The sequence below is a fragment of the Alosa pseudoharengus genome, unplaced genomic scaffold (assembly GCF_046254945.1).
Source record: "Alosa pseudoharengus isolate Yale_2024_CS ecotype anadromous, Long Island Sound unplaced genomic scaffold, YU_APseudo_1.1 YU_APseudo_1.1_scf_3, whole genome shotgun sequence".
NCBI classification, from domain to species: domain Eukaryota; kingdom Metazoa; phylum Chordata; class Actinopteri; order Clupeiformes; family Clupeidae; genus Alosa; species Alosa pseudoharengus.
Genome location: NW_027468718.1, coordinates 7,753,820 through 7,825,908, shown reverse-complemented (window position 1 = coordinate 7,825,908; position 72,089 = coordinate 7,753,820). Strand labels below are relative to the sequence as shown.

General features: G+C 41.7%; 1 protein-coding gene and 1 long non-coding RNA gene across 2 annotated transcripts; both read right to left on the bottom strand.

Moving 5' to 3' along the window:
* Window positions 1-7,567: 7,567 nt before the first annotated feature.
* On the bottom strand, window positions 7,568-10,903 carry LOC143099982 (uncharacterized). Its single transcript, XR_012981789.1, has 3 exons — window positions 10,809-10,903; window positions 7,945-8,058; window positions 7,568-7,688 (listed from the first exon to the last, which is right to left on the bottom strand). It is a non-coding gene; the product is annotated as an uncharacterized LOC143099982 (long non-coding RNA).
* A 31,360-nt stretch (window positions 10,904-42,263) lies between these two features.
* LOC143100919 (zinc-binding protein A33-like) lies at window positions 42,264-51,754 on the bottom strand. Its single transcript, XM_076264512.1, has 7 exons — window positions 51,723-51,754; window positions 51,309-51,399; window positions 50,797-50,892; window positions 47,913-48,140; window positions 43,513-43,535; window positions 43,300-43,418; window positions 42,264-43,116 (listed from the first exon to the last, which is right to left on the bottom strand). Exons 1-7 carry the CDS (start codon window positions 51,752-51,754, stop codon window positions 42,389-42,391), a joined length of 1,317 nt encoding a protein of 438 aa, XP_076120627.1. The 3' UTR covers window positions 42,264-42,388.
* Between the last annotated feature and the right edge of the window lie 20,335 nt (window positions 51,755-72,089).

Below are 72,089 nucleotides of genomic sequence, written 5' to 3'. Positions count from 1 at the left end.
TTCTATATGCACATCATTGCAGTACCTGGCAATTAACTTGTGAAGTAAGACATAATGCAAAGTAGTATTAAAACAACTAAAGACATGGTGTTTATCTTTTTTTCAGTGGAATTTGAATGCACTGATGGAAGGAACAGTAAACATGCATTCTTGCTTGTTTTGGGAGATTTTATGTTACTTCACAGTATAGGTTCCCCGGAAAGATGATTGCGCCCAAAATGACACACATTTTAGGTCTGATACTGTGTTTAAAAATAGAATCAGTACCAATGTTAAGCAGTATACAAAACTTATATTTAACTTCAGTTATGTTAATGGCACTACATAAAATGGGCCAATAACTAAAAACAGCCTATGGTCAGCCATCATCTTCTAGCTGTTCTTAACATAACTTCCTTTGACTAATTTTAGTGGTCTCTTAACATTAGGTAAAATGAAGCGCCATTGTCTGTGTTTTAGGATAAGTAACTGTAACGTTATCAACGGTCCCATTAGCCTCAGCCTGGAAACCAGACCGTCTGTAAGGGCATTTAGGTTAGTCTGGTGTAATTCAGTAACGTTAGCTGACACTAAACCAATGCGCCAAAGAGTACTCTTTGAATGCGCTCTCAGATTCGTCTGGTTTCCAGGCTAGTTAGCCAAGCTAATTTATCCAGGCGCTCACTGCTTACAGTACCCAACACAAATCACAATACTGGTCCTATGTCCGATGTTCCCACATTATTGAACGTTAACATTTAATGTATTTAAAATGATGTTATGTTAAAATGATAATAAAATAGCTATATTTAAGGAAGCAACAATAAAACAGCTAGAAACAATGCTAGCACCTGCCGTTAATTACACTGTTAAATCAGCCTCGGTGGGCTAGGTAACGTTAGCCACTATTTATCCTATTTGACCGTGCTCTTCCAAACTTTACAAAGAGTAAGGGACAGATAACCTAACATTAACTCTCCTTATAATCGTGCACGCATTTACGTATTGTTTTCTTTTATTAATAATAATAATAATTAGGCCACATAACACTTACCGTAAGCGGTGGGGGGAAAAGGCGCTGTTTTTTCAAAACCTGCATGTGATCTGCCCAGGAAGTAAGGGTGGTGCCTTGGGACAAAAGTGCCGCAACGTTATCTCCCGGTTATTACCAAAGTATATATTGCAAAAAAAAAAAAATGGCACCAGCAGACGTGATCTTATGAATAGTGCATACATGTTTAATAATAAAATTGTATCTCGAGAATGAATTTGTGGAAGCTGCTAGGGGGCGAATGCGGACATAAGGAGGTGGTGGTGGTGGGGTGGCTACGTTTAAGGGGGGGTAAGGGGGGGGGGGGGATGGGTACATTTACATGTATTGTTGGCTATACTTCACAGATGCTATAAGGAAAATGTAGCCTAAAAAATCTAGACGCACCCTAGCGGTACATCTTCATGTGGGTCTGTTTTGTCAGGCTTAGGATAATGTTCTATTAACCAGTGACTTTCTCGAGGACTTGTAAGATTATACTGCCCAATATGACCGGTGCATTATGGGATGTGTTGTTTAAAGTTCCACTACAACTACCATGTCTGTAAAAGCGCTCCGTGCTACAGATGGAAATTATCGAGCAAAAATATAAACTTTTCGGTAATTTTGTGCTATGTTTAAACGTATCTCATAGTTTCTCTCTATTTGACTTAAATTTGACTGTAGGTAGTGTCAGCAGCACTTGATCGGATCTCAACTCAACCTGGACGGTCTGCAAGAGTCTGATGCTTGAAGTTAGAATGGTAGGAAAATGTCACTTTATTGCCTCAACTCTGGCTTTTTTGCATGTTGTTCATTATATTAAGCTTTGGACTTGCAGTTGGATATAGGTCTGTGTCCTGATGACACTTTGTCAACTTTTACTACAAATGTTTCTAACAGGCCAATAAAATAGCCTAGTTTGTAGCCCAGTACCTGACTTTTTCCAGGCCTGTGTATGTGTGCCAGCCAAGTAGCCTATAGGCCTATATACGTCATTTCACACTTGACGATAGAAGTAGCATACCTCTACTGTTGCTGTCTTTTCTTGTTGTATCTGGGTGTTAGCTATTAGCTTGGATAAAGGCCTAATGATTATTTTTATTGAAAGAAAAGACCCATGAAGGCAATGAAGCAGTTGGTGGAAGTGGAGATCGCCTCCTTATCTTCAAACTCAAGTTGGTCAGGAGGACGCTAGACTGCATTCATTCACTTGGGTAGGCCTATGCATTCAAAAGTAAAATGCTTTTGTAGAATAGCCTACATTTTGGTGAGTCTCCAAGCCATAGCCTATCACTTTCTCCCCCCTTGATGGAGTTGGAATGGAGCTGCCAACTCTCACGCATTGACCGAGATTCATTCTTTCGATTGGCTACTAAGTGGACAAAAATCCAATGCAAAATTTCACCTATTTCCCCCTCTGCTGGAGAAGTTTCGCATTATGCTATTTAAAACTTGAAGCCTGTGGTTGTGGACACTTCAACAGGCACAGGCAAAATACAGTATTGAAGTAGTACGAAAATGTTCCCTTGATTCGTGTCCATGACAAATAAAACGACATAGGCCTAAGTAAACATGTTTTGACTGTCAAAAAAAACAACAGACAACCTGAGCCTTTGAAAAAATTAAATAGGCTACCCCAGTCGAACCTGCGCATCGGTTTGGCTACATGCTACACACAAGGTTGAGACTTGAGAGGCTGAGACGCTAACACCCACACTATCAAACACTTACTATGATACGACAAGATTAATTAGCCTACTTGGATCTTTTTAGGCATAGGCTACCTTGCCATTTTAACTTGGGATAGAAGCCTATTCACAGAGATGGATAACGTTTTCGACAAACGCAACAATGTTGCATTGCATTATCTTGATGGCTGTAAGAGGGCCTAATCTCTTATCAAGATGAAACCAAGTGCCGAAAAAAATGGCCTCGCAGTATGGCTATGGATCTAAAATTGCCACTGTTCGGCTACATTGCATGCCCACATTTCAATGCTGTAACCAAAAGACAGTGGGTACAGGCCTAATCTGTAGCATCCCTGATTTACATGCAGATAAAATAATAATAGGCTCATAATAAAACCGAATCAATTGCTCATTCACTCACTGACTGAGTAGTCATTGGCTTATTTTGTAGGTTTACTCTGGACTAGGCCTAATGATGTGTAGGCCCTATGCTTAATTCTAATAACTCAGAAACAAAATAACTTTAGGCTACTGAATTTTCACTGTATTGATATCTTACAGTCTTTTGGCTATAACAAGCAGGTGTTTGGAGTGTTTTGGAAATGTATGAAAAAAAGACTGATATCATATAAGTATTCAGACCCTTTGGTATGATGCTTGCAATTGAGCTCTGGTGCATCCTACTTCTATCAATGGTCCTTGAGATGCTTGATTGGACATGTGTTCATTGGACATTAGGAGAGGCACACATCTGTCCAACATCTCACAGTTGATGGTGTATGTCAGAGTGAAAACCAAGCCACAAGGTCAAAAGATAATTGTCTGTAGACCTGTGAGACAGGGTGTGAAGACAGATCTGGGGAAGGATACAATAAACGTTCTGCAGCAATTAAAAGTGCCCAAGAAGAGTGGTATAGCCTACATCAATCTCAAATGGAAAAGATTGGAACAACCAACAGTCTTCCTAGATCTGTCTGCTCAGCCAAACTGAGTAATCCAGGACAAAGGGCCTTGGTCAGACAGGTAACCAAGGACTCAGTGGTCACTATGAATGAGATCCAGAGTTCCTAAGAACCCTTACAGAATGACAACCATCATATCTTCCTCGTCTACTCCTCTTCCTCCCTCAGTGCAGCTATCCTGGCTACCTCTTCATCTCGTAGAACCTGATAAAGCTTCTCAAACTTCTCCTTGATCTGCTTCTCTGTGTGCTGAGTCTGGAATAGCATAGACATTTATTGTTACAGTCTGTGATTCTGGTTAAAGATGCTGTTTGTATTTTATTAGTTTGAAACATTCAATTGAATTTCATTTAAAAAAAATTCTATGTTCGCTGTCCACTGAAGTTAGCATGCAAAACAGCCAGGCCAGTCTGCTCTCTTTTAAAGTTGATTGTATGCACATCCCATCTCACCGAGGCCAGGTGCAGGACAAAAAAAGGCGTATCAAGGAAAGAAGAGTAGTTTTCACTGCAATCTCCCAGAAGAACTACATTTATTGAGTTAAAAACATAACGCAACATAATACGCAATATAAAGTTTACAATAACATGTCTAAAGATGAAAGGGACGCATTGTCAGATCTGAGCAAGGATAATAAGGTTATAGTGTGCCCTGCCGATAAGGGGGGAGCAATTGTGTTACAAAATACTGCTGATTATGAAATGGAAATTAAAAGACAACTCACTGATTCAGTGTTTTATGAGAAATTACCTTCAGATCTGAAGAATGCTATTAAAATTGTCTCCTTAATTCCAAATGGAGACACCGTTGACCAAGTATATTCCAATGTAGTTAAGAGCAGGTAAAAACTTGAGGCTGGCTTGCGAAGAATAGTTCTTTATTCTGGATGTAACAACAGAGTTTTGGTAGCTCTATTGTACGCACAGCACAGTGTTGCAAGGTGAAGCCAAGGTGATGAACTGAAGCAAAAGAACTAGGAAACTCCTGGCTAATTATAATACCAGAATATACATTCACATCTGAGGTCAAATTGGAGGGGGGAAAACGGGTAGTGATATAGCCTTATTCAATTAAGATGTCTCTTGTGGGGGAACAATTAGTTAGGTACACCATTTGCTATTGTAAGGTGACAACATTCTGTCTGCTTACAATAAATGTCCTGTCCCCGCAGTTTCTGCAGTATTAAACAAAGACATACAGAAAACCACTCAAATCTAACAGATCCCACACAAAGGTTAAAAACCCAAGTGCACTCTAAACTATTGTTTCATTTCAACAACTCTGAGTTTGACAAGAATGCATATGAGTTTCTTAAGGTTGAACATCCAGTGGTTCCAGTTTTTTACATAAAGGTTTGGATACTCCTGTTAAGGGCAGACCAATTGTGAGTGGGATGGGTAGCCTCACAGAAAACATCTCAGCTTATGTTGATCATTTTATCAAATCTTAAGTAGTTACCCTTCCGTCATATATAAGGGATTCTATAGACTTCATTAAGTTATTAAAATCATTCCAAGTCACTGCTGACGATTTACTGTTGGTCACATTTGATTAGGGATCGACCGATATGTTTTTTTCAGGGCCGATACCGATATCAATTATTACCAAAACAGGAGGCCGATAACCGATATGTAAAACCGATATGTCAGTTGTCAAAAAGGAGGGTAGATATGCTGCAAAAAAATTCCAACGCATTTAATTATGCAAACCTTTCTTTCTTCTTTTGATACACAATTGTCTATCAACTTGCATCACAAGTGTAGCCTAAATCCTATGTATGATGTTAATCCAAGAGCTGAGTGATAGGAATTATTTTCATAGACTAGGCCTACACAATGGGCTATGTGCTTGTTAAGGGCCTGTCACAAAGAGGATGCTTTGCCATCGTGTGTATGAGTGCACGAGCGAGGGAGAGGAAGAGGTGCATGTGTGATGGCAAGTGTTACGGTTGAATAGTTTAACAAAACAGTTTTAAAATAGTTCTTAGGCTTTTTAAGCATGCAATTTGTGTCCATGTGTAGGCTATAAGATACACTTTTGTGAGCCTAAAAGGCACGTTAATAGCCAGCTCAGGACGAGATTTACTTCAGGTCGGATTAAATTACGGCTGGCCCTGGGTGCCTGCCCAGACAGCAAAATATATTTGGTCCAGATTTGGTCCAGATCTGCATTCGCATTTGGCGCAGATCCACTAAACGGACCTGCCCCGGGGTCATTTCTTCCAACGGGCCAATACCGGAACAGGTTGGAATTACGGATCAGAGACAGATCTGGGGCAGAACTGTCCCAGTACCGTTATTATTGCCATGGCATTTGGTGCGGATTTGCCCCAGATTCGCGACTCATATTTTACATCTGGGGCTCATCTGGCCCTGGTCCGTGATCCATATTTAGGCTATCAGACAATTAAGGCTCAAACAAATTTGTAATTTTCAAAATATATTTTTCTTTTATTTAATAAAAACTAAATTAAACAGTAAAATGGGGGATATCATTTCAGTGTTAAGTGTTAAGTAAAATGCATTGAATGGCATTTTGAACTAGAAACATATTTTCGTCATCTTGGATATGGTTAAAGACAATGTGTTAAGAAACAATGCCTATAGTGTTTAGAATGCTTACAAACAATACAACAATACAAACAATGCTTACAACAATACAAACAATGCTTACATTACGAGATTAACACTCAATGCTACCCACACTTAAATGAACGTCAACTTCATGTTTTCCTCCGGCATCTGCGCCATAGCAACAAAAAAAAGTTACTGCTCAGCGTGTGACCGGGCACGGCGGCCACCCCCGCGGTCGCCAGCCAGATTAAACCATCTGATGGTGTGTTGATTTATCTCCATGATTAAACCATCTGATGGTGTGTTGATTTATCTCCATGATTAAACCATCTGATGGTGTGTTGATTTATCTCCATGTCGGTGGCTTTGTCGGTCAAGTGTTAGTGGACTTTGATGTTATATAAGCATACCAATTGCTGTTTTTTATTTGTATTCCCTGGGTGTTTCAACCACCCTTCAAAGTGGTCAACCTCCTCGAGGGAGGCTAGCGGCAAGGAGATCTCCTCCGGCATCTCCACAGCAGGTTCCGCAGCTGCCATTCTGGCCATGATGACACTCATGTTCATGGACAGCTGATTCATCTGCTGCTTCATATTCTCCATTAAAATTAGCATGTGGAGGTCAGCAGCTACAAAAACCAACACTAAATGTAGAGACATTATATGAATTCTAAATGAAGCAAAAGCAGACGACACAAAAAATACTGCATACTTGAATTGAAATATTTTTTTAGAAGCATTGGTTTTAATGTTTCTGAGTGAGTTTCTCAATTTAAAAATGATCCGTATTGGTTTTGTTGATATGGTTCATGTGATTCAACATTGTGCAGTTAAGTCGTTAATGCTATGTCTGCGTAATAATTCACTTACGTGTACAGATGATTAGGTCTTTCCCAGAACGGCTGGGCATGAATATTTCCTTTGCTCTCTCTCTGTAACTAGACAGATCTGTGTAGTTCTGAGAGGAACAAGGAGATTGAAATAACTGCTGAGGAGGAGGTGTAGAAAATGAGGGGGGCCTTGAAGGGGTGACTGGCGGAGGTGGAGGAAATGAGGATGGCTCTAGAGGGGTGACTGGCGGAGGTGGAGGAAATGAGGATGGCTCTAGAGGGGTGACTGGCGGAGGTGGAGGAAATGAGGATGGCTCTAGAGGGGTGAGCAATGGAGGTGGAGGAAATGAGGATGGCTCTAGAGGGGTGAGCAATGGAGATGGAGGAAATGAGGATGGCTCTAGAGGGGTGAGCAATGGAGGTGGAGGAAATGAGGATGGCCCTGGAGGGTGATTAGTGGAGATGGAGAAAATGAGGATGGCCCTGGAGGGTGATTAGTGGAGGGTGATAAAAGGAGGATGGCCCTGGAGGGTGATTAGTGGAGGGTGATAAAAGGAGGATGGCCCTGGAGGGGGTGGGAGTGGAGGTTGGGCAAAGTAGTATGGCCCTGGAGCTGGTTGGTTGCTAAAAAATAAACATAAATCATTAGGAAAGGGTTATAAGGGAAATATTTTAGAGATATATTAGTGACATGAGGAACAGAAGAGTTCTAAAAAAACAGCAATTTAACAGCTTAACAATTGATTTCCACAATCAGACAAATACTGGTTATGGGCAATTCCATGCAAAACTGTCACATCCATAACGCCAATTAAATACCATGGCATTGTGCTGGTGTTATGGATGTGACAGTTTTGCGTGGAATTGCCCTTATATTTACAGTCGTGACGTAGAGGGTCCTGAAGATGGCCGATGTTGACCTGATGGTGATGGTGTTGGTGCCTTCTTGAGTGCAGGCTCTCTGTCACTGTCTTCAGTGTCATCATAATGGTGGCTAATTTTTAGGAGAGAGACACATTTAATTTAGATTGACACTTGACACTTTCACATGAAACACACAAAACTACATAAATCATATCACCTGGCATTTGCACTTTCACACACTAGTACCTCTAACACTGTGGATACTTTTCACTTATACTCCCCTCTTTTGCTATTTATTAAATTACTTACCTGATATTTCTTTCTTTTACCCCATGTACAGACAAGTTGAACATTCAAATGCTAATTCAGTACATGTCTTACATTTAGAGATGCATCGATAAGAGATGCACCGATATGGAATTTTAGGACCGATAACGATAACCGATATTTATTGGTTTGTTGTGGCCGATACCGATACGATAACCGATAATATTACTCTTGAAAAAAAATTGTGAAAAGTGATTTGGGGAAAGCATTTAATAAGCATAATTTTATTGCAGTAATTTTACCTACCACCAAATGATGGACAGAACTCATAGTCCTCAATAGTATGGCAGTCAACAACATAACAGTAGCCTAGCCCTACAGTATGTGTGGCTCCTTTAAGTGAACCTGACGTCAGTGAATTGCGAGTGAGTGGCTAGAGAGTTTGAATCGTTTTCATTTAGGACTAAACGCTCATAAACGACTCAGCTTGGAATAAGCTACAGTATAGCGACCAAATCAGAGTTTGTGAGGGTAACTTAGGTTTAGTTTCAACTGCGGGTAACTGAATAAAGCTGCAACTCCTCAGACTGTATCTTATGTCTGTCCACTCTGTTGCGCACAACCTGCTGCAGCAGAAATGAAAGGAGTTAGCCCCGAAGGTTATAATAACTTATTATGATGACCTGTCTGGAACTGAAGCATGAATGGTTAGCATATTTCTAGGTAATAATACAAAACCCAAGCTAAAGTAATGCAAATATAATACTAAAACACAACTTAGAACTAGGCCTACTTATGTACTCGTCCCACTAACAAGTTTGTTTATTTGTTTCCCCGACCAGCGCGGTAAAGTGCAAACACACCAGCACAAAACGGCTCTAGATAGGGCTGAGCTCCGCTCTGTTAAGGTTAAATGGCGGATCATTCACGAGAGGATTTTGAGATGCACAGATTCCCAAATGAACGCATATCCACAGATTTTGTTAGAGTGGTGAAATACATTCACACCACTGACATTATATTGAGGAAAAAGTATAGCCAACCAAGCTCAAGTATAGCCAACCAAGCTCAGTGTAGCCAGATGGACCTTACGTAGGCCTAAATTAGGACTTTAAAAAATATCGGCGCAAATTATCGGCCAGAATTCTGTTATCGGACCGATAATAATATTTTCATTTTTTCACTTATCGGCTTATAATATATCGGCCGCCGATATATCGTGCATCCCTAGCACCGATAGATCGGCTGGTGACCGGAATCGGCCGATTTTCACGTGATCGGCCATGACCGGCGACTGGCCGGTCAGTCTGAGACATGCCAATTTTATGCCGGTCAAATGCACTCGCACGCCGCAATTGTAACAACACCCAGCTGAGTTTGCAAAGTTTGAAGAAGCTAGCAACCAACACTCAGGGCTGGATGTAGGGCTACAAAGAAAGCGCTAATAGGCTACTGAGTTTTTCTATGCAGCAAACGCTGTGCTTTGCCATTGGCCTACTGCGTGGAATTTACTAAGCTGTCACTTTAGGCTACATAAACATCGCTCATCACCGCCCATCACTGCCGCTGCATGCCCACAGCTGAACCACAAGCGCTGCTGAAAGGAGATAACCGATTGCGAAATTAAAAATAATCAAAGTTTAGCGATCATAGGCTACATAATAAGATGTCAACAAGCAGCGACATACAGTAGCCCTAGTAGTTCTACTCCACTTAAAAAAAAAATACTCGAACTATTTACTGCACGTAGACTAGGGTTATGCCTTAAAATACCCTAGTCTAGCAGATTGAGAAGTGGATGTCGTGAAAGTGAACAAACGATAGCCTATTAGAAAGGCAAACAAACGTTAAAGTTGCTTTTAGTAGCCTACAATCAAGAAAATTGATGCTCTGAATACTGAATCAGCCGTCTCTGAAAGTTTATATAGCCTAATTGATGCATTTAACCGGAATTTGGATTTAATTTTTCACCGCAAAACAGACGTGCACTGTTTTCATATATGGTGGAGCACCTAATCGCTATTAGCACTTCTCCCCTGTGTTTGTGTGATAGCCTAGGCTACTACCACTTTTCCCTCGCCCTCCCATAAATTCATCAATGCATATGAAAATATGTTACATGGTAGCATGTTCAAATGTAGGCCTATCATGAAAATTGTTCTTATATCTTTAGTTGGATATTGGATGTGAGAAGAATAAAATGGGTGTTCCATAACTTAATTTAATCCATAATTTGATACTGCAGCTGAAGTTAGACTTGAAGAAGAATCTGTCTGCTCACCGGTTCCATTTTTTTTAACAGCCATTTCATTATTGATAAGTTGATTACATGTCTATATTAACATGTTCTATCAAAGAAAAGATAGAAAATAACTATTTGTGTGTGTGCTGTAAAATGGTTAGAAGAAATTAAATCAGAATCGGCCAAAATCGGTATCGGCAGGTCAAACTCTATGAAAAATCGGAAATCGGTATCGGCCCAGAAAATTGCAATCGGTGCATCTCTTGTGCATACTTACATTAGTATTTCTATGTACGTGACAAATAAAATCCTTGTATCCTCGTATTATATCTATTTAAACCTGACAAATATCATAAACATGATTCTCTTACATAGGTTTAGGCTTCCTTTTGCCTCGACCAACTCCCACATTTTCATCATCGGAGTCGCATGTCAGTGATTGCTTCATGCCTTGCCAGGCAGACAGGAAGTCACCTAAAAGAACATTTACATAGGTAAATCACCGGCATTAATCTTGACTCAAGATAAACTTGTTAAACAAAATAGTTACTGCTGGCTATTGGGAGACACAGTACAAGGCAATAATAACAACTAGGTGACTCAAAAATGTATACCATAAGTTTTCAGCAATCGCACAGGATGCTTTGACCAGTTTAGGCCTGGGACCTCTGCGAACTTCTCCGCTTTAGTGATCCTTTCGTCACTGGTATAATTTGGCCATAAAGCAATGCCGTCTTTACAGTGGGCATCGCTTTCAAATGACCACTTCATTCGCGCATTACGCGGCGTGAAGCTGCGTGAAGCTTTAGTACCACTTTCAGCCACTGTGCGTCGCTCTGCCACTGTACATCGCTCTGCCTGCCGTCCCTTCTGAAGCAGGATCTACCATTAAACATAATTGTTGCCGAGAGTAATCCCAGCCTACGAATTCAATAACAAAATAAATCATGCATAATTAAACATTACCTCGATTTAGGCTACTTGGGTATGGCTTAAGGTTTGACTACACGGTGGCAGGGGCGCAGGAGGCACGAATTACTTACCTGATATTTCTTTCTTTTACCCCATGTACAGACAAGTTGAACATTCAAATGCTAAAAAAAAACCTTATAGGTACGCTAAATAAATAATAACATATAGGATTTGCGCTAACTGTAAAACTCCCAATTAACAGCATCACATCACTAACCACAGCCATCTACAGTACTGTAAAGTGCGCCACATACTCGACGCACCCGACCAGTAGCGCGACAATGTGATGTCACAGAAGCGCCGTAACCATTTATACTCGCGCGTGGTGGTCGCGACACTAGTTGCAATATTCTCCTGAACAGAGGTGTCGCTGTTGTGAAAAGACTTACGTTAACTACTTACACAGCAGAAGAAGCTGCAGTAAGAAACACCAGTAGCTAGCCTCTGTCACTCCCCGATGTGAGTCGCTACCCGATGTGAGTCACGCATGCTCAGATTGATAGGTTTTACGGCATAACGCCAAGGGATCTGACTGAAATCCATAAAATAATTAACTTTTCTGTTTCAAAAACGTTTTAGCTATCTAAGATTGTTTGATTGCTAACGTTAGCAAACGCCATTCAAGTGACAGCCTTTGTTGTGCTTGATTGCTTACTTACTTGCCAGCAGTGAACAAACTTCGTTATAGGTAAATTTTTATTGATATTACAGAAGTCTCTCACTAGCAGACTACTTCAGCCTCTAATCTAGAACTGACATTAGAGATCATGCCGTGAAAATGTTACGCTAAATAATACATTACTGCTGTGTAGGCTAATGTCATTATTCGGTGGCTAACAGCACTGGTAGTCGCAAAGTAGCAAAGTGACGCATGCGCGACTCACATCCGGTAGCGACTCACATCGGGGAGTGACAGCTTCTGTGATGGTACTTCAGACTTTGGTTGATACTATTCACAACTACCATCATCATTATCATGTAGTTTACAAGGTGTGGGCACAGGTAGATAGATAGATAGATAGATAGATAGATGGATATATAGATAGGTACTTTAGTCATCCCGAGGGAAATTTTAATAATTTAAACAGTTTAGTTAGCTGGCTAGCTAGCTAGCAGCTGGCTGAGTTTGAGTAATTTCCTGAAGTGGAGAGATTTTGTTCAGGCCTTAATAGATATCCTTTGTTTGAAAATAAATTGTTTCTATTCTTTCCTCTTATTTCCATGTGTTGCAACTCTCACTGGTAACTTTGTTAACTTATCCAGCAAACTATTAAAAATTCACGACTGTAACAAAACACTGCAACTCGCTTGCCCTCAAACTAGTCCATCTTCCTGTTTCCGCCTTGTCGCGCTCGTCTGAAAAAAAATGAGTGGTGCGCTACCGTGTGCTACACGGCCAAAACCCTGGCGCGCCAGAGAGAACTACGTCATTTTGACGTCACGTTGTCGCGCTACCGGTCGGGTGCGTCAGGTATGTAGAAGCCATAAGACTGCACAATCTCATATTCACTCTGTTGGATATCTGAAGCCAGTTTGTCTACTAACAATCATAAAATAATCCAGGCTACTTGCTTAGCAAATCATTTATCGTCATCTTAAATCACATATCGTCATGGGAACCTGCCTTTATTTGTCCTGCTATAAATAGAATCAATCCCGGACATAATTTGAGGATTTATGGTAGCCTAGTGCTCAACTCCTCCTGCTAAACATGATGTTAGCTGTTATGTTTATGATAACAAACACAACTAGCCTACTTATCAACTCGTTTTCACTAGCCTAACTATAAAATACAAGTCTATCAACGTTTTTGTTCTAAGGCATTTATTTCAAACATAATTTCAAGACACAAATTGGATACTTCAGTTACCTTGGTGCATAAATCCCAGTGAGTAGGCTACCACACCCCAGAGTTATGGGCCTAGCGTTCTTATGCGTTCAGTGTGGGGTATAAACAAGCTGAGAATTTAGCGGTGTCACGTCTGCCTGTCACAGACGTGGGGAGCTCTTTGAAGCTTGGGATAATGTGATACAGTCACTACAATAACAGTATTTTATTTTACTTCAATTTTTTTTCAATTTTATAAATGCTTTGTTTAAATGCTGTTGGAACAAATAGTTGATTATAAAGGCAACTTTCTGTTGCAATTTTCTGTGTGTTCTGGACTGGTAACTTGTTAAGCCAACACTTGTTAAGTTCTAACATTGCATAAATATTAACTGCAAACACACAGTGGAGAGTTGATTTGGTTTATACCAGACAATTTAAGTAGGCCTAATTGGCTATGTGATCATGTAGTCTATGTTTGGATCATAGGCATGATGATTCATTCATGGCTTCATAAAATATCAACATCCCATGTTGCTTTTTTCTACCATTAGCCCAAGTAGTGACCAGTATTCTACCATTGGCCCAAGTAGTGAAAACAATTGTTTGAAAACAATCAATGGTATTATCTTAATATTCTGGCAAGTTTAAAATATGATGGTCAAAAGTGGGCCAGAGGTGGCAATCCGATATCAGGAAATCTGATCTCACTATGGGTTTGTGTTCACAATTTGGTCCCCCTCACTTTCAAAATATCTCCTGCGCCTCTGCACGGTGGTAACGAAAATCGAAATTTGCTGTCTACGTTATTGTCAGTGTTGGGGTTAAAGCAACTACGCAAATCAAAACAGTGGTGTGATAATTGAGCCAGTAGAGAAATAACTGTTCAGAATTCACCTGTAGCCTTGGGTAGGCTTCTGCAGAAAACAATGTTGTTGCCGATTTAATACTATCTGGCGACGTTTTTAACAGGCTACGCAATAGAGGCTTAAACAACTATGACCCACGTTTTGGTTTCGTAAATTAATTTGCCCTACTTCTTGACTGCAATGTAGTCAATTGACTGCTTGACATGTCATTTTTATTTTTCTGTACAATAAACAAATACATCTGCTTTATGCCGCAGAATTACATTCATATTTGGCTGACTGCAGACGCGCCACTTCCCTCCCCATATTCCAAGATTAAGATAGTAGCCTATACAAAAAGCACTTCATACTATCATAAAAAAATATTTAAAAAGAATAGCTATTTGCAATTTGACAAAACACTGGTCCTCATTTTGCGAATGCGAGGACGATATGAGTCTGTTGCATTTAGTTAGATGTCCGAGTCACGCATAATGTTTGAAAACCACTGGCTCGTAATCACAATAATTTAACACACGACAGTTGGATAGCCTACTTCATCATGTCCCCATGCCTACATTTTTGTGAGTAGCACAGAGATTGTTAAAAACAATAAAGTATGGCTCTCCGTTTGGGACATCGAAAACTTATTTTTAATAGACTACCGTCGAAGATGCTGACTTGCAAAAGCCTCGGGATAACACGTTATCTCCACTATCATCAGTCATGCCCCTTGATCAAAGTGGGGAATGAAATAAAAGTTTGAGAACCACTGGCTTAACAAGTTACCTGCAGTCCAGAACACAGAATCTGTTGCAATATTCTGATGATCGGCGATGATATCGGCAAATGTTTGTTTTCCAAAGTAAGAATTTCACTTCACCATGCACCTTCGACAATACCTGGCCTACCTGGTATCATTACAAACATTATTCTGTGTCCTAAAACTGGCATATTTTATGGCATTGTGTCATGTAAGTTCGTTGCAAAATCTAGAGAAATGTGTGAGGTGGTCAGCGGGGGACAATTGAGACACACATTGGATTGTGTTATTACTTGAACATTCCACACTATCCACAGCTGTGGTAGGCCTATCAGGGGCAGGAGGATTACTGTCAGCGCAGGCTTTATATAAAATTCTTCAACAGAAGGCCTCGAATGTTGTCTTGTTTGTGGAGCGCTTTGCTTCGCTTCTGTAATCTCGGCTTCATTGAAAATGAGGGCTTCCCTCAATGACCCTCCGAGAATAAATAAAGGTTGAATGAATGCAGGCTTGCCCAAAATAAAGGCATGTGGTTTGCGCAGCCTACAGTAAATAACAGACCCGCCAGAATGTGCGTTATGATGCTTTTTTACGAGCAAGATGTTTTTGGTACCCTACGCACACTGCATGTTCTCAAATAACAATGATCATCAGTAATATTAGACCATTAATTTGGGTAAATGGGCAAGCGTGACCACCTTGATTGGCTGATGATTGTAACGCGGGCATGATTCCAAACACCTCCCTTATGATGATGAGTGACAGGTGACAGGTCTCAGAATGCATGCGCTACACAAGGACGGAAGATGATGAATAACTGGGGCCGTAGGCTATTCACAAAGGCTTTTATCTTACTACTAGGAGTAGGCTACTCCTAAATCGCACTTAAAGATTTTAGCTTGGAGTTTTCTCTTTAAAGTTATTCACAAAGTCTTTCAGACAACTCCTAAACTAGGAGTGAGTCTTCGTGGCTATGGATGACATCATTACTCATGCGCGAGCTTGACTGAAGTAACCACCTTGATTGGCTGACGATTGTAACGCGGGAATTCCAAACACCTCTCTTCCGATGATGACTGACAGGTGACAGGTCGGAGAATGCGTGCGCTACACAAGTAGTGCGAAGGACGGAAGATGATTAATAACTGAATAAAAAGGCCTAGCCTAAATGAATAAAGAGTAAGGCAAAACAAATAGCCTAGTAGCCTAATGAAACATAGGCCTATGGATTGATGCAGTAGCCTACCTTTGCAACATTATTAAATGAATCTGTCACCATATCCCTAGGCTACGTTTGCAAAGAGGAGAACATTTTAATTTGATTCACAATAAAACGTTACATTTCATTTACATGTTAACAATGAGTAGTTTTGGTTGTTGTTGGTGGCGTTATTGCATCCCTTTTATGAATGCAAAATTGTTCCCTCGCGATTGGAAGCTCCTGTTGCACATAGGCTACACATTTCAAAACATCGCAACGTAAAATGCCACAAAAAGCTGTTTATGAATAGGTCTTAGTGAGTTAGGAGTCCTCTCGACTTAAGCTGTCCCAGACTTAGGTGCTACTTCTAGGTCTAAAATGCTTCGTGAATTACTTTTCGTGAAAAAATTAAGAGCCCTAAAGTTAGGAGTGACACGCCCATTATTTTTAGGAGTTGCTCCTAAATTCGCCAGTTGGCATGGGCGGATTATGAACTTTCGGGCCCCTGGGCCCAGATGTATTAAGGGCCCCCCACTTATTGTCGTATATGTGGGAGGGGGGGTTTGGGGTCCTCCCCCAGAACATTTTTAATTTGGTCATCCTAGGCCCTGCGTGTCTATTGGAAATTTGGACATGCGAAAAAAAAAATTAAAAAATCTGACTAAACCTATATGACCGCGGAAAAAGAAAAAAGTTTAGTCAGATTTTTTTTTTTCTTTTTCCATGCAAAGGCTTGGGCTTCAGGGCCCCCTGACCCCTTGGGCCCGGTAAGCCCGTGCAGTAATCCATCCCTGCCAGTTAGGAGCTACTTTTTGCCTTAAAATTCTTTGTGAATACGGCCCCTGAATAAAAAGGCCTAACCTAAATGAATCAAGGCAAAACAAATAGCCTAGTAGCCTAATGAAACATAGGATTGATTTAGTATCTTTGTAACATTATTAAATTATTCTGTTACTATGCCTACGTTTGCAAAAGAGAACATTTTAATTTGATTCACAATAATGTTACATTTAATTTACATGTTGACAAAGATTAGCCTAGTTTTGGTTGTTATTGGCGGCGTTATTGCATGTTAGTTATGCCTACAATGCAAAATTGCTTCCTCGCGATTGGAAGCTCCTGTAGCTGCATAGGATTTCAAAACACGGCAAAATTCCGCAGGTTTGTGATATAGGTCTGTGAGTAAGGAGTCCTCTTGACTTCTTAAGCTGTCAGAGGTGGGAAGGTGTGATTTTTGGGGGGCAGGGCTGGATTAACTGGGCACAAATGTCTGATGGCCCCCCTTCCCCCCAGCCAACGTGAATCAGGTGGTTAGTTAATAGGCCTATCGTGAAGATTTTTCCTGCCATCTAAGGCACGAGCGCATGTGTGAGGCCAAGCCTCACCAAGTAGCTCGTTTGTTTACAACTAACATTCCATTTAATTAAACTGCTTTATAGGCTATGCGAAATAGTTTTCAACATTTTGAATATTAGTGTCGGGTGAATTGAAATGTTCTCAAAGTAGCCTTATGGCTGAAAGCTGCTTGGGATCCCCCCCGTCAAGCAATTGTTTCAAAAGGAGTAATTTTGGCTTTGTCAGAACTGAAGAGCTGTGGACGGCACGGCACAGTATGCCCAATGAAAATAAATTAACGCAACACAACACAGACCCCGCTTCTCTCGCGTCAGTCACTGACATGAACGAAACACAGAACCCGCTTCTCTCACGGCAGTCACTGAAAGTAACCTAGAATAAATGCATGGGGAAAAACACTTCCCCATGACAAAGACATCGTAAAACACTGAAAGTTAATATTTTGTCACTAGCAACATACATCTGTCCTTTGTCAAATGTATTATGTTCCAAATAGCCTATGCATAATTCTGCTTCAGTTGAACAAATACATTTGCTTATTTCACAGAAAAATATAAATAGCCAGTTAGGGTCTACAGTGCAGAGTTGGTAAGTTATGGTAGGCCAACTTGCAGTGAACATACAAACAGGGGAAATTATTTATCTTGCAGCTGAGTAGCCTCAGGTGCGCACGTAGACATAAGGCTGAACATGCAAGCGCCAATCGTGCGCTCACGACAATCACGCCGTTAAACTTAAATAGGTTAACATCACTCTAAGTTCGCCTTCAAGCAAGGAAAACGATGATTTGAAGACATCTGTTTCGTTGGAAGGTCAAGGGGTAGCAACAGGGCAACACAGAGACAGGCCCGATGGCAGGGCTGTTATGAGAGTATTAAAATATGGGATATTCTACGGGAAAACATTAAAACGGCAAGACAGCGGGGGAAAGTTAAATACGTGATAAACATGGAAAAAGTTGGCATGCATTGTTTCGGTCCCCGTGCACAGGGATTATTTGTCATATTATTAATCACATATGATTATTTGTGAAATTGTGCAAACAGGCGCAACACATTTGAAAAGGAAGGGCTGGTAGCATTCAAGCTCACGGGAAAGATTGATTTAGTTATCACAAAGTGTGTGGCTGTGGCGTGGGCGGAACACAGCGACAATTGGCAGGGGATGGTCATGTCTTTTTTAACAATTCTGTCGGAGGGTCATTGAACAATTTCTAGCAGGCAAGAGAGGGTCATGCAACTTCCAACTGAAGCACTCAAAATTCCTCCGGTGGCCCCTTCAATAAATAACGAACAGTCCCTAGATTGCTGCTGGGCTATATGTCTTGGTTCTGTTAACAACTCATTGTCAAACGCATAGCCTATCTCGCGGTTGCATCCATTACAAAAAAACATGCAATGTGAACGTCTGGGATTGGGGAGAGCACTGAATGTTCTACTGAATAAGCACGAAGTCAAACCTTTAAATGAAAAACACTCTTTAATAATCCAAAAAAAAACAAAAACGCTAATGAAGTAAACTTGTGACCATCAAAAATCGTTTATCGCTTGTAACTCCATGATACCAGGACGTAACAGAAGGCATTTGGCTGAGCAACGGAGGTTAATATGCTCCATGTTTTGTCCAAATGATGACTGTCTATCATCGTTGCACTCGGAGAAAACCGGAATGTTTCATTCGTCCCCCGTTTCAATCGTCCCGGTTGTACCTACTCAACACGCAGATAGAACCTTATTATTCTAAGGTAGCGAAAGACCGTTCAGCATGATTCATGCCCAATTAATTCCCCCTGTTAGAAGTGTTCGCCTTTGTAGTTTGGTTTCGTGATAGCCTATGATAAACGGCTTATGGCCAAATATGTGAAAACGTTAAAATACAGTACGTGATAAACCCAGAAAAAGTTGACAGTGATTTTTTCATAATCACTTTGGAGGGTCATAGAAAAATGTATTGCTGGCAAGGGAGAGTCACGTCTTTTTGGACTAATGCTCCCAAAACCCCTCCGGTAGCCCCTTAAATAAATAACGAACAGTCCCTAATGAAGTAAACTTGTGACCATCAAAAATCGTTTATCGCCTGTAACTCCGTGATAACAGGACAAAACAGGAAGGCATTTGGCTGAGCAACGGAGGTTAATATGCTCTATATTTTGTCCAAATGATGTCTGTCTATCATCGTTGCACTCGGAGAAAACCAGAATGTTTAATTTGTCCTGCGTCTCTACGGCTGCAAACGGTATTCACAGTTAACCAAATATTTCTTTATTAGGGCAGGGCAGGCATATTTCTGGCTATTACATTATTTCTAAACCAGTCTGCTAAAGTCTGTAGTGAAGTCTGTGTAGGGTTTTCCAGGCTCCATTTCTTTTTACGAGACACCCTGCTCACTTGAGCCATCTACCGGTTGTTTGGGTTGTTGCAGCGTCTCACTGGAAAAATACAAATTAAAGTCGCGTGATACCGCGTGATCCCGCGCGCGGACCGCGAGTGAAGCTGGCCAAGTCGAAGCACTGCCCACTGTATACCAGGACTCGGGCACCACAGACACAGACTTTTTCGCATCAAAAAATTGAACAACACAGAACATTTTTTGAGAGAAAGAGAGAGAGAGAGAGAAAACAATATTAGCCATTTACCGTGCCTAAAAAAAGCAATCTTCAGCCCCTTGAAAATAATCAGGTTTCAAATATGAATGGTAAATAACTTTTATAAACACTATACTGCTGGTGTGTCTGGTGTGCATGCATTTTCATTAACAAAATACATTTGACTGGTGTCATGAAAGTGTACTTACATGTACATAAAAATTGATGTAACGTAGAAGATGATGCTTAAGAAACTACATCTAACCACAACTAACAGACTATCACCTGTAATATCACCCTACCCAAAAATACTTAAAAACTAGAATTTATCAAACAACTGATCAAACAACTGATCCTTCAAAAACAGCAAACTACTTTAAACTACACAACACTAAACTAAATTGCAAACTACTTCACAGGATGTAGAACTGGTATGGATGCAAAACCTCTTCTGTGGGGAAGTAGTAAACATTTATATGCAACTGCAGACACTTTGGCATACATGTATTGTTCCGATATTTGAGAGACACTGTAGATATTCAGAATGTCTGAGCTGAATGGGTATGTAAAGAAGATGGACTTATCAGAAAACCTTTTATAAACTAAATAAATGTCATCATGACACTCAACAATGTTGTAGATCTTGCAAATGTCATCAGCAATGGCAAATACATTGTTTCCTGTTGAAACCATTTGGCTGTACTGCCCTTTAACCTTTTTAGAAGCAAGGTCATTTGGAACTGGTCCAACAAAGTGGGGCTTTTTCAAACAGACTGATATTCTATCAGTGATTTGATGAGTATTTTGCTCAGACAATCGACGTAACATTTGGGCGAGGGGGCGTTGGGGTTTTCTGACAAGTCTTTTGAGTTTTTGTAAGTGGTTCTCTTATGGAAAGGCTGATATGTTGTCGAGACAACCATGGTGTCCGACATCTTGTGCTAAATGTACAAGTGAATGAACATTGTACACAATTGCGTCTCTGCCATATATTTCTCCGAAATGTGTAACAAACATATGGAGCAACCTTTCGGCATACTGCCAGTGCACAAGGTTGGGCTTACTAAAATGGCAATGCTGGAAAACAGCAGCATGACATTTTTGTAAATATTAGTGTCCAAATATGAAGGCAGAATTACAGGTCCAATGTACAGCAAAAACATCCTAAATTCTGTTGTCTTCCACCTGTCAATGTCCCTCAATGTCCTTGGTTTTCTCACAAATTCCAACGGAATATAACGGCGCAAACCTGTTAAACTGTCAGACATTCGGTCAACAATTGAAGCAGGTAAACGGAATCTGAGAGCTCCTCTAAGCCAAATGTTCAGAAGCTTCCTAACAACACCTAAACAAACAGAATGCATATAATCTCCCGGAAACTGAGATACCATCCCTACGTTCAACCCCTGGAAAGGGTTAGGGCCCTGGTGATGCTCTTCATTATGTTTTTGGGCAAATGATTCATCTGTCCTGAGTGGGCAAGAGACTAAGGGAAAGGTCATTCTGCCAGATAGATACTCTCCTTTCTGGGAACATTTATCACATCCGAAATATCCATTGTGACTCTTAATTTTTTTTATAAAAGCCCGGGCAGGGGTATCACAAATGACAGAATCTAACTTAACAAAAATCCTTTTGCCCTCAAAGTCGATTCCACTCTCCAACTCTTTCAACTCAGAAGCAAAGTCTTCCAAAAAGACTTCTGCTGGCTTTGGTTTTTGTGGTCCACAAAACAATGCAATGACAACAGGTTCTTTAATTGGAAAACTTATTAAACATCCTAAAATTGGCCACACCTGAATCCCGCTACTCTTGAATAAGGGCAATCCATCGATATTGACTTGGAGTTTTAGTGTGCAGCCATCTGCAAATGACTCAAATGCCTGTCGTAGCCTCTGCTTAAAGGAGGACAGGATGCCAATATAGTAATAGAGTCCTTGACATTTTGTTTCTATGCTATACGTGATTCTGGTCTTAAGGAGGGTTCTAGCATCCTTTGGCAGGTCAGGGTGATGGAGTCTCAGCAGGCCAAGAAGAGCCACGAGGGAAACTCCAAAAGTTAACGCCCAGTTACGTAGATTATCACCAAGGTTACAAGACTGATCTGTTTCATCATCAGAATCTTGGTCTGAGTAAGACTCCTCCTCAGATCCAGGCATATCCATCCTAAAGGACTGCTCGTGCAATGTGTCCTCCTCTCCAATGTCCTCCTCTATCATCTGTTCATTTCCAATCTCCTCTCTCTCCTCCATGTCACCCTGCATATTCTCCAATACTGTCTCTACTACTCTTTCCCTACATCCAGGATGTCCTTCCACTACATTTTCCCCACTACTAAACTGGGAAGCAAAACTTTAGCTCTGCATATCCCTAATTTGTTGAAGCCGTCTCTGAACTTCTCTACACGCTCTCCATCTAATGGCGGCCCCATAGAGTGTTTCTCTTGAATCCAACCCTCGCAAGCTGTTAAAATTTGCAGGGGAAAAAATCCTTAATTGAATGTATGCGTGTGTGGAGACCATGGGCCTGTACTACGAAGGGAGCTTAACCTACCCAGATGTAACCCAGGGTTACTTTGTTAAACCGGGGTTGACAAAACCTGGTTATCTTTAGTGGTGTTAATCGGTACTACGACGCTGATTATGAAGTTGATTTGTTGAGCCGGGGTTAACCTCATTGGAGTTTGTGCGCGTTCACATAAAAGGGGCGGGTTGCAGCGCAAATCACCACTTTCAGTGATGACGCGTTCACCTTATTTTACGCATGAGGAATGCACAATTATTATGACAACTTATGAGGAATTAAAACCCACTCTATGACAAAAATCAAATAGCCTACGTCGGCAGTGAACAAAGCAAGGCAAGGCTGTTGGCAACGTATTGCAGATCGGGTAGCCAAAATGCCTAAAAGTAAAATTTTATGTCCACATGTTCTTCAAATACGGAGGATTAATAGCTTGCGGAATGTATTTAATGAGTTTAAATAATTAAATTGCTTATTTATTTTGAGTTCATAGAAATGCCTACAGATGCAGCACAATTTAGAAGTGGGCATATAGATTACAGTAATAAGGATAATTGAATGTTTAAGTAGCCCCATTGACTGATTTAGTGTATGCCTAATCCTGTGAACATTTCAGATGCAACACCATTGCCAAACGCACATGGCAGCAGGTGAAAATAAAACACAAACACATTATTCAGAATAGTGGTTTATATAGTCATAGCTTGTAGGCTATTAATATTTATTAATTATGAAAACATGTAGGCCTATGCTTATAGCCTTCACTTGGCCTCTGTTTTACAGCTAACAAGAAAAAGGTGTCTTTGAACACTACTGTAAGGCACCAGAGTGTTTTACAGTAGCAAAGGAGTTGGCCATCGCAAATAATAGTGGAAGGCCGATTGTGGAAGGGGTTGAGGGAGGCATTCGGTTGGATTCTGGTGCTGTGGAAATGTGTAGCCTTTATGTGCAGGGTACAGTAATATGACATTCAATTCAATACGTTTGTTAAAATTATTTTAATTTATTAGGCCTACTATATGTCCGATTTATTCTTGCTCAGATGTTCAGCATACTGTAGGCCTATGTCCGATTTATTTTCGGACAAACAGTAGGCTATTCTTGCTCAGATGTTCAGCATCACCAATGGAATACATGAATGTCCACGTACGGGCATTGCTATCCCTGATAGCACAGGGGCGTTGAATCCATGTTGAATCAACCTCCGCCGCTTCAAACAAACGTGGATTCAACGCCCCTCAACGCCCCTTTGCTATCTGGGATGAGACGTCTTCCTAGATCATCTGACAAAGATAACGAATTCCCTCGGCTGACAATCTATATCTTCATAGAGAATATCGTCCGGGTAGGCTATATATATTTTCTGGCGGTCTCTAAAACCCCTCGCCCTGCGAAGAGAGTCCCTCACGATTTGCGCTCCAATGTCGTATGGATCATCCAGGTACGCCGACATGTCTCGGGAGAAATTGTTAGTGAAGGGGTGGTACTTATAAAGGGTGTGGTTAACGGAAACCTCGGGTTAACTAAGAACATAACCTGCTCGGAGCAGGTTTGAGATGCAGCGTAAATTGCCATGGCAGCATACCTCGGTTAAAACCTATCCACCTTTCGTAGTACGGGTTAATCGGGAAGTTACGCCACACGTGATCAAGTTACTCTCGAAGTTACCCAGATAAGCCAGAAACCCCGCTTCGTAGTACAGGCCCCTTGTGTCAAGTGCAAAAACATTAAAAATAACAGACAACTTACATTGCAGTTTGCAAAGGGGGCAGGACCCGGACAAAACCTAAAGGGCAGTACAGAGAAATGAGAGACATATTAATTTTTATCTACACAAAAGATTCACCTCTTAGATCCTGTTACCACATACAGTCATGGATGGAAGTATTGGCACCCCTCAGGAAATTTTGGTTTTAAGTAAAATTCATACACTTATGGAGTTTTTTTTTTTTGATAAAACAAACAAACACAGCAATTGATTCCCCCAAATTCAACACGAAATACCATCAAAATGCCGTGGGAAGTGAATACTGCAATCAAAAGTATTGGCACCTCCTCACAACAAGTCTGTAGTTGTACTGATAAAATACGTTCCTATTCTTTGATTCACTTATATTTTTCACATCTGTCCATGTAATTTCCTTCTTGTTTCCATGCAGAATAATCAGGTTATTTACCACAGGTATTGAAAAATATTTCCATCTCAACCTTGGTAAACAGTGACACCTACTGTCAGTAATCTGTATACTGATTATTCTGCTCTGCCTGCTTCCATATCTGCTCTGCCTGCTATTATATTTGAAATATGACAGCATGCAGAGCAGAATAATCAGGTTATTTACCACAGGTATTGGAAAAAATATTTTCATCTCAACCTTGGTAAACACTAACACCTACTGTCACTAATCTGTATAGTGTAGTTAAGGGTATGTGGATTAGTGTGAAGTTGTCAAGAACAAGGGTCATATGTGACCCGGAAGCACTTCTCAACGTGATAGTGAAGCTGCCAGCTCGTACAGACAGAAAGAAAAAGCAAAATACATCCGTACTTCACCCGGAAGTAATTCCTTTGTTATTGTTGTAAGGCGCTTGTCAAACAGCGTCCACCGCTGTGTACCGTAGCACATGCACGTTCATGAGTTAATGCCTGGTGCTTTAGATAATATACTTATAGATAGATAGATAGATAGATAGATAGATAGATACTTTATTGATCCCCAGGGGAAGTTCAAGAATTATTGCGGTAATAGGTTCATAGCATGTTGATGCTGAAGAATATATGTATAATACAGTGACACTTTGGATATGGCACTGACATCAGAACTTGTTAATGTTTGGACGTGGGAAGTAATGCTAATTTATTTATTATTGTTGCAAAGCGCTAGCCGTAGCTAGCAGCGGTCACCAATGTCGATCTAGCACATCATTGCACGTTACCTGTTCATGTGTAGTTAATGACAAATAGTGCTTTAGATAATACAACTATTGCAGTAATAGGTTCATGGTATTTAATTTGTAGACTACATGTACACTGCAGACGTCCGAACTAGTTAGTGTATCTGGATAGATAGATAGATAGATAGATAGATAGATAGATACTTTATTGATCCCCAGGGGAAATTCAAGGTCTCAGTAGCATACAGACAACACACACACATTCACTAACAGCAGAAAAAGTAATTTAAAGTATATAATATAAAAACACAACTAAGCAATAAGGACCGTAGAAGATAAAGAATATACTAAATATACTAAAATACAAATTATACTAACTAACACTTAATCTAAATCAATTCTAAAAACAGTATCCACATAGTGGTGATTAATCAATCAAGAGGCGCTTGAAATGACTGAGGCAGGGACTGAGCCTGTGATGTAATAATCTCTAGAATTTCCCTGGAAAGAGGGTAAACTACATGTAGCGCAACATTTAGAAACAGTAATAATATGGAGTCCGAACAACGACATAAAGATTGTGTGCCCAATATGATTTGCACAAGTGTAGAACCGTTTTGTAACTGTGGAATTAATTTGTCTGTGTGCAAAAAAAATGCGTACCTGCAGAAATATTTTGTGCACTTGTGAAGAACCGTTTTGTAACTGTGGAATTAATTTGTCTGTGTGCAAACAAAATGCGTACCTGCAGAAATATTTTGTGCACTTGTGAAGAACCGTTTTGTAACTGGAATTAATTTGTCTGTGTGCGAAAAAAATGCGTACCTGCAGAAATATTTTGTGCACTTGTGAAAAACATTTGTCCACTGGATCTACGAAGCTACAAAACTTTTTTACAGACACGAATTTTGGCACTGTCTTGACAGTTTCTGCAGAGCCAATCAACACATTGCATCGCCTACTGACTAGCCAATCAGGGGACGTCCTGCGTCACATCTCTCGACCAGGGTCGGCAGCAGAGATTCTGGAACAGAGCTGGTCGGCAGGCACAGAGCTAGCGAACTTAGGTCGTAAATCTAACAAGTTAGAAGCTATGCCTTTTACAACAAGGCTTTTGATGAAAAAGTGGTGTTTATTTCCATAATCTTTGTTTAGTGAACGCATAAAACCGTCAGTTTGTAGGCTAAGCAAGAAGAATCAAGAATTACGATCTCTGAGTTTGTTTATCGTAACCTAGCAACCGAGGCTTTAAGTGTTAAAAAATATTGCAGTTTCAGTAGCTGTGCTGTAGCACAGTGGTTAGAGGAGCGAGCTTTGATCTAAGGATCTTTGGTTCAAGTCCAGCATCAATCATTCTGCCAATGTTAGTTTTGGACTGGCCACGAGTAGGTATGTTCTGATGTCCGCAAGTGGCCACAAGATCGATGATGGCTTTGAGTCCATACCTATTCCGCTTTAGTGCTTGTTGGTGTGAGTGATCCAGCCTGGAGCAGATTGACTGGCTCCTCCCCGAGGCAATGTTGACAAACTCAGCTGCGCGTAGTTGGGCACTTGTATGTGCTGCTGTTCCCAAGTGTCTCAAAAAATTTTTTTTGGCATTGCTCCAGTCAGTAAGAGCCTTTGTTGTCAAAACCACGCCCTCAGATGAGAAAATCATACATGAAACACAAAAAACGCCATCAACACTCTGGCTATAACGCAGAGTGGGGTAAAGGCCCTCGTCGAAAAACTCCTCTGGCATCTTCCGTTGCTTCCCACAAATATTTCTACTTGGAGCTGTCCAACCTCTAGGGGGTTTGAAACGTGACTGTAATACTTTAAGCTTCACAGAATCAGATGTCCTTTTCAGTTCATCAGCTTTAACACTGCCGATATCATCTATAAACACCACGGATGATTGCAGTGTAGATAGGACTGCTAGGCAGTCATCACCAATATGCGAAGCAGGAGAATGTAGCAGGCTAGCTTCGGAGGTCACATCAATACTAGGGACCAAGGGGGATTCACCCACATCTTCACTAGAAGAAGACACACTGCCCAGGCTCGTGTAGCTGTCCGCTCCACTGTCACCTGTCACATAGGCCTACCGTTCGCTTTGGCTGCTGTGCCTGTGTCGACAATTCATTTATTTTAAACCAGTCTGAATTGTTAGCTTTAGAGATGCAGCAGAGGACTGGTGATCTTCCAGTATCCCTGCTGCTATTAGTGACAGTAGAGGACAATCTCTCACTGCTGTCAGTGTCAGCATCACTGCTAACAGTACGTCTTTTAACGTTGTTAAATGCCTGAAAAATATTAATCTGCTGTTGTTTTCTTTTCATGATGATTTAGGCTATTCATTGAATGAATAGAACGTTGTTTTTAAGCGCCAGAATTGACCCATCCAAAGCCACGCCCGAAAACTGCCACAGGCCAATCGTTATCATGTTAATGCTACGTTTTCATAATTTTATAGTCTATGGTTTGCACACCATATTCTGGTTTTATTCGGAATAATGCCAATATTCATATTGCACATGAGTCAATAAATATAGGCTAGTTGTCACACAAGTGTGTTTTATTGTTGTAGGCTAATATTGAATGATTTCACAAATAAAGCCGTGAAAAAATTGTACGCACAGTGCATACAGGATTACGCCTGGCGGCGCCACTGGATGCATCTATTGCTTTTTTATGGTATTTGTATTGTATTCCTACATTAGACTAATGTTATGCAGCAATACACAGCAGTCTTACTTCTAGCTTACTTTTAAAGTATCAGAATCCATAGTTGTCTGCTTTAACTTGATCATCAATTAAAAACACAAATATTTCATTACATTAATATACCAACTGATAATATGAACTGATATTGCTTGTAGTAATGCAGTGTACAAGATAAACAGATTATAAAGTTATGCAGCATTATCTTCTATGAATGGATATACTAGTTTCATATACAAACATCATTTTTAAAATACAATAATGTATGCACCAAAGATACAGCAGCATGTTATTAGTATAGGTAGTGATGCACCGATGTGAAAATTGTGGCCGATACCGATAACCGATATTAATTTTGCTGTTATGGCCGATACCGATATTTACCGATGTCGATATATCTGTATAGAAAACACATTCTTATGATAATCAAATAAAGAGCTATTTTCCAAAATGCATTTTTTAAAATAACGTTTCAAAAGCCTACCTTAGAACACCAGAGGATTACAATATAATAGAATATATCTGTATTATTTTATATCCTGATATAAAAAGAGAGAATACTGAATGTCTGATATTTATGACAGCACTTTATGCAGATTAGCCTATAGGTATGGCACACTATAGGCCTATATTACAACTGTCCCTCTTTAATTCAGCTGTGTGGTTGAAGCCTGGAAATATTGTAAACAAAGTAGCATAGTAGCATAGTTGGCTAGCTTATCATAGTCTACTGATTTGACTGTTCAGTTTCCCCATGTGTGTTTAAGTTTAAAGGTAATACTTGTTCTCCTTGGTACAGGCACTTTTGGGAAACATTGGTATTGAGATGATCAGTCAACATGAAACCAAGAGTTTTAAACAAATATGTGCAGCATGCTAATGTTGCTAAGCAGATTTAATAGTAATTTAGCTAGTCGTCTTCTATGAGTCCTTGCTTTCACGATTGTAATGTTTTATTTGGATTGCGTTGGCCGAGTCGCGCGTGTCCATTGAGTGAGCGAGAGAGAGCGGGGCAAAGAGAAGGGTGTAGTAAAATGGTGTTGCGGCTCCTTTAAGAGAGCTCTGTGTGTGTGTGTGTGTGTGTGTGTGTGTGGGAAGCTGGGAAGGAGGGAGATAGAGTGAGGAAGTGTATGTATGCGACTGGAGCAGAGAGTGTGGAAGTTCAAGTTGGAGTCTGTACACAGTGTGAGCGGTGTTACTGTCCGAAATAAAACTCCATAAAGTTCAGCTCGTGTATTTTGCTCATCAGAAATGGGACCGTGACACCGACGTTATTCTATCTTATAACATCGGCCCTCGAATAACGAATCTCCCCTGCGTTTCTGACTACGGTCTGAAACAAAGCAGGAAAGGTTAACAGGGGGTTTATACTGTTTGGTAAAGTCTACAATGAAAGCAACGTAGGCTACCGCCAAGTAGGCCTAAAGCGGGAGATGTGTGTTGTTTATGCGGCCGCGTAAGCTGCAAAGCACTGCTAGACACTAGAAAGGGTGTGTTGGTTCTGCCTTTTCACACCGCGACACAGGTTTGTGGATATGAGTGTTGCGATTTCAGTTTTGAATCGCATATCGTTACAGCCCTATTAAATTCCTATTAGGCTACAACCATATATCTACATTCTGCCTGACAGTTATATTTAGCCTACCGCGAGAGCTGTAGTGCTAGGCTTGACATGACATGCAAGCCAGCCATCAACTTGACTGCAAGCAACGCGAGCAGCGCGATACAACGCAACGTTTTGAAAGAACTTTTGTCAGATGCCCAGTGTCTTCTTTCTGTCAGTCTTGTTGCCCTGCTATTTTAAATAAGAAATATGATGCAATAAGGGCATATTTAACGGATTCAGTGTAGACAGATAACACGCTTGGATCGCTACACACACGTCAAATACACAGGAATGATTATCGGCCTGTTCACATCGGCCCTATTTTGACATCGGACCGATACCGATGTGTAAAAAAATGACCATATCGGCCGATATTATATCGGCGGCCGATATATCGTGCATCACTAAGTATAGGACTACGTTTACACGAAGCAGGGTATTTTCCTAAACTAATATCTGGCCATCTACGTTTGCAAATAAAACTGCATGTACACGAGACCGTTTTTTTTTTTTTTAAACGAACCCGTGTACATACATGCTGTCATGAGCACGCCAAACCACAGTGGCAGTCTAACGATAGCCTCAAGCTCACATTAACCAATCAGAACCCTGAAAAGTCGCACGTGAGAACATGTAAATGTAAACATTGGTCGCATATTTGGCTGCCCAAAACTCCGTTTACCACAGTTTAGAACCAAACACATAAACGGAGTTTTCCAAAAAAAACACTTTGGCCGGAGTTTTTTTGGATAACCGTTTTACGGGGCGAATTCTCCGTTTGCGTCTAAATGAAAGGCTCAAACGTAGGGAAATGTCTTCGTTTATAAAAATACACATGCTCGTGTAAATGGGGTCTAGATAGTATTCATGACATGAAAAAAGGAAATCACACATTGATAATAACAAATAGAATTTTATTGAAAAATGAATGTCTGTCTCTTTTCTCCCCCCGCCCCCCACACACAGCAGCCTCATAGTTCTACAAAGCATTGCCGTCTAAACAATACAGTGCCTGTGCTGGCAATGTATTTTGATGGGGAGAGTGACCTCAAGGTCGACTTTCGGCTCTCTAGAGCGACCTTCCACGCCCTATTGGGAGTCCTGGGCACCACTTCTGACCATGGCTGGGGGCCAGTTATTGAGACCCTGGTCTTTCTATTCTGGTTGGCCTGTGGTACCTCTTACCATGTGGTGTGCAGGGCATTTGCCATCCCCCGCCCCATGGTTCACCGGCTTGTCCACAAGACCAGCGGGAGAATCTTGCAGCTGCTGAGTCAGGTCGTCCGGCACCCTACAGAGGGAGAACTCCCTCGCATAGGGGCAGGCTTTGCCCGTATGGCAGGTTCGGCAGCCTTCAACCGGGTGGTTGGAAGCATTGATGGCTGCCACGTACAGGTGAAGCCACCATCTGATGATGCAGCCTGCTATTTCAACCGTAAGCTGTTCTATTCAATCCAGCTGCAGGCCATCTGCGATCACACTGCCAAATTTGTGGATGTGTTTGTTGGTTATCCTGGGTCAGTACACGACGCCAGGGTCCTGAAGAATAGCCCTGTGTACTATGCCCAAGCCTATCCTCCACCTGGGTACTGCATCATCGGGGATGGTGGCTACCCCTGCCTGAGCCACCCAATCCGCCTCATGACCCCGTACAGGCAGCCTGTCCGCAACCACCTCCAGGCTCGCTTCAACAGCCACCTGTCACCTCCAGGCTCGCTTCAACAGCCACCTGACAGATGCGAGGTGTGTTGTGGAGAGGTCCTTCGGGATCATGAAGACCAGATGGAGGTCCATTTTTCAGAAGACCCTGGAGGTGGACGTGAAGTTCGTACCGGAGGTCATCACCTGCTGCACGATCCTCCATAACATCTGCCTAAGCCATGGGGACCTGCTGGAGCCAGATGAGCCAGAGGTCAACCGGGAGGGTGCAGCAGGAGACCAGCCAGTACCTCCAGGTGCCGTCTGTGGAGCAGAGGAGAGAAACAGGATGGCAGCTCGTTCTTACAATCCTGACCACGACTGTATTTAATTGAATAAATAATATGGCTAATTAGAATAACTTGTGTGTATGCGTGTGTGTAGACATTCACTTGATATTCACTTGATATTGTCTTAAAGGGAAACTTGGCAGGAGAAATTGTGCATTATGCTATTTCAAACTGTGGGAAAAGGTAACGATAAAGCACATGGATTTGTTTACAAGCTCGTGAACGGTTAGCATAAGTTTGGCAAAACTATGTGGATGTTACAAGGTAAGAAACACGATTTAAAACGAGTTTCTTGTTTCTCACTTCTCTTTCCGGGACGGTAGTCTCAATGTTGCAAGGTTGGTTTTCCGCCTGGGGACGCTAGGCGCAGCGGGGAAAGTCACCATTTTCACCGGAACAGGTAATTTAACCATCATAATGATTTCTAAAAGGGTTTATTACGTTGAAATAGTTGCCAAGTTCCCCTTTAAGATGTAGAGTAACAAAAACAGAAAGAATGCTGCGTAACGTTTTCCTAATTATAGCATTTATTTATTTATTTAATTACAACCAGTCACAGTCGGTTTGCTAGCCTCCCTCTCCATCATCAGCTGCATCCTCCTCTCCTCCCTTTCTGCAGCCTCCCTGGCCTCTCTGAGCCTGGCCTCCTCCCTCTCCTTTTCTTCTCTCTGCATGTCTAGCAGCACCGCCTCCAACTGTTCCTCCTTCCTCCATGTCTGCAAAAATCTCCATGACATCCACCCTCCGCCTCTTTGGGGTGGATGTCATGGAGGTACTGGCCTGTTCAGGGGTCACCACAGAGGGGGGTGAAGCCACTGCCACATCCCGGGTGGATGAGGCAATGAGGACAGGCGGTGTCACTGACAGCCTGCCCCCAATTGCCTCATCCATCAATGTGTACCACTTCCAAGAAGTGGCAGTGGCCTCACCCCCCTCTGTGCTGACTCCAGTTTTGGGGCACTTCAGATCCTGTTATTAAATGACAGGATAACAAAAAAAAACACGCAATGTTGTCAGGAGGTGGCATTATCAGACAGTCTAGTAGGTATAGAGTTGTTTTCACCGCAGCCATATTGACTAAAAATGGACGTTATTAATTACATCAAATTAGTCCTTTTTATGAAAACTTATTGCAAACTATATAATTCACAACTCAACATATTTTGTGACGTCTTACCTCACAGGCAAAGTGACAAGTGACATGTGAAACTAATAATCAACTAACCTTGAGCTTTTATTTCAAGTTCTCACACTTCTTTTTGCAGAAGGCTGGGGTCACCTTCCCTCCCAGCCTTTTCTCAGAAATGAAGTTTCTAAAGAAAACAAATGTGGACATAGCAAATGCAGAAAAAAGTTAATAATATAATGTAAATGAATAGTTACACTTTCATAAAATAGTTTGTGGCTTAAAAAGGTTAAGTTTCCAATGATGTAGGTCATACTTACTAATAGTTCATAAACGTATGCTTACTATAGTTGATTTAATGACTTATTTTTGTTTACTTACTCGTATCCATTGATGGCTGTGTTTCGTCTTCTTGTAAACAGGGAGACATTGGCAACCACGCCCTAGTATGAGGGCCCTGGTGTCCTCGTCCGTCCCTAAGAACAAAATATACCGACAACGAACTCTCAAATCTATAATAATATCACCAATGTACAGTAAAGACTGCCATTAACGGGCTCTTTTATATGTTTTTACGTGACTGCCAGCATTCGCGTTATCGCGTTCACATCAGCCTACCTCGTTTCCCACTTTGAAAAACTCTGACCTACCTACACTCGCGCTACAGGTCATTAAATTACAGACGGACGAACAATAACCTCTAAATATAGACATGCAACACTTCAAACATCTTAAATATGACCATTTTGATCATGCTTCCTAGCTAGCTTTTGCGAGTTCGTTCACTGTACCGAGTTAAAACCAATCGCTGATTTAACTAAATATAGTTATGGCGTATATCGGGCAACAATATAATAGTACTGCGTGTAAAACAGCAATATAGATCATTTGCATTAAATGTCATATTATAACTTACATCTGTATGGACCTGTAAGGTCCTGCTCCACCACCGCTTCCAGCAAATTACTCCCGATATCAGCAGCCATTATCGCAAGTTTGAATTGGGTTGATAGTTCCTCCCCTTCCGCTTCGTAGCCAAGATGGCTACCGTTGAGGGCGAAAAGTGTCCAGCGTTGCACACTCAGCCTTTTGACCGTTATGAGTACACCATCCGGGTACTTGCAGCGCACTTCGTGTCGTTGGAATTTTCAGTGTCACCCAAATTAGGTATTGTAAGTGCAGAAGTACGCGATTTGAGACACAGTCCTAGTCTAGCAACTCTCCGTTGGCTTGTGAGCTCAAAAAATTTAACTTCTATCAGGCCAATCAAATCGTGTATAGAGTCGTTAGGTGGGCTTAACATAATGATTGATGGCAGAGTTGCAACGGTTTGGCTTGAATTCCCTGCTACTTGAAAACAAAGATAGATGTTGCTGTTGGCGAACAGTTTGACACGAGTTAAGCTTTTTTTAAGTTGGCAGAAGTTTGAACTAGCTAACTAGCTCCAGTGGGAAAACGCATGAGACTCATAGCGCTGTCCTATAGAGCATCACAGTCCCGCCCACAGCCGATTCCGGAAGTAGGAATTCAATACAGTTTCTCCATTGACAATTGGGGTATAAGCCATAAAAACGTAACCATACATGGTAGACTTAAAACCAGCTATGGCTGTACTAAGCGATTGTTTATGCTTATATAGAGGGCGAAAATTCAAGGGGCACTAACCTTGTTTTGAGATAAATGTCTTTTAATCACGATGTCTTGGATAAGTACTTCATTACCCACAATCCTGAACAATCCCACAATCCCACAGTGATGCCTCTGATTGGTGGAAAGGCCGTTAAGATCATAGTTTGAAACTTACTCAGCGAAAATTATTGACAAAGATGGCAGAGTCTTTTACTGCCTATATGGCGAAAATCTTAATGTGAATAAAAACTTTCTAGACAAACATTGGTACTTGTATCAACAAGGATTGTGGTTTATATATCACACGAACTTAGTCAGGGCCAAAACACCATCAAATAGAACACTGTAAATGCTAGTTTAAACACTTAACTTTTCAGGTAGCTGAAAGGCTAATCATTAGCCTTTCAGACATTAGAATGTCATTATAATGCTGCTAACATTAGCCTACATGCTGCAACACAGGTATGAAATATATTATGTTTTAGTGACCTTGTTGTTTCTATGAACATGAATTGTTGTTATAGGAAACATCAACTTAGTCGAGGCATAAAAAGCCCTGTATATCCTGATTAAGTACTTAACTTTTGAACTAGCTAGCTAGCTGATGGCACAAGCTGGATGCTACCACCGGCTAGACACTGCAGTAAAATGGTTAGCAAACCGTCCATGCCCCCCTGAATATTTTCAATACGAAATACAATACAATTTTCAAGGACGAAATCAAGAGTGTCCAAAGGGGTGAAAACCACTTTAAATCGGGTCACATTATTGACTGTTGTGTGTCCGAGGGTCAGCTTGTGGGTTTTGTAAGGGCCAGCATGAGGGACAAGACCTACAAAGTTGTGTGGTGAGTTTTGCAGGGAGGTTGGTAATGCTAGTTAACATTAGCTAGGCTACTGTAGCCTTCATACTGTACGAGTCATATCATCAATCATTAACCTAGAAATACTTCTTCGTACATTTAATGAACATTTTGTGTAATAATTCACAGCAAGTTAATAAACTGAATATGGTGGTCCAAGAACAGACCATGCACCGGTCCATGCATCAGGATGGCAGTCAGATACGAAGCACTGCACAATGTTGCTAATGTTAACCACTTTCACACACACACGATATAAAATACACAATGGTAAATATAACATTCAATACCAAAACACTATTATTTCCATGATTACTCCTGAAATAACTGCTATTAACTGCACATATAAAAATCACTGTTTGGAGGAAAGGGTTTGCGTGCTGTCGCCGGTTAGAAATGGTTCTAATGGCATTTTGCGATGGTTCGTGCATTGCTTATATATTATTAATATGGGATGAGTAGTTCTTTCGCTCGGAAATAAAAATATGTACAGAGTCTTGTACCTTTGACTTTTTTTGGACTTTCTCTTCGTTTTTTCACTCGAAATGATATGTTGTATGCTTATGAGTTACGCCGTAGCTGATTAGCCTAAGACATGCTTTAAAACTCTTTAGATATGGATTTTTCCAAAACGTCAATGGGAGAAATGAATGGGAAATTTACTTCCGGAAACTAAGCTCTCTCGGAGGAGGGGCGGGACTGTGATGCTCTATTGCATGCAAAGGGAATTTGAAAGACAACCGATTATCCCGCCCCTCGGACTGAGCACTGCGAACGGTGAGTGCCCAGACCCTACATTTTAATGTGGGTCTGGCTCGTCAGGTCAAGGAAGATTGTCTAGAGCAGGGGTCCCCCACCTTTTATGTACCATGGACCGGTTTGATTCCTATTTTTTTTTCACAGACCGGCAGGGGGGTTCCATGTTCCATATGTGTTGTGCATGCATTACTTGAAAAGAACTAGCTCCAGTTATGTATGAACAGGGAAGGTAACGATCTCTTGTGAAAAATGTGAACTTAAAGAAGTGAAAATTGAACAATATGAACTATGAATATTGAACAACTTGAAGCTACATCTATAAGTGTAAACATGCTTAACAAAATATGGGAACAAAACATGGGAACTAAACGTGCATTACAAATATAATCAGTTGGAGCCCTGCTTGTTTCCCTGCAACAAGAAGCTTCCATATGGGGGTGATGGAAGACAGTGACACCCTCAGTGTGTTTGAATTGTCCAGTCGATTGCGCAATTTGGTCTTAGTTGCAGTCATTGCCGAAAACCCGGCCTCGCATAGATACGTGGTGGGAAACGTTTTCAGCGCTTTTACGGCTATCTTGGGATATTCTGCTTTGGTTTTGATCCAAAAACCCGCCAGAGAGGTTTCCTTATACACACTCTTAAGACCACCGTCATTTGCAATTTCGATCAACTGCTCTTCCTCTTGCGCTGACAAGTTAGGACTATTCGGGATATTGACAAATGGGTTGCGGACCCACTCATTGGTTTGCCGTGGGAAGTAACGCTCAAACTCATTTGAAAGCGCAACAAGGTGATCGCGCACCAGCTGCGAGAGAAAGGGCCCTGCCTCAGTCTCTCCCAAAACCCCCACTACTGTTTGGAACATATCAAATACATCCCGGTCCACTCGTCGTCCCCACAAATCAAGCTTGGCTTTAAATGCAGCGACTTTATCTGCCAGTTTAAAGACAGTCGTCATTCTCCCCTGGAGTGACAGGTTGAGGTCATTAAGCAACCCGAATATGTCACACAGGTAAGCGAGTTTTGACACCCAGTCCTCATCACTAAAATATGCAGCTAACGGTGTTTTTTTTTCTGTAAGAAATCTCTGCAGCGGCTCTCGCAACTCAAACACTCTGGCCAGTGACCTGCTAAAGATGCTTGTTTTTTGTTGCTCATTCTAGCAGTTTAGCTAACTTCGTGTGACACTACCGTTCGCCAAGAACTGATCAAGTGAAGTGAGCTGATCTGAGGCTGCGCAGCGCTGAAGGCAATATGTAAAAGTGTTGAAGGCGGGACAGACAGACGTAAGAAAATAGACCTTGCAAAATGCAAACATGCGTGCAATCAAACAACTGCATGTAGACCTATGCCATGTAAAAACGTGACATTATTGCGAATTAAATTTAGTTTAGTTTGCATGCATTTTTTTTTTAAACTCATGTCGTAGGCTACGGCCTGGTTAGGAATGCCCGGTGGTTGGGGACCGCTGGTCTAGAGCAGTGGTTCTCAAACTGGGGGGCGCGAACACATCCCAAGGGGGGGCGTGTCACGGACCAGTCACTGGCTGCTCATGGGGCTAAAAAAAAAATACGGAAGGGGCTGGGCTACAGCTGCACCAACAAATCACAAACACATTCCGTTTCACGCCAACCAATTAGAAACTACAATTCATTTGAAATGTCAACGATGACCTTAAAGGGGAACTTGGCAACTATTTCAACGTAATAAACCCGTTTAGAAATCATTTGGATGGTTAAATTACCTGTTCCCGTGAAAATGGTGATTTTCCCCGCTGCGCCTAGCGTCCCGAGGCTGAAAACCAACCTTGCAACATTGAGACTACCGTCCCGAAAAGAGAAGTGAGAAACAAGAAACTTGTTTTAAATCGTGTTTCTTACCTTGTAACATCCACATAGTTCTGCCAAACTTATGCTAACCGTTCGCTAGCTTGTAAACAAATCCATGTGCTTTATCGTTACCTTTTCCCACAGTTTGAAATAGCATAATGCACAATTTCTCCAGCAGAGGGGGAAATCCTGCCAAGTTTCCCTTTAAGGCGCAGATACCACACATACTTTGATCACGTTCATTTTGACAGTTTTCAAGTTGACCACAACAGCCTTTTTAAAGGCTATCTCAGTGTTCCATTTTAGTAAATTGCTTTGTCTTTGTAAAGACATATTTCTGTTTTCAATTTTACTTTCAAATTTAATAGACTTGCCTCTTTCTCTTCCTGCTAAGCGTGCCTTTCTTGCCGCTGCAACTGCAGTAGGCTAGCTAGCCTATTTTTCTGGCTTGCCTTCTTTCCCTTTTTACTGCTTGTACCCTTACCTTTTCCCTTCCTACTGTACTTACTTTAATACTCGTCTATTCTTACGCTTCATTAGGATTCAACCACACCGTATTGCAACACACATCTATCCAATACCTTACCGATCCACTCATTTCAACGGAGTTTGTCCCTGGATTGTCTGCTTGCATGCATTCATTCATTCATTCATTCATTCATTCCATCGTCTTCGAGCTAGCATTACAACAAGGAATAGCCTCTGTAATTTGTTCATTAAATTAATATACACAATACACACACCTTAATATTTAGAACTTTATTCATTTTGAATTCACTTCATCAAAACAGAATAGACAAATTCCTTGTTCGACAAAAAAAAGATAAACCAACTGATGCACCAGCTCCTAAAAAGGCTAAGCTCCACAAATATGACGAGAGTTATTTGCAGTTTGGTTTTTCTGTAACTGGCACATTAGAACCACGTCCACAGTGTGTTATTTGTGCGGAGGTGCTAGCTAATGACAGCATGAAACAATGCAAATTAAAGAGACATTTGGAGACCAAGCACTCTGAAATAAAAGACAAACCACTGAATTTTTTGCCAGATGGACTCACTGTATGATCCATCGTGAGGCACTTGCTGCAAAAAAAATGCCAAAGCCCTTTGAGTCTGTCCTCCATCAAGCAGTTCAGATCATAAATTTAATTAAGTCCCGTCCGTTGAACTCACGATTGTTCGGTGTCCTCTGTCAAGAGATGGGCTCGGGGCATGACCAACTCCTGTTGCACACAGAGGTGCGCTGGCTTTCCAGAGGGAGAGTGTTACAGCGCTTGTATGAGCTGCGCGAAGAGGTCAAATTGTTTTTAACTGAAATGAAATCAGAACTGGCGAAGCACCTTGACGACACTCAGTGGTTAGCTTCTCTGTCGTATTTGGTCGATATATTTGAGCGACTGAATAGCTTGAACCTGTCCTTGCAAGGCCGAGATTCGAATATCTTGCTCCTTGCAGACAGAGTGGATGCGTTCGTTCAAAAACTTGCCCTCTGGCATGACCGCATCAATAACGATAACTGTGAAATGTTCCCGAGCCTTGCTGAGTTCATCAGTGATGCACGTGGCACTGATTTCTCCTCTCTCCTCCAATCAGCTGCAGATCACCTGTCTGCGCTGATGAACCAGTTTGCATCCTATTTCAAGGAGGACTACCGCTCATTTTTGTGGGTTCGGGATCCATTTATCTGCACAGCAAATGAGCTGTCGCTGCAAATGCAGGAACAGCTTATTGAGCTGAAGAGTGACAGTAGGTTAAAGCACCTCTTCACCACCTGTCCTCTTGCATCCTTCTGGGTAGAAGTGATGCAGGAATACCCCCAACTCTCCGACATAGCTGTGACGGTCTAGCTACGACCGCACATGACTGGTGAACTGTCAGCTCTCGTCCTCTACACATCAGCTGATATTTGTGCACACACACACACAACACATACACTCGTACATGGGCCATTGCTATGTGGCTAGCACTTTTAAGATGAGTAAGAAACGACACAGCACGGAGCTATTAGCAATGGTGGCACATTTATTGTTTGTCTGAATTAGACGCATAAGTATGGATGTTTGTCAACCTATAGCTACCGATTTGCGTTCATGGCGTCGTCCTCTCGTTCCGGCTTCTGAAGGTCCGGTGGCAAAGGAGGGCCGACTGGATCCCATGGACTGTTTATTGTTTACGGATGGTATTGGACCGTTCCATTATGTTCATTTGTTGTGGGGGATTTCGAGACGGTCCTGATCAAGCCGATCGATGATTAGTCTTTCCACATGTAACCAAGTTTATTATTTAACAATGTATTTAGCTCATTCTGGTAGTGACAAATGATATTTATGCTTGTGGCCCAGGGTGTGTCTTGTCTATTGTGTGTTAATTGATTGTTTAGCGTTTACCTGTCTATGTTAAATGGTGCTGGCCGCCAGGTATATGTTCCCCTCTGTCTAGTCTGATGTTAGTCTTGTCTGGCCTATGTGATGTACTGTTAGTACTATGACTCTGTTACAATGCCGCTGTATTTTGATTAGAAGCTAAAGCAGATTTTTCATACTGGTTCAATATCGCAAGATTAGATGCTAAAGCAGATTTTTCATACTGGTTCAATATCACAATTTTGGAAGATTATTATTAACCTTTTTCTGTGCATTTTTCTATGGACTCTTCTGCTTGGTTGTTCGATCCAAGCCGATTAATAAACTACTGTCCATCTTCACTACTGCCTCTGCTTCTTTGGCCACACCCACATTCGTTAATGGTAACTTCCGCTCGGTTCCATTACAATAGCCTTACAAATTCTCCTTCCTTTTGCATCGACATACCTGTGTGAGGCAGGTTTTTCAAAACTGACTGCGCTCAAAACTAAATATCGCAACCGTGCACAGATCGAGGATGACCTGAGGCTATGTTTATCTAAAATTGAGCCAAGAATTAAAGATCTCTGCAAAGAAAAGCAGGCCCACATCTCACATTGACAAAATACAAAGTTTTGACAAAGATTATAACAGAGGCTAATAATAATAATAGTAATAATAATAATAGTAATAATAATTATGATAATAATAATAATGATGATATAATGATAATAGGCCTAATAATAATAATAGCCTAGCTAGGCCTACTACCATTACTACCTAATAATTAATATAATTAATTATAAACGTGTCTGCCAAATGAATAAATGTAAACCTATGGGGGGGGGACAAACACTGGCAAATTATTATTGAGTCGGACTTTGCGCTCAAGAAAGTTTTTCCAACTAAACCCCAATTGGTGTTTAAACGTGCAGCTAACTTGAGGGACAGTTTGGTAAAAAGTGATATGCGCCCTCAGCACCAACCCATCCTTCCACCTATGCCAGACGGCAAATGTAAGCGATTCTGTCACCCACACACGGACAGGGACATCTCTATACGTGGTGTGATTAGCCTACTTGTAGCACCAGGGACGTGCACAGGGCAGGGCTAAAGTTACCCGGGCAACTGCCTGTCTGTCCTCTTTGACTGAGATGCCCCTTCCAAAAAATAAAAATAATTTTCAGGGATTAAAGTTATCCCTTGCTTTGACAAATATCCGTCAACTTATTTCCGTCGAGGACATGGTAGCATTATAGATTCCCAACGGGAAAATGCGTCTTGCTGTAGCCTACAAAAAAACGAACTAACGCGGTTCTCCTGCCTCTGTCATTCTCGCATTCTCATAGAAAGCGAAAGTAGCCTCTGCTATGCCAGAGCGCAGATAGGTGGCGCGTCCTAAATGTCAGCTGGAATAGTGATGTGAGTCGACGAGCAGAGATGTCTAGGGATGTGACAGGTGAGCTAGATGAAACTTTGAGAATTCAAAATCCAGATAGCGCTGACAAACCTCTATTAGTGCAGCTATGTAGGCAGCCTCTACAGCACTGGTATGTGAACACCAGACTCTTGTGTGGAAAGAACTCCTCGTTGCAAGAAGATATGTCCTGATTTAGATTCAAATTAAAAGGAAATATAGTCGGCCCCAGCCGTGGCGCAACTGGCTGGGGCACCTGCACCATATGCTGGCAACCCGGGTTCGATTCCGGATCCCACCCCGACTCTCTCTCCCACTCGCTTCCTGTCATTCTCCACTGTCCTATCAAATTAAAGGCATAAAGTCTACAGTATCAGTACAGTATATGCTACCCTTAGGTACAGTGAGACCCTTAGACATGCACAGCTGATGGGGGGGGGGGGGTGGCGTCACATGTACTGTATAATAAAATACAATTTGATAACTTAAAAGCCATGACAGCAAAATGGTTATTTTAATGGTGCAAATCAGCAAAACAGAGCACAATCAACTGAGACCTTTTTGGTGAGATTTGGACATTGATGCGGTGTGTGTGTGTGGTGGTGGTTGTGGGTGGGGGTGACAGGGGCACATCAAACATATAACAAATGAAGCTTGAGAACTTAAAACATAGAACTGCACAAATGTGTATTACATAAATGTGTATAATGGCACAAATCAGCACAAACGATGAAGTGTACCAAAGCTGAGGGCTGTCTGTCGTGTCTCCAACTTTTCCAATACTACAGAGACATTCAGTGGCACAATCTTGGAGCTCGGACACTCAAAATATGGAAACACTCTCTCAGTGAAAGTGTGTGTGAAGGTGTGTAGGTGTGTGTTATTATCAGGGTCAGAGAACGACAGCTGTCCTCTGTCCCAGTTCAGCTGCACTCTGATCCTCTGGGGTCTCCCATGCACACTTAAGGGAGTCTCTCGGTCTGGTGCAGAACATTCTACAACTCCTGTATGCTTTACCCCAATAACATCCCCGAGAGTTGTACCAAGGGGACGTGACTTTTGGGGAAGGGTGTGAGGGGCCATTTTATTGCCAAAAAGCCCTCTTTGGGAAAAGTAAGGTGTGTGGGACTGCGATGGAGACCGTGCTCCATATTGACCATTACTGAACCAAATATACCACAGTCCACTCCTGGAGGCTACATCTCCCTTAATCTGGGCAGACTCTGTCATCACGCCCACAGCCCATAGTGTGTTCTGCCCAACCTCCACATCCCAGCAGTGAGTCCCTGAGTTAAAGCCCTCAGAGCCCAGCACACTGGCAGCCAAATGAAATCTCTCTGGGTTATCAGGAAGCTGCTGTCTCTCATCACTGTATCTTGCACTGGTCAGATCCACAGACAGGATGAGATGCGCGTTTGCAGTGTTGGGATCCAGAATCACAGGGGCTGCAGAGAGAAAGAACACACACGTTTAAAAATGCATTTCGATCTACTGGTCATCTCTCATGTCAACTGACTTTATCATATAGCATTAAATCAACCAATTTTGTATCTATTTTAGGCAAACACTTTGTGTTTGTGTGTGCCTGTGTGTATATGATTGGCTGTGTATGACAGAGATATCTGTACTATATTGAATTAAGTCCTTCATCTTCTCCCAAACTCTGAACTTCAGGTTGCCAAGGTGCTTTGCCACATTGATCAGAGCTCCTGAAACCCTCTCTGGATCCTGCAGTGTGCACTGGGCTCTGGAATGACATTCAGGAGTCAGTGCTGCTGTGGGTTTGGGTTCAGAACACAGAGAGGAGAGAGACAGAGAGAAACAGGAGGCAGTTCACTTACCTTTCCACTATGCTCTTGTAGTTCTGGAAAAAAACATTCATTCATAAAATTAATATTAATAGATTTGGACATTGATGCGGTGTGTGTGTGTTAGAGGGTGACAATTTTTTGGGACTCCCGCGGGTCACAGTATTCCCGCGAGGGGGTCATCCCTATGTTCCCCGGGTCCTATGTTCCCCGCTACTGGGGAACATAGGACCCTTTTTTGACCCTTCCAAGTAGACTGCAGCCGCACGGCAAGGCGCGGGTTGTTGTTGCTCCGTGTCCACACTTTGTTTGTGATGAGGGAAGGAGAGAGGGCGCAGCGAACTGAAGTTCTTTGCACAGAGGCGCAGTCAAGTGTGATATAGTCACGTTTAATTTATTTAATTGTAACAGTAGCTGCTTGAAAAGACAGTGGCGTGAGAGTGGTGAATTTCATCAAGACCCGGCCCTTAAAAGCGCGTCTATTCTCCACACTTTGCAAAGAGATGGTAGCTGACCAAAAGGCTGTACTGTTTCACAGCGAGGCAAGGTGGCTTTCCCGAGGTAAAGTGCTGTCGCGCGTGTTTGAGCTCCGAGTCGCCTCTTCTTGGAGGAAGAGTGCATGTTTGAATCTGCAAGCACGTTCACTAGTGAACATTTCTTGACGAAGCTGGCCTATCTTAGCGATATATTTGATATATCTTAGCGATACATTTGAGTTAAATGTCCAGTTACAAGGCAAAGACAAGCACCTACCTTACCTAGCAAATAAGATTACTGCATTCACCAAAAAAACTTGAGTATGGGACAGGCGCCTCGATCCCGACAGTATTATGCCTTTGAGATTTCTGAGCGAAATCGCTGAAACGTCTGATTGGGAGGCACTCTTGTGATCCCATGTATTAAACAGTAGGCCTACATCACATCCCTGCAAAGTTTATTTCAAAAATATTTCCCAACCAGCAGTGCTCAGTATGACTGGATTATGGATCCACTTAATGCAGCATGTTGGCATTTCATTGAATATATTGTACAATGCTGTAAAATGGCCTATGCTTCCTAATATGTTGCTGGAAAACAGAAATATGTGTGTTATGTATTTATTTATTATTATATCTGTAGCACCAGCTGATTTTAACTTTGTTGAAGAGGATATATTTAGAACTTGTCATTATTTCAATAAATTTGACAATTTTAAGCTTGACCTACCACTTTCTTAGAGCGATGAGGGACAGGTGGGGCTCGAGAATGCCCCATCAAAGTGGGGAATGAAAGAAAAAGTTTGAGAACCACTGATCTAGTTTGTTAACTACCACAGTCACGAGTTCAGTCCCAAGCTTGTCATTGTCTTTGCACTTGGCATGTCATTGTTGATTCTTACTGTACAAGAGGTGAAGGAGGTGATCTAAAATAGCCTTTGGTTGAGCTGTCGGAAGAATGGGATTAATTTTAAAGAGATATCAAACTATACTGGGCTGTAGACCCAAAGGGACATTTTTGGATTATTGACGAGTCAGACCAAAGGGGCTTCGGAGTAACGTGCAGTCCCCCCTGCAGCGTGCCAGCGAACGGAAAAATGAACAAAACAAACCAATTAAATATCAACTTAAAAAGGTATGTAGTTGTAGCGCGTTTCTTCTGTGAGAGGTGCAGCTCGTGTGTGTTGCTGTCCTCAATTTAGTGCTGAAGCGGACAATGCGAAGTTACCTAGAATGTTAACTTTGAACTCGTTATATTCAGTAAAGAAGCACAACACAAGTAAAACCATTGTAGGCCTATGTTATAAAAAATGTTCTTCATCTATTCTTTTACTCTGCTATACTCAACGTGGAAGTTAGGAAAATCGCCCTTCTGGCTTGTGTCAATATTGCACCGTGCGCGTATGTGTAGGTCTACCTGGTGTGCTACGCCAACAACATTGACAGAAAAATACACTTTGCTACCATTTGTGCACGAAATGTGCACTCGCAAGCATATCCCATGCAATTTCCATGGTCAGATACAAGGCGGGGAACATAGGACCCTTTTTGTAGAAACGGTCCCATACAAATAGCGGGGAACATAGGACCCAGGGAACATAGGTACACTCCCCCCGCGGGAGTCCTGCGGTACGGGTGTCAATTTCACTGTTGGTAACGTGATAGGGACGGGACGGGCAGAAATCAACGGGAGTGGGTGGGAAGGGAACGGAGCCGGAGATTAAAATAAAACATGCAGTGAGTGCACCCAGAGATTGCAGGGCATTTCTAGAAAAAAGAACCACTTACAACTCACAATACGTTTGTTGATTGGCTACTGCTAGCCGCAGAGTAGCCTATCAGAGCAATACAAAGCAGCTGCCCTGTTCACAAGCCAATCAATCAGCGTCAGCGACTAGGCTACACCCAAAACTGAAGGTGTTTCCTATTGCCATATCAACATGACCTAATCGCTAACGTTATCTGAAATGCTATTTTTTGTAACGGCAGGAATAAACACACATGGTAACAAAATCAATCTAAACATGTGTAGCTTTACTCAACACATTAACACTATGATACAGTGTAATTGTCAAGTTGTATAGCTCACTGTGTTCAAAGTCGATCTTAATAACCCTCGTCACCTCGACTAGCCTATCTTGGGTGGTTGTTATGGGAAACTAGCTAATAGTTCTAAATGGCAATGCAGCTTTACTGTAGGCTAGTGAAGTTCGGAAAGCAAGATTGGAAAGAGGAAATAGCGTTTACATGTCCATGTAAATTATAGCCTTTCTAAATAAGATGGATTGTGAGGAGACTGCTATTAACTTTAAAGAGGCCTATCTACAATTGACGCAAATAAACCTCATGTCCGGTCTATGGATGTCTGCTTTAGCCTATTGTTGACGACAATTCGGTTTTTTTTTTACGATTTAAAATGATACTTTCTAGATTTTAATAGGGCCATGTTGAAGAGCTGATATCCGTTATTGTTCATGCAAATATAAACTGATTCATGTCCCTTGCATTTTGCAACTGTGAGGTCCATGGTAGGCGCCCGACAGAAATATTGTTTCATTTTGCGAGTGATATCCACGTTCTGGCGGTGTTCTAAATGTGCACAGAAGGAGTTCCTAAGCTATATAAAGTATAAGCTAGGCCTATTACACAACATAAATTGTCACTATGCTGGCGACCCAAATAAAATATCCTACGACCCACCCTTTGGGAAACAATGCTTTAGACAACATAGGGAACGAAACGGGAGGGGGACGGGATTCGGGAGCCTTTCTCTTGGGATTTTGCAGGACAGGATTTATTTGGGGGGGCAGTCACGTGATCGGGATATGACAGGAGTATTTGTGTGGGCTCGGGATGGGACGGGAGTGAAAATTGATTCCCGTGTCACCCTCTAGTGTGTGTGTGTGTGTGTGTGTGTGTGGTGGTTGTGGGTGGGGGTGACAGGGGCACATCACACACATAACAAATGAAGCTTGAGAACTTAAAACATAGTTTCATACACTTTCCACTATGCTCTTGTAGTTCTGGAAAAAAACATTCATTCATAAAATGAATGAATGAATGAATTAATCAGTAATATTAGTACACATTGCAATATGACTATTGCTTCACGCGAGCCAGCTTTACTTACCCAACATTTACATTTATTCATTTAGTAGACACTTCTATCCGACTATAGCGGCTAACATTTGTCAATTATATTACAAGGACCATGGCCCCGAGAGCAACTTGGGATTAAGTGCCTTGCTCAACGGTGGAAGCTTGGCATGCTAGGTCAAGTCCTTAACCACTACCCCACCACCACCAAACAATTTTATCGTGATAAAGAAACCTGGGAATCTGGGAATTCCCCTTTCGTGAATTTTCAACGCACTGGACAGACTGCATTGTGTTGCTTTAATGCTGTCTGTCTGTCTTCTCAGTCTGGTTGTGTGTATGAAATTACTCAAAGGTTGTTTCCAACCGCACACACAGAGATAGCTGCCATTATTTAATCATTCATGTTTATCTACGGATATAGAGGCCAGGGCCTTTACTTATTCTGCAGAAGATGGGCTTTTTTGAGGGAGAGGCAGAAATTGTACTGGAGACAGGCCTGTATTTCTTCAGTGGATACAGCCTAAGAGTGGTCTGTATTTGGTGCTAATGACACCAGTAGCCTCATCAGCACCATCTGGCCTATCCTCGTTGCAACAAAATGAGGTGTCCATACCGACTTTTGCACATTAGAGTGCATGAAACTCAAGAATAATAAGAACTCGAAAAATAAAACAAAACCAGTTTGCTATAGTTATTAGCAGATGCTTTCATACTAAACTTGAGAGTAAAACTGTAGGAGACCGTTTGATAAAACGAGAAGTTCATGTTTGCACAAACACATACCTGTGATTAGCCTACAACTCAAGTGCATTTTGTCTTGCAATGCAAAAGAGGCTACACAGGAGAATGTTGCCCTACCTGTAAAAATGTGATATCACCATCCCCAATCTCCTGTATGGCTCTGACTGTGTCTGAAAGAGATGAGATCTCTCTGCTCATCTTCTCAATCTTCTCCTTCATCATCTGACTCTTCTGCTCCTCTTCCTCCTTCAGTGCAGCTATCCTGGCTGCCTCTTCATCTCGTAGAAACTGGTAAAGCTTCTCAAACTCCTCCTTGATCTGCCTCTCTGCGCTTTGGACTTGAGCCTTAAATAACAGAACAGTTTATTATCCCTTATTCCACTGCTTGGTTGAATTTCCCATTGTCCTACGTAATTTAGAACGACAATTAACCGTATGTTATCTGCACACCTATGAAGTAGATCCATTTTTTGGCCGTATCACACTTGTATTAATTTGCAGAGTTCGATCGAATGCAGTGAAAGTTACCGTTAATTTGAAACATTGTATCAGCCTAAACCAACAAGCACCGACGAACTGCTACAATGTGCGATTTGTCTTCAATAACTTTTAATGTCTACGGAGACTATGGCAGTTTCGACAACTGGGCCACTGGGCAACTGGGATGGCACATAGAAAAACCATTGAAAAGGAAAAGTTGGCCTACATCACCAGCTGTTATTGCGAACAAGAGGCATAAGACTATCACTACTGATGAGTTGGACGAAATTGAAAGCAAGAAACACGAAGAAAACACAAAGAGGAGCACTGCTTGGGACAGCGACGGACCCACAAAAGCAGATGTTCAGGGGCTTCATGTTTGCGCAGCCAGGTAACCCACTTTGTCCAGTTGCCAGCTTCAAAAAATATCTGTCTAAATGCCCACCTGACTCCAAGGCATTCTACCTGCCCCCCCTGCGTTGTGCGCAGGACATTTTAAACAGAAAAGAGGCCTGGTACTCCCGTGAGCCAATGGGAGCAAATTACCTCGGCCTCCTACTTCCACGCATGAGTGAGGCATTAGGGCTGTCAAGGCGCTACACAAACCATTCAGTGCGGAGCACCGCAGTCCAGATGCTGTCTGAGGCTGGCCTGGAGAGCAGACAGATAATGTCAGTCACTGGACATAGGTGTGAGACCAGCCTAAAGAGTTACTGGGCACCATCCACAGCTGACAGAAAACGCTGGAGCACGATTCTGTCTGGGAGCTGCCCCGCAGCAGGACCAACCAATGACGACCGAAGCCAAAGGAGTGTGGACGTGACTTCTAAGCCAGCACAGTCCATTGAGTTGCCTTTCTCGATGTCCAATTTCACTATCAATGGGAACGTGCAGTTCAATTGTTCCCAATTGAATAGTATTGTAGCCTATAGTGCATGTCTGTTTTTAGTATTTTGGTGGGCAAGGTAGTGTATCATAAACAACTGTCACATTGCAACAGAGTTAAATGAGCTATTTTGACATTGACAGTGTAGCCTTTTCCTTTTAGAATCTTGGCCTATGCCCGCTTGACAACGGGAGAGATAGAACTAACGACTGGCCTTTGGCCGTAGCAACCATCAATTTAGAAACTAACGACTGGCCTTTGGCCGTAGCAACCATCCATTTAGAACTAGTAACGGCAGTTTGTCCTGCAAGTTGAGAAATTAGTTGATATGTGTCGGAAGAAAGTAGTTCTACAAACAAGACAGTTTTGGCGATTAAAACGTTTAAATTGCAACAGGAAATGAACACAACGCAAGTGGCAACAGTGGAATAAGCGGGATAATGGACTCCACGGTGGTCTGTTCACAGAAGTTAATGCACTACGAGGTTTAAACGGCCCTCCGCTTCGCGTCGGGGCCGTTTTACAACCTCGACAGTGCATTAACTTCTGTGAACAGACCACCGTGTCGTCCATTATCCCTTACCTAGTTGCTCATAATTCACTAACTACAACTATCTACATGGGCAATTCCATGGAAAATTGACTTTTTGTCACATCCATAATGCCAGTGAAATGCCTTGGCATTTGTATGATGTGAATGATAAAATTCATTATTTGTGCATTTTTTCTTATGTACATTCTTCAGCCAAAAATAGCAAATGCTCAAATTTCATGTAATCATTCACATCATACCATACCATGACATTTTATTGGCGTTATGGATGTTACAAAAAACTTAATTTTCCATGGAATTTCCCACATACTGAATGCTATTTCAGTGACAAACACTTGAAACAATCATCTGTTGTTGGACTTATTCATTTGCACTATCACCATGACCACTATCACCATTGCACTATCACCATAACACTCACTCACACAGAGCACCTTACCTTACTATGCACAGAGAATCACAGGCTCAGTCCCTACCTCAGTCATTGCAAGTGCCTCTAGATTGATTAATCACCACTATGTGGATACTGTTTTTAGAATTGATTTAGATTAAGTGTTAGTTAGCATCATTTGTATTTTAGTATATTTAGTATATTCTTTATCTTCTACTGTCCGTATTGCTTAGTTGTGTTTTTATATTATATACTTTTAACTACCTTTTCTGCTGTTAGTGAATGTGTGTGTGTTGTCTGTATGTTACTAAGACCTTGAATTTCCCCTGGGGATCAATAAAGTATCTATCTATCTATCTATCTATCTATCTATCCTTTATCTGCTTCTTTCAGTGTGTTGCATCTGGAATTGCTTGTTGTGTGTGAGGTTTAAAGCAGCACTTTCATTTTTTTGGTCTAAATTCACACTGGATTGGAAGTGTGCTAACATGCTAACTGGTGTCCCCTGTCCTACCTGGCACACAGTACATAGTGCCCTGGATGGTTGATAGGAAAGATATACCATACAAATGAATCTGAAGATGACACCATAACTAATTGCATGCCTAATAAAAGCTTATATCATTAGGTAATATTGTTGCATAGTTTTACTGTCATTTGACATTTTAATAATATCTGAACCTGCTTTCACCTTCATGTGCTTTGCTGTTTTGTAACAGTTGAGTGTTGCTTCTTCAAATACCTTCAACTTCCTCTGTGTGAATTGTAGTTTACTCTTAAGGTCCTCCTGAAATAAAAAAAAATATTTATTTGTGATACATTTCTCATTACACAAACACATTATGTCATGTGTGTGTTTGAGAGAGAGAGAGAGAGAGAACCACAGTGCATTGACCTACATTCATTATCTTTATGTCCCAATAAATTTCACTTTTTTTATCATACTCTGTACAGTTAAGGATATGGTCACTAGCCAATTATCACATAGGAAAGAAAAAAACACCACCTGCTGGTGCAAGATAAACTTCCTGTGGGACAGAGCAGTCTTTGTAGCTCATCTTACAGAATACGAAAATCACATAAATATAAGATAACATTGCAGTCCCTACATGGACAAGGATTGACCATTTGTAGTTTTGCAGTTTCTTTGTGCTTCATGCCTTTAGCCTGAAGTCATTATTGAGCTTTATGGATACTACTCACCTTCAAATCAGCTGCTGCCTCATCTATTGGTTGGAACTTGTGGTTGGTGTGTTGTTTTGAGTCTCTACTAGTGTTGCACGGTGTATCGATACTAAAAAGGTATCGCGATGCCTTCACGCAAAAAACAATACGATTTCAGACGTTTTTAGAATCGATACTTTATTAAAATAATAACGTTCTGTGTCTGTGTAAACTGCTGTTCTCACTGCTCCTTTCACGCATCTAGGCAAGTGGGCGTGTCAAGCAGGCAGCTCTGAGTGAGTGAGTGCGCAGCCAACGTCATAGTTCTTTGCCGACAGTTCTAGGCCTTGTGGATAAAACAAAAGGTGCAGTGAAATCTGCAACTATTTCGGATACATCGCGAATTAAGGCAAGCCATCAGGTACACAAAGTCGTTTAAAAGCAGTAGGCTACGCATGGAACTTGGCAAAACACCTCCCAGACATATCCCAACATTTTTAAAGAGTTCAAAGAACGACAGGTTAACGAATATGCTATAGAAAACACGACTACATGGTTAGTGCCAAGTTCTTCTCTTATGTTTTAGTCTAGCCTAAGTGAAACGAGTATGGTTCTCTGGGATAAAGCGAACCTTCCTTCATCAATGAATTTTGACGAGACGTAACGAGCTGTAATCATTTTGACGAGACATAACGAGCTGTAATCATAGGGTGCTAACGTGATGAAAGCGCAATGTTCACGCCAGAATAACATTACCATAACTTGTAAACGATCTATATCCATGTTCGGTCAGTAGCCTACTACTGGTAATATTTGTCATGGCATGTAGACTGCAATTTGTTCAATAATTATTGCCCAGATGTAGGATAGGCTACCCGAAATGCGCTAATTAAAGCCCACAGCATAATACCACCAAAGCGTGTTGAGTCCTAATAATAATAGCGGCGTATTGTTACAGTACGTGCTAGCAAATCATGTTATCAAAGAAATAGACGTAATGTAGTAATGCACACAGATATATTGCAACAGGTAATGGTGTAGGCCTATCTGACGAAGACCTGAGTGGTTGGAACGTCGTACTTGTACACTGGGCGCAAAGAAGACTATCCTCACATTTTCCCCTTTGCAACTGTCAAAGAAATCCCATGAACACGGGAAGGCCTAGTGTAGCCTATACTGTACATCAGATGGCCTAAAGATTAGGCCCCTCTGCATGGCATTCAGTGATTTGCATGCAGTAATTTGAACACTGACCTTGATCTAGCCTAGTTTGGCTATTTAAAGCTACTTTATTGCCAAAACACAACACAATGTAAATTAACTATAACAAACAATAAAGGACTTAATCACAGAAAGTAGGCCTACTATTTTACTGACTCATTATGTTGGAAGTTTAGAAGTTTAGAACCCAGAATTGACCTACACACTACAAAAGTGCACCAAATTCAACACAAATGACTCAATACACTTGGAGGAGGTATGAGTCCTTTCTTCTCCAGATATCTTAGGATTTCGCCGTAGTATCGTTTTAGTATCGAGCATCGTGATATTTATGGCAGGTATCGTATCGAAGTCATAATTTTGGTATCGTGACAACACTAGTCTCTACACACCACACACACAGGCTGTTTATCGTCCAGACAGAAGAGCTTGAGTTTCTCACTGTGCAGACCGCAGAGCACCTCAGACCCTGCTGAGGCTCTCTGACTTTTCTCTTGTAAGAAGGACTTACACAGGTTCCTTAGAGCCAAATTAGGGCGAGGATGCCCCTTTGACGATCTCCTGCAGACTGGACATTCTCTGGATCCTTTAGTGTCCCAGAACTGCTGCAGACAGACTTTACAGACACTATGGCTACAGGAGAGGACAACAGGGTCCTTAAAAACATCACAGCACACTGGACAAGATAAATCCTCTTCTAATTTTAAAGCCATGTTCTCTCCAGTAAGAATCTGTTGTCTGATACACTATTATTTCCAATTTCAAGTTGGGGGAAAATACCTAAATTATCCTACAAGGTTAATTCTCTCCGTTTCTGGTTACACAGCAAATAGTAATATACAAAAAAAGTATATACTTTACATATAACTACTATATCACTTCTGACAAAAACACAACGCACTTGCTCTGTAACTAATGTAGAATAGAATGACCTGTTGTCTCTCACTCTATCTCATTGTGAGTGAGAGGGTGGGTCTTTGGTGAAAGAGAAATCTGATTGGCCAGCCTTCCTAACTGACCTTCCGCCTCAGATCTGCTCAAGGCCAGAGCAGATGGCATGAGATGATGGGCTCTGGTCACGGCCATATCTTCACCAACACATGCTCACGAGGAGGGACAGGAGTGTGTGTGTGTGTGCGCGTGCGTGCGTGCGGGTTCATGCATACGTGTGATGTGTGTATGTCTGTGTGTCAGAGAGAAATGTACATAGTGTCAAATTTACTTTGCATTGAAGTGATATGCTGTACAAAATAAATACATTTTATGTACAGGTGTTTATTTTATTTTATTTTATTTTAACAAGAAAAATACACCCTGTGGTTCATGGTTTTTAGATGAAGCATATAGTCTCACTGTGTGTTTTGTGGTCTACATGAGTTTGGGGTCTGTATTGATCAGAGGGACTGTCCTGTATGGTCGGGAGAAAATGCCACAATGCCCCTCATCGCTGAAGGTAATGTCCATGGGGGTCTCTTAATGCCCCTCATCGCTGAAGGTAATGTCCATGGGGGTCTCTTAAAGGAACACGCCACCCAATGTCAGTAGTAATATATGTTCTTACCTTAACTTTCACAAGTTGAGTCATACCTCTCCCGTGTCCGTACGTGCACTCAAAGGCTCTGGTGCGCGGCTGGACTGTGTTAGCATGTTGCTATGCTAGCGGGCTTTGACGGCAACTAAGCGTAGAAGTAATCAAAAACATCCACGTTTTACCGACTTAAATACAGTTGCACGAGTAGTTGATAGAAATGCTACGGCCACGCAACGTGAAATGTGGCGATTTTCCAAGCGAATAAACCGGAGAACTACAATGTGTGGCGCAATAGCACTTGGGAGTACTTCGACCTAGCGTAGTAGTATTGTTAACACCTAATTGTAGATCCTATCCACCACAGAGTTTAGAATCCATGCTGGATCGACCCTCAGCCTCTCCCTCCCCTCTGAGCGAGAGAGAGGCACACACACTAGAGATGCGCTGATGGGCTATTATTTCAACCATAACTGCATAGCAAAACTTATCATCCATCAGCCATCCATCAACACCAAAGTTTTTTGACCAATCTTCGAAACGGCACCCGCCCACCATCCGCTGGTTGTTTTAAGGTAGGGGGTGATGCAGCGCTGCTGACGTGAGGCTAGGAAGCCCTTGCCTGTTCTAGGAAGACTGATCCAATGCAGCAAATATATTAAAAGGCTAAAGTCGTACATTGGCTATGTTGTAGCCTATCCCCAGAATATCAGCAGCAAACTCAGTCTCTGTCTCGCAAAACAGTCTCCAAATAAAACGCACATCGGCCTGTTGCCTATATGCCAGCTTGTGACAATATATCGTCCAAAATGCTTGATTGCATTGCATTCTCCACATTTTTAGCTACATTTTCATGTACCACATCAGCATTTTTGTTCAGTAAATCTTTTGTAAATTGCTTTAAAATGAATTGCGCTGTCTGTCTGAAAAAGACGCGCTCGTGCAGTCAAAATGAATGGGAGTCTTCAGAACAGGCTTTCAGTCACCCTGACATAACAGTGTGTAAAGTAGCCTATAATGTGAATGACTTGTTATTTTATCAAGGATTTCTTTCTTTTTGCAAAAAATAAAGTACAATAGGCATTAATTAGTAGGCCAGGAGCATGTTGAAATTATGTGGCAAATTGCGTTTTTTATTACAATGATAAAATTGTAAAAGGACGGACGAAGCTGAGGCAAGCCAGCAATAGGCCTATAGGCCCGACGGTAATTGTAAAGCAATTTACAAAAGATTCACTGAACAAAAATGCTGATGTGGTACATAAAAATGTAGCTAAAAATGTGGAGAATGCAATGCAATCAAGCATTTTGGACGATATATTTTCACAAGCTGGCAGAAAAGGCAACAGGCCGATGTGCGTTTTATTTGGAGACTGTTTTGCGAGACAGAGACTTGAGTTTGCTGCTGATATTCTGGGGATAGGCTACAACATAGCCAATGTACGACTTTAGCCTTTTAATATATTTGCTGCATTGGATCAGTCTTCCTAGAACAGGCAAGGGCTTTCTAGCCTCAGTCAGCAGCGCTGCATCACCCATATAGCCTATATATATATAGGGGAGAACCGGCACAATTGTAACACTTTTTTATTTTTCCAATTCAAACTCAATTTACACAAAGACGATAGACTTGAGAGTTGTGAAATTTGACCAGAACAGAGTCGTACATGTCTACTCCATGAAAGTTGAAACAGAATTTAAAAAATATGTTATAGTTTGTCAATAATTTAACTTAACAGCCATAAAAAAGTGCGGTACAGTTGTAACAGTGCTAAAATCGTGAATCCTATAACATATTTTAACACAAAACAGTGCTGGGTTAAACAAAGAGCATCTGTTTTCATATAAAATCAAGAAAAAAAGTCCAAATGTATGACTGTTAAAGCTAATTTATTGCATTATTGATTAGCCATTGCAGACCATATTACGGTGTTATAGCTCACAATAACCTTTAAATATGCTTATTTTGGCCATATCCACTTGATAAAACCAGTAAATATAGTTGATAAACTGCTTATTTCTTACATGTCTGAAGCATTTGGTCCAACAGTGATATTTCAAGTTGCTGTGTTAACTTTAATTGGGTGATGGCGGCACAAAAATCATAATCCATAACTCGCAATGAGAATGTTCGTGCATTCGCGATAAAAATCAGTTCATTTTGCCATAGAGACTGGTGTTACAACTGACCCGCACAGGTCATGTTTTTATTTTCATTTAATTGCATGTGCTGTGACTACATAAATCAAATAGGACTCATGTTAACTTGAAACAGAGGGACTGAAGATATGAATGACATGTGATTGAAGTCCACACGCTCAAATTTCACAAAGCAAACTTAAACAAACAGTTGCGGTTAAAAATAAATAAAAAATCGCGATGCTTGAATTTTGCACCTTTTTGCTTAATATCTCTGGTCGTATTTATAGTAGACCATTCATATTTGGATGGCTGTAAGATTATACATAATTACATGATATGTGTCTGTTTACGTTTCCGTAGCTACACCATATCTTGAGAATAAAACACTGTTACATTTGTACCGCTGTTACAATTGTACCAGTTCTCCCCTACATTAAAACAACCAGCGGATGGTGGGCGGGTGCCGTTTCGAAAATTGGTCAAAAAACTTTGGTGTTGATGGATGGCTGATGGATGATAAGTTTTGCTATGCAGTTATGGTTGAAATAATAGCCCATCAGCGCATCTCTAGTGTGTGTGCCTCTCTCTCGCTCAGAGGGGAGGGAGAGGCTGAGGGTCGATCCACCATGGATTCTAAACTCTGTGGTGGATAGGATCTACAATTAGGTGTTAACAATACTACTATGCTAGGTCGAAGTACTCCCAAGTGCTATTGCGCCACACATTGTAGTTCTCCGGTTTATTCGCTTGGAAAATCGCCACGTTTCACGTTGCGTGGCCGTAGCATTTCTATCAACTACTCGTGCAACTGTATTTAAGTTGGTAAAACGTGGATGTTTTTGATTACTTCTACGCTTAGTTGCCGTCAAAGCCCGCTAGCATAGCAACATGCTAACACAGTCCAGCCGCGCACCAGAGCGTTTGAGTGCACGTACGGACACGGGAGAGGTATGACTCAACTCGTGAAAGTTAAGGTAAGAACATATATTACTACTGACATTGGGTGGCGTGTTCCTTTAATGCCCCTCATCGCTGAAGGTAATGTCCATGGGGGTCTCTTAATGCCCCTCATCGCTGTAGGTTATGTCCATGGGGGGCTCTTGCATGGTTGCCAACTTTGGGTGTTTAGCTGGAGTGAGATATTGTGAAATAGTGCGCATGCACAACATTTTTCTTAACCCTTAAAAATGTCTGTCTCCTGACTCTTTTGCTAATCCCTGATTTGTGTAAAAAAAAAAAAACTAAGACAATGTTTTGAAGTTTCTTCAAAATGTACAATTAATTGAATTGTACTAAATTGAATTTGTTGATTGCAGTCTTTTACCCTGCCAGTGGCCCTGTGTGAGCCCCCCCCACACACACACACACACCTACCACTGTGGCTGTTGGATTACAAAATCTACCAGTCACTCAACTTTTTTCCACAGCCACTAGAGATACGGTATGGACATTTGATATCATGACCAAAATGATCACGGTTATTGGTATTATTGCAATATGATTGAAATGTGCTGACTTTTTTTCTAAACCTACGCCAATGTTGGGCAGAATTCATAATTTGCCGTCCTTCATGCCCAGTAGCAACAACTAAAGGTCAATAGGACAGCACTAGTGTCATAAAAGTGGAGTGGCTTCTTAAAGGCACAATCCATTGGTGTGAGTTTCTGAGCTATCCAACTTTATCTAACTCTATACTGTAGCAGCATACTGTCCATACTGTGGCAGTGGGCAGGTGCAGTCCCATGCTGCCTTGCAGGTTGGTTTTGGCTGGCCAAAGGCCGAGGAAGTAAACCTTTAGAGAAAATCTTGAGCGCAGCTCCAAAGGCGGAGAGATGTCAATTACTTGCAGCTTCTACAGACAAGCGTAGAGTATTGCTCTGCTCTCCTTTAGACTTCCTCGGTGAGGCCGAGAGGGGGACCCTGACGATTGAGCAGCCCAGGGTCTCCTACACTCTGCCCAGGCCTGCACTCTGGAGAGGTCACTCCAGTGGCACTGTCCCACAACATCTAAAACAACAACAAAATGGGGGGACAGCCGTGCCCTACTGGTTAGGGCTTTGGGCTTGGAACCGAAGGGTCGCTGGTTCGATCCCCGACCAGTAGGAAAAATGTGGGCGGGGGAAGTGGTTGAGCACTGCTCTCCCATGCCCACATCCATGGCTGAAGTGCCCTTGAGCAAGGCACCTAACCCCTCACTGCTCCCCGAGCGCCGCTGTAGCAAGGCAGCTCACTGTTCCGGGTTACTGTGTGCTTACTGTGTGCGCTGGGTGTTCACTAATTCACGGATGGGATAAATGCAGAGACCAAATTCCTTGTATACGCAAGTATACTTGGCCTATGAATCTTTTTTCTTTTTTTTTAAAAACAACACGGGAGGCAGCAGTTACGAGTTATAAGTCAGAGCTACGGGTTGTCTCCGACTCCAACAGTGGGAGGGATCATCGTGTCCCACCGGTCAGCCACCGCCCGCCTCAAGCTGGGCAGCCCCCAGTCAGCAAGGTGCTGACCCGCCACAGTCTGCCTGCTCCTTTGGGATAACACTGACAAGCAGACTGAAAAACATGCACCAGGCAAACACAGAAAAGAGAAACAACCGATTCTACTGTACACTTCGCAAGCTGGAATGTCAGGACAATGTGCTCTCCGATGACCTACAGCAGGTTGAAGACTTCATGAAAACCATGAAAGCCATCATCGACCGAGAGCTGAAGAGGCTCAATATCGACATTGAGGCATTGCAGGAAACCAGACAGGCATCAAGTGACAGCCTCAGTGAACAGAACTACACATTCTTTAGGCAGGGGAAGGAACCTGAGGAACTTGGATTACACACCATGTGTATGACAGTGAGAAACTCTCTACTGTCTTCAGTGGAATCTCTACCCAGTGGCACACCTCCCATTCCCGTCTCCACTTGTTCACCTCCTTGGGCCCAGTCAACATCCTGATGATCTATCGCATTATTGCATTTAAAGAATCAGTTCAAATGTGGTTAAAAGGAATGAGTACATCATGCTCATATTTCAAATGTAGTGGAGTCAAAAGTACAGTATGTTTTTAAAAAAATATATAGTGTAAGACGCTTGTGAAAGAAAGATAGGCAGCTTTCAAGTGACAAAAATGGCAAACTCCCTAGTTCACATTAAAACTGTTGGATATGAAAGGCCACATGGACTACAAACAAACTACAATGTGATGACAAAAGTGATTACGAGCAGTGTTGCCAAGTCCGCTTATTATAAGCGACTTTGTGCTTGTTTTTTTCGTGAAGTCGCTTGAAAGTAGTTGTAGTCTTGGGTGGGCGTTTTTTGGCGCGGTCGCTTGTTTTGGGCTTGCTTCACATCTGCTGTTTCTGCGTAGAATCCATGCAGCGCCTACACGTACACACAGGACAATTCAAGCTTATGCCCTTGCCTCGGCCCTGCGCAATAGGCCACTCTACACTGTTGCCTGACTTGACCGCCGCAGTAACTTCGGGATGCGAGGAGTGGGCCCTAACTATTTGGTCTTGGGTTGCTTGTTTTAGGCTTGCTTCAGAGACCAAGCTGCTTGTTTTTCATCACGTGACCTGGCAACACTGATGACGAGCCCCTAACTGGGAAACTCTGTTAGCAAAATCTAGCCCCAGTTTCCCACCTCTGATTCCCACATGAAGTGACGTGAATGATGCAGGATGATGACGTTTTCACTGTGGAAAAGGTTTTTCCGATGTCCATGAATGCACGGTCTAGCTGTGTCTCTGTACTCAGCCTGTGCTTAGATCGGTAGATTTAAACACACATGTTTAAAATAGATTTTATCATGAACACTTTAATCTAAACATTAGTATTACAGACTGGAAAAACATGCATGTTTCATAGAAATCACAACTTGTTAACATAGTACAATACAGAGTCCTCAGTCTCATTACAGCATGGTCAGATTTTCCAACATGGGTTGTGATGTAGACGAGCTTATGAATAAAGTGTCAAATTGAAAACTGAACAACAATTTGTCACATGTAAAACAACAAACAAGCAGAGCAAAGGGGGAACGATAGCAAGTTTGTTTAGTAATGTATAACTGCACCATTCACAAGCTGACTTAGATAAAAGCACCTGCTAAATGGATAAATATAAAGGCACAGAGACAAAAAACATGAACCACATGACTTAATACCAATACTGTTGATATACACATACTCTACAGGGAATCTATTGTCTTTCAAACCTCCTGCAGTTCAGATTATCTCCACTAGATGAAGCTATTGTCCACAAATGTTTTTTCCTGATTGACTAGATAGATAGATAGATAGATACTTTATTGATCCCCAGGGAAAATTCAAGGTCTCAGTAGCATACAGACAACACACACACATTCACTAACAGCAGAAAAAGTAATTAAAGTATATAATATATAAAAACACAGTTAAGCAGTAGAAATATTATATTATATATTTATATTATAAAGAATATACTAAATATACTAAAATACAAATTATAATAACTAACACTTAATCTAAATTAATTCTAAAAAACAGTATCCACATAGTGGTGATTAATCAATCAGGAGGCACTTGTAATCAGGAGGTATTCAATGCTGGGACTCAGCTGCTGAGTCTTCTCAAAGACTGGCGGCTGTTAAGAGCAACGTTTTTTGCCAAAAAAATAAAGCCAAAACACGTCCGTGAAGTTACATGCAGGTCTCTTTTACGGAGGAAACCCATGCTAAAATAAAACTCTGTAGTCACGAATTTGATCGTGTTGGTATGAATATATGTTGTAGTATGTGATTCCTACAGTGTAAAAAAAATATACTAACGTCTTAGAAAACGTTGTAAAATAGATTAAGAAAGCCACCGCTATGGTGATTGGTAGATTGATTTGTTTAGATCCAGTGAAATTGCTGCCTTGGCAACGCTACGTCATGGCTTCGGTACTCTATTGTGTTGACGTGTAATGTATTCTGAGCAAAGGACTGAAACAAGACGGTCCACTCAGCTCTGAAAACACTCATATCAAGCGTGATATATCCTGGGTGTTATCTTATACAACACCCAGATCAAGCGTGATTCAAACTTACTCACACACTTCCTCCTCCTTCTCAGGCAGTAAGTAGGGGAGCGCAAGGCACAAAGTAACATGGGGTTACACAGACTATTTGCATAGGGTTTATCAGGGCATGAGTCTGGAGAATGTGTAGCTGTATATTGCACATATTTGGGGTACTTTTGAAACAGCAATAAGAACCAGAGCAAAGAATGAATCAGAATTAGATGTGTTAATAGTTGCAATTTGCTTTCTAAAACCAGCTAATGATATTCTCTTCACATCTCTGCACTGAATGCGTGAAGTACAGTAGCATCTCGTGCTTTGGTGTAAGAGAGGAAATCTGATTAAACACACCCACATCTTTGAAATAGGTAAGAGAAAGCAGTGCATTTCCCATAACCAATGACAAAGTTACAGAAAATCACATATGCAGAAAATATTTATATAACGTTTTTTTTTTGGTTTTTTTAGAAGTTTTCTTAGGAGGGACAGAGGGTTTCTCTGATGAGGCAAGGCTCGCCTCTGGGGGGGCAGTGGCCACGCCAGCCCCCAGTAATTCAACATAATTGGAAGGAAACATTCCATACTGGCCATCAGGGCCAACTCCTCTCCACCATCCATCAATCAACTCTATTTCAGTTATGATGTCATCTAGGTCAAAACTGATCTCATCATCACCATCTGTTGAAGGGAGAAAAGATTAAAGAAAACAATTTATTATATTTGCATGCATGTTGTAAAGTCTATCCTGGGTGAGAAGAAATCATGATGTACCTGTCGCTCCATATACTCACCTGCTTGGTAGTCATACAGAGCTCTGGCACTGAGGGACCCATCACCATCCCCTCCCACTGCAGCGGGCAACACAATTTCTGTGGAAAATCAACATTATATGGTCATTACAAACTGAAAAACGACACAATGTCTGCTCATGTTGGAAAAACTAATATCAATAACATCAGTAAGGGATAATGGACGTCACAGTGTTCGGTTATCAGAAAAATAATGCACATTCGAGGTGGTAATGCGGCCTTGATTGCAAATTGATATAGACGTGTGGTATGGACAAAAAAACTGAAGCTATTTGATAGGTGTACAATTATCAGAAAAATAATACACGTTCTAAACACATCACAGTAGGGAATTCAACCAAGTAGTGCTTAACAGAGGTCGGTTTGTCTGCTGCTCACGGCCCTCGAACCCGCCACCTCAACACACACCGGCATGGGAGTCGAACGCTCTAACCACTGAGCTAAAAGCCCAGGCTCCCAACTCAGTGGTTAGAAGCGTTCTTAAGGTTAGGGGTGTGAGGATTTACACACGCAACTAGCATGTTAGCTCAGTTCGCCTCCGTTATAGTGGTATAGATGTGAGCTATCATTGAAGGAAGATTGAAATGCAATATTTTGTAGTTGAAGGATGTTGTTAGTTGTGTGTTTAACAATGAATGCAAGTTTGTGGAAAGAAAATGTAACATACATTGCCAGGGCTCGACATTACCGGTTTCCCGGTTGCCTTTGGCAACCAAATTGTGACAAGTGGCAACCTGCTTATCACCCCTGGTTGCCCCCATGGCAACCACATATTGTAGCCCACTTTTTTCTTGCACTTTTTAATGATTTTCATTACAATAAATAAATAATTATTGATGTAATTTGAGCATATGCGTTGCTGATGGTTAAGTTGGCGTTCTGACTTGTTCACTACATCCCCGCTCTCAGACATTTGTTATATTTCCCACATGTGCAGGGTTGTGATACAGAAATGCATTTTTCACTTGCAATGGATGGAACAGATTAGCCTAATAGCCTATATCAAACCATGTTAAATTATTTCGATTTGGCATTAAAACTAATCAGACTTCATGTGTAAGCAACACTAGATAACTAGATAGATAGATAGATAGATAGATAGATACTTTATTGATCCCCAAGGGGAAATTCAGGGGGTCTCAGTAGCTAATGTTAAATTGCAAAATTAAATGAAAGTAAGGGTACTCAGGACTTGTGCTTTCTTCACTGATAGGCCACAGGAATGTCATGTTCATCCATGCCTACTACAGCCACCTCAAAGACCTTGAGGCTGATGAGGACCAGTCTCACGCATCAGAAGACATGAAAATTGGTGAAAGGTGTGTATGCTCACTGCATTCTGAGAACAATAATATAGGAAATATTTAAGGGGGGTTTATAGCCTGCGTGTTCCTGGTCAACATGTAAACCTTGTTGAAGATACTGTAGTCTGAGAACTCAATCCCAAAGGAAAAGCTTTGGGCAGGCATTGGAGGCTAAATACCAGTGATGCCTTGTATGGGAAGGGCATTGTAGAGTTGCCAATATCTAGTCTGACAGAGGAATTTAAGTGTGCTAAGGCTAGATTGGAAATGACTCTTATTCAGTCCAAGGACCCAGTGGTGAGGAAAGTTGCACCCACAGTTAATGCAGGGAGGAAGTTGAACCCAGAACAGGCAGTTAAGCAAGCTCAATCAGCATTGAGGCATAGGGATATAATGGGCCATGTGCAGCATGGGCAAGGGGGTCTAGGGGTGGGCGTAAGTAAACCCTTGTGGAGCAAGGCTTCTGCAGGAGAAAAGAGGAAAATGGTAGTGAAGGAAATGCATAGACAGGAGGAGACTGTAAGATGTACTAAGCAGGCAAAACAAGGGCAGTGGGTGAACTGGGAAGGGGTGGAAAAAAGACTGATTAGATGGAAAGATCTATGGGGCATGGAAGCTGGTAGGATCAGATTTATGTTAGGTGCTACATATGATGTGCTCCCATCTCCCAAGAATTTAAGCCAATGGTTTGGTGAGGATGATAAATGCATACTTTGCTCGTGTGTGGGCACTGGGCAGCCTCCACCATCCTATAAGGGTGCAAGGTCAGTCTCACCCAGGGGCGGTATACGTGGCGTCATAACCAGGTATTGAAATGTGTGGCAGCGGCAATTGAGGATAAAAGGAGAAAAGTCAAGCAGGCAGCTCACTGTGCTGGGATTAAGTGTGTGCTTCACCTCACTGTGTGTTCACTGTGTGCTGAGTGTGTTTCACTAATTCACATGTCTTATATTCTAATTTCTTCAAAGTTGCTATTTTTTTTTTAATTTAATACCATATTCAGCAAGCCATAACTTGACAAATATTCATCTGTGGGCCAAATAACTTTGCATTCATTCATAGTTTTGATGCCTTCATTGAGAATCTACAATGTAAATAGTCATGAAAATAAAGAAAACGCATTGAAATGAGAAGGTGTGTCCAAACTTTGTATACTGATGTATACAAAGTGATTATACAAACTGATGTATACCGTCCACTGGCTGCTGTATTTAGTGTGGAGGACTGTGTGTGTGTGTGTATAAGTATAGTATAAGTATATATACTCTTTTGATCCTGTGAGGGAAATTTGGTCTCTGCATTTATCCCAAGCCGTGAATTAGTGAAACACACTCAGCACACAGTGAACACACAGTGAGGTGAAGCACACACTTAATCCTGGCGCAGTGAGCTGCCTGCTACAACAGCGGCGCTCGGGGAGCAGTGAGGGTTTGGGTGCCTTGCTCAAGGGCACTTCAGCCGTTCCTACTGGTCGGGGTTCGAACCTGCAACCCTCTGGTTACAAGTCCGAAGCGCTAACCAGTAGGCCACAGCTGTGTGTGTGTGTGAGCTGTCCACTGTGTGTTATACAGTACTTAGCTATTTAAGGGCTGATCTATTTATTTACACACATTCTATTTCTCTAGTGTAAAATATCAATAAATGTTAAATGTTTGGACCTACCATACACTGACTCCTCTGTGGACGGTTTGGGGGCAGCAGCAGGACCTGAGAGACAGAGAGAAAGGGGGGTGGGGGTAGGGGACAGGACAGATTAAATGTCACTCATGATTATGTATTTGTTTGTGTCTGTAAGATGTACAGTAGGTACTGTGCTAAACAACCTTATATATTTTAATGCAGACGGCAAAGCTCAGAGGGTCCAGATGAGGGTCCAGTGTGTGTGTGTGTATTTGTGTGTGTGTATGTGGACTTACAGTGCTCCTGCATCTTTTCCCAGACTCTCAACTTCAGGTTTTCCAGGTGCTTTGCCACATTGATCAGAACTCCTGAAACGCTCTCTGGATCCTGCAGTTTCCACTGGGCTCTAGGATATAGATAGACAGGTAGCCGGCCAGTCAGCCAGATAGACTCAACTCCAACAACAGTGTAATTAAACCTAGATAGACCTAATTGCGCGCATCAATCAAATACATAGGTAAGGATGCAAAAAACATAACTAACTAGAATCGTAATGCCAGAGGAATTACAATAGTGGGATGGAAAGCTGCTGGATTAATGTTGGTGGGGAGATTCCTGAAAAAAAACATTGAATCACTTAATCTTTGAGTTCATACAAACTCTCTTACCAAAAAACCTTGTGTGTCTGGCGTTCTTGAGATATCACAGGGTTTGACCTTGACATTTAACTTCATCATTGAGTCCATACAAATGTTCACACTAAATTTGAAGCATGTAACCTACGTCAAGCTAGCCTGACGAGCCAGACCCACATTAAAATGTAGGGTCTGGGGACTCACCATTCCCAGTGCTCAGTCCGAGGGGCGGGAAAATCGGTTGTCTTTCAAATTCCCTCTGCACGCAATAGGATAGCACTACAACTCATGAGTCCCATGCGTTTTCCCACCAGCGGAGCTAGTTGGCTAGTTCAAACTTAAAAAAAGCTTAACTTGTGTCATGCTGTCCGCCAACAGCAACATCCACCTTCTTTGTTTTCAAGTAGCAGGGATTTCACGCCATCAATCATTATGTTAAGCCCGCCCAACGACTCTATACACAATGTCATTGGCCCTATCAAAGTTTAATTTTTCCAGCTCGCAAGCCAACGGAGAGTTGCTAGACTAGCCCGGGCAGCAAATTAAATGTATTGCCGCTAGGGTGCGTCTAGATTTCTAGGCTAAAGTCAAGCTGTTCTGAAGTTGTGACACAAGCACGAAAGCTGGCTTTTGGAAAATGTAGTTCAGAGAAAGCCTAATTGTATGCAATGCAATAGGCTACCTGCAAAACGGGGCTTTTCAGCGGTTTCACTTTCATTCTGCACCCATACTGTATAACAATTAGTCATTGAATCTACTAGTGCAGTGCCCGTTCAAACATGCTATTCCTGTAGCCCAATTACATGCCTGCAGGTAGGCCTGGTTTAAAATAGGATGATAGGAAAAAACATAATTCCAGGTAAGCATTCAATAATGAATACAGATAATATAATAATATAATAAATTTGAAGTGAGCAGAATTTAAGCATGGCTGCATGTGACATTTTTTACAAATCAAAATGACATAATCCTAACAGCTGTTTTGAGTCAAGGCTATATGCTTAGCCTATTGAATAACTTGATGATAGAGAAAACAAACAATTTTGTGGAATGATGCATCATCATATGAAATTTGCAACGGTGTGACTCAAAAACAGTCTCTGGTGGCCTATAAGTGACATCACACTCTGTCTGCCACTCGTTGCTTGTCGCTGGTTATGCTTTGCATGTGTGGCATTCTGAGACGTTCTTTAATTTGGGACCATTATCGCTCGTTTCAATGTAGGACCTTGGAGTTGGAATTGTCGTTTGCTTATTCAAAGTCTGAAGACAGTCCAAAGTAGCCTGGGCTATTCGAAGTGTCCGTTTATTGCACATAATTTTTTATGTCATTTTGAAGAGCCACTGCATACCTGTGTGTGTTGGCGTGTTGTTGCAAAATCCGCGGAGTCATTTTATGCAAGCAAACTGCATAAAGGGGGTCTTTATTGTTGAGGTCAGACATGTTAACACATCTTGCACTCGCTTAACTTTTTACCTGTGTAACCTACACTGATCCAGTTCTGCCAAAGCCTGCATGAAGGGTTTTGTTTTGTTTGTTTGTTGTCTGTCCCCACCTTCTTTCCAGTTTTCTTTTTTGCATGTATACACACTGGACTTAAGAACACAAGAAGAGATATCCGCACACTGTGTCTAAAGCTCCCAATTTAATGGTGGATGATGATACACAACGTTTCGACCACTCAGGTCTTCGTCAGGTGTAAACCAGAACAGATGCAGGGTAAGGGTATATATAGCCATTGTAAAGGACTGGGTGGAGTCCAATTATTCTAACATCCCATCTAAACGTCATACAAAGAGGTGGGACAAGTCACATAAAGAACGAGTCACACTGTAAACAATGTACACTTATGCATATTCAGTTACCCACATCTGTTTGCAAGGGTCATCCCCACACCATCAACAAATATAAACAAACAAACAAATAATACAAATAATACATGTCATAGCAATACTGAAATCTATGTCCTGGACTACCCAATCCAATTGCAATATATAGCAAAGAAATAGGGGGTGGGGGGGGGGGGTGTCCAGGAAGCACAACGTTGTGTATCATCATCCACCATTAAATTGGGAGCTTTAGACACAGTGTGCGGATATCTCTTCTTGTGTTCTACGTAGTATTTCCAATATCCAGCACCTGTAAAATTTATATAGATGTGCGTACACCTCTACACTTCAGTTACACACTGGACTTGTCAACCAGATGGCCGTATGTGGCGGTCTAATGAATCTCTGGCCACTTGCTATAATGTCCTCTACCCATTCTGTTATCAGCTCAGGATCAGGCAGAAAATTGTCTTTAGCTAAGACTAATTTATTAAGGTACGGTTCGGGGTCCTGGGGTGACAATGACAGTACATACCTTGACAGCTCAACATGCCGGTCTATTAGCTGCACCATTTTTCTGACCCCATGCTGCGCACACGCCCAACCTAGGCTGTGGATGTTTACAAGCATTGAAGGGGTATATTGATGGCAACAGCTCATACTGTGAGTGCAGAACATGGGAAGGGTCTCAGAGGATTCTGCTGCTTTGGGGTCATAAGTAGCCTGGCCTTGCCATCCTACGTACTTCCGCTCGAATTCCATCTGGGATTCCGGCCATTGGCCTCGCTCGCAAAGAACAATTCGACCCCGAGCCAAACAGCGAGCAGGAAACGGGAGTTGTGAGAGACGACGTCGAGATTCTGCGCTGTGTTTGAATTGTAGTCCTCGAGGAGTTGGCAATGGCGGAAGTTAATTAAGCAATTCAGTCCGTGCTGGCTACGCTTCCAAATATTTAGGAATTGAAGTCCGAACAAAAGGAGTGTTTAACACATTTTATTTCAGGCAAAGATGTCGTGGCCCTACTCCCTACGGGGTTTGGGAAAAGTTTGATTTATATCGCGCAGTAGCCTCGATATTAAATTACGGCGTGTTTTCAATGATCACATCTAGTTTTGACAACTGTGATGATATTGTAATGCCGAGGCTATTTGCCCCCGTGTTGGACTTTCCCCTGTGTTCCCCCATGTCTTCTGTTTTCCCGGTGTGCGCGCGCGTGTGTGTGTGCGCGAGAGTGTTTGTGTCTCCCTCTCCCTCCTGTGTCATAGAATGTGTCAATGAGTTCTGATGTGTTTTGATTGGGGGGAGGTGTCCGGGAGGGAATATTTAGGGGTTCAGATAGGTTAGCGATTGATAAGGGGAGGGAATAGAATAGGGGGTTCTAAGACGTCTAGTAAGTTTAGTCAGAGTAGAAGTGGATTACGTGCGAGTGGGTTGTGTTGCGTTGTGTTGTTGGCCGATGAGTGTGAATGACGAGTGATTGAGACCTTGATTTATCAGTGATAAGTTTGTTGCTTTGTAGTGGAAACTTCCTGCTGCCCGTATCTTAGCCTGTATATCCTTTAGGAAATAAATTACCGGAGTTTTGGAACGATATCTCAGCCTCCCCTTCTCCTAACTCCTCATCGGCGTTACAATATGTTATCTTCAACCTTACTGTCGAATAGTAATCTGCTATTCATCCACTAACTCTTAAATTTGTATTGCAAAGCCGGCATCGGTCATTTACATCCATCTTGTTCGCTCTGTCTTGGTGGTGGGGAATGGTTGTTGTAGCCTATACAGTGCACGCAATTTCTAGTGAGTAGCGTAGCTTACTTCACGATCGAGCTGGCGCATAACATACGTCACGGCCAAACGTTAGCGATTGGGTGATATCAGATCCAATCGTTTCAAACTTCTACAGAGTCCACGACTCCAGCTTGCAATCGTTCGTCAGTAGCCGAGATCCCAGACCCTTGTAGAAGCGAAGCGTAGACCAAGGGGATGGCCATTGGCCAGGCTAGGTCATAAGAGAAGAGAGAGAGAAACGGGGGGGGTTGCAGATCACTCACCTTTCCACTGTGCTCTTGTAGTTCTGGAATATAACAAATAGATAAATATTATAGTTAATGCTGACCAGATGACCAGGCACTTTTGAATTTGCTCTGGCAGATCCATCTGGTCTTCCTCCCATTCAAACAGATTTCCAAAATCAGTGAAATCACAGAAACCAATCACAAGTGCAGGCTTTATACAAAGACAGAAAGAGCAGTATGGTTGGCACCAGTTTTGTGTATAACCAACGGGCTGATGACGTCAGTATTAAATAACACAGAGGTGTATTTTCTTTGAAATTGAGTGAACAACTGCATTTAAAACTTTCATTTACAAGATGTGGTTGCTTTACTTACAAAATAATTGTAATGTACTAACTCTAAAGGATTGTAATGTACTAAAGTTTAATTTCACTGCTGGTAATGTCGTATGGCAATCAAAAGTGAACTGAGAGGTTCAGAGAATTAATTTGGAGGCTAAGAAATGTTACACCACCTGAAGAAATGTGATGTCATCAGCTCCTATTTCCTTTTCTATGGCTCTGATTGAGTTTGAAAGAAATACAATCTCTCTGCTCTTCTCAATCGTCTTCTTCATCATCTGACTCTTCTGCTCCTCTTCCTCCCTCAGTGCAGCTATCCTGGCTGCCTCTTCATCTCGTAGAAACTGGTGAAGCTTCTCAAACTCCTGTTTTATTTGTGTCTCTATTTGTTGTACCTGAATCTGCAATATTGTAAAAGTGTCAATAGAAGATTTCACACGTAAAACCATGATCCTTAATCTCTGTATGTTACCCCTGGACCTGACATATCACAGCATGAAAGACCTGTGGCCCGAAGAATTAAGAATAGAATCTTATGGTGGTAACAGGAGCGCATGTGCATGCTTTACGTGCGGTACAGCAAGCGGTAACAGACGCAGAGTGGGATACTTAATATTACAGAGACATTTCAAGCTCTAGTAGCCTCTGCTGGTGTGGGGATGGTCGTACTGCACTCAGTTTGCAAACTGCCAAAAAAAAAAGAAAAATAAGAAGGGTTCACTGGCCTGTTCTTCTTCTTCAGTGAGTTTTTTTTTAGCAGTTTGCAAACAGAGTGCATTACCACCACCATCTGCTGGACTAAGGTGTAATGGCAAGTGTACCCTTCAGCCTCGTAATGGCCGCCGGGTGAATAAGGAGATTGGTCAGTGGCGTAATGATTTTTAGAGGGTGTAAGATAGCGATTTTTGGATCATGCGCCAGACCACACCTTAATTGACAAACTCGTGGACGCAATGTTCAATTGAAGTGGAGCGCATGGCAAAAAAATCATCACTGAATTGGGTGCAAGATATGACCAGGACTTGTGTCGCGCTCGGCGTACGATAGGGATCCTTGTGTGTACAACAGTGATTGATGAAATATTCCTTATTACAATTTTCATCAACATATCTTCTTGCACGAGCCTTTTCCTTAGCAGAGACATTACTATTTGGCAAACTCACCATCATAATAGCAATGATAAGAATTTTTATTAAAAAAATTATTTTCACCTTAATGCATTTTTCTTTTGCACCACATCTGAGTTTTGCCTGTTCAAACTCCATCAACTTCTTTTGTAAGACCTCTAGTCCAATCTTCAGTTTTCCCTAAAGTAAACAAAACAAATTATTCCAGGTGTGTGTGTGTGTGTCCTTTATTTCATTTCCCATGTATTAGCCGCATTGTGTATAAACTGCGTTTTTATGCAAGTTAAAAAAAACAAAACTATATTAACTTGCCCCGTGTATTAACCTCATTGCTGAAGAAATTTTGCAAAATCAATGTATAAACCTCGGCTAATAGTTTGGATATTAAAATATTGTGTATGCATCAGAACAGCATAAAATGTGTCTTAAGGTAAATTAACTGTATTATGATGATAAGCAGTGTTTTGTCTTCTATGATGGTATGTTAAAGGCGCAGTCAGGGATTTCACGCGATTTGAAGGCCATCATTTTTTTTGCCGCATTCAGCAATCATCTCCTCATAACCACATACTGCCCATTCTGGAATACACTGTAAAAAACCCTCTCTGTAGGCAGCCCAGGGGGGGGGGGGGGGCAGCCTGTAGGAATACTCGAGGTAGGGGTGAGTACCTCTTTGGCGTTTTTCGTTTGGTCCTTACACTGTAAAAAATAACATTACATCTTACTGCAGTAACACAAGTATACTTTACTTACTAAAGGCTGACCTAGTGTTCTTACTAGAGTAACATTAGTAATGTGCCGAACTTGCATCAATGGGGTCTAAAACTTGAGATACACGAGTAAGCTTCACAACTCAGACCTGAGTAAACTGGACTCACGCAGTGCACACGCGCACAGTCAGCAGAGGGAGCATTCTGGATTCCACAGCCAACGGTCGTGTTACGGTGTGGCTGACTTTTGGGATGGGAGTGTAACACAGCTTCACCAGTGACTTGCTCTGTCCGGTAAGTTTACAGTATGTATTAATGTGTCAAATGTTTACAGTATAGGTTGAACTAACAGCATTTGTGCAAACCTGTACATTCGGTTTCATTAACAGCTGGGGTAATGTTAAGTTTAACTTGCGAAGTGGCCGATATATGCGCTAGCTGCTAACAGTTTGCAGCTAACTGATAGCAGCTATGCGAGTTAACATTGCCTCAGACCATGCAGAGC

What these genes read in the sequence shown, in the direction of transcription:
- LOC143100919 (XM_076264512.1), bottom strand. Translation starts at nt 51,754, where the DNA reads ATGTCTGGGAGGTGTTTTGCCAAGTTCCATGC. An exon ending in TGTTTTGCCAAGTTCCATGC is followed by an intron (nt 51,400 to 51,722) that starts GTAGCCTACTGC and finishes ATACCTTTTTAG; the next exon opens with TATCGATACACCGTGCAACA. An exon ending in TACAAGAGCATAGTGGAAAG is followed by an intron (nt 43,419 to 43,512) that starts GTAAGTGAACTG and finishes ATGTCATTCCAG; the next exon opens with AGCCCAGTGCACACTGCAGG.